At 45.0% G+C, this 72089-nt stretch overlaps 2 protein-coding genes across 5 annotated transcripts in view; one reads left to right on the top strand and one right to left on the bottom strand.

Annotated features, from left to right (window-relative positions):
* STEAP3 (STEAP3 metalloreductase) overlaps positions 1-2545 on the bottom strand; it is a 25811-nt gene extending 23266 nt beyond the window's left edge. For both annotated transcript variants that reach the window (XM_067549563.1, XM_067549564.1), the window contains exon 1: positions 1693-2545. The gene's annotated coding sequence lies outside the window, so the exon portion shown is untranslated. The remainder of the gene's footprint in view (positions 1-1692) is intronic.
* A 24238-nt stretch (positions 2546-26783) lies between these two features.
* On the top strand, positions 26784-66060 carry C1QL2 (complement C1q like 2). 3 transcript variants are annotated; one of them, XM_067549919.1, is made up of 4 exons: positions 60754-61316; positions 61603-62396; positions 65357-65585; positions 65965-66060. In XM_067549919.1, exons 2-3 carry the CDS (start codon positions 61722-61724, stop codon positions 65534-65536), a joined length of 855 nt encoding a protein of 284 aa, XP_067406020.1. In that variant the 5' UTR covers positions 60754-61316; positions 61603-61721; the 3' UTR covers positions 65537-65585; positions 65965-66060. The 3 variants fall into 3 exon arrangements, with proteins under 3 accessions (XP_067406019.1, XP_067406020.1, XP_067406018.1); XM_067549918.1 differs by lacking the exon at positions 60754-61316 and adding an exon at positions 26784-26801 and having other exon boundaries at positions 65357-66060; XM_067549917.1 differs by having other exon boundaries at positions 65357-66060.
* Positions 66061-72089: the final 6029 nt, after the last annotated feature.

The raw sequence follows: 72089 nt of genomic DNA, 5'->3' as shown, positions 1-72089 counted from the left end.
ACTGCACTCAGTATGTACGTGTGGATGTTTGTTGGTGGGCGCTTAAGACAGGTTTCCATACCCAGGCATGCTAGCCCTTTGAAGCTTGTGAGGAAATGCCTCTAGACTAGCACTACCCCACTTGACAGGTTTTGTCTCAAACTTACCAGCTGAGTACATGCCATGGAAGTGCTTTGGGGGGAGGCAGTTTGGGGGTTGAGGGAAGAAAACCATGTTTCTGCCTCTGCTTTTAGGGCCAAGACAGATGTTCCTATGAGTAGGATCTCCCTCCACATCTCTCTGTGTGAGGGACCAGGGTGTCCCAGGGCAATCCCCAGATGGTTCCTCTCTTAGATCCCAGGGAGGGGGCTTGTGGTGAAAGTAGTTCCGGGCCGGGGCATGGCATCCTGGAAAATAAGGGGGGGAAATTAGCTTGGCCTATTCCGCCAGTGGAGGAGGCAGGTTGAGATGCTGACTCTCCCCTGAAACCTATGGGTACAACTCTCCTTTTCTTTGATTTGGAACAGGTATGGGGCAGACTCCATAAAGGAGGGGCTGAACCAAGTTCTCAGAGACTGTAGTTACTTTGATCTGCATTGCTTGAGTAACAGATACAAGGAACCTGGCAGAGGAAGGGTTATTTCCTCGTATTTCTTACGTTTGGCCTGATGCTGTCTCTCACACAGCTTTGGCCTTATTTTCAGGTTCCTTTATGATGCTCCGAAAGGGCACAGCCGGATCCCTTCGTTTGGCAGGAGCAGCTCTCTCTTCTCCTCAGGCACAAGAATCAATCTGGTCCTGCTGGCTGGCTTGGGATGGCAAACCAATGTTTTCTGGGCCATCTTGGAGCTCCAAGAATCACTCTGTTATTCCCTTTCTTGAGCTTGTGGCGGATGTGAGACATCACTAGGAAAGAAGGCTGGATTTCTCCTTGGCCAGTCAACAGTGAAAACATCATAATATGTGAGGAATTCTTCACACGCAGATTCAGACACCGGCTGAGTAAGCCACCCCCATACAGAGGTCTCCACGGTTAGACTAGCAGAAGAACAGTAGCTGAGAGAATCTGTAACTGTTCCGTTATGCAAAATGTGTTCAGGAATATTGTCTCTTTGCTTGATTACATCAGAACCTTCGCGGGGACACACCAGATCGCCAACCGCCTGGCCCTCACTCGGAGCTGGGATCTTATCTATGTATACTTACACTACGGGACTGCCTGTTTCTTTCTCTCTGTCCTCTTCCTCCCCTGCTTAAGTGCACAAAACAACTGTGTGACACTTAAGAAAACTCAAGATCTATAGGGAAGTGGGGAGAGCAGGAAGATTATTGACCTGGGGAACCATTCAGGGGAAGCTAACTGACCTGAAACCATGGAAAGTGATGGATGGGATTTAAACAAACAAAAAAACAAAACCACAGAAGGAAGAGGGAGAGAGGATTACTTGGATTACATTACCTTGTAAACAGAACCCTTATATTACCATTTGCTCTGTCTGCTTGTGGATCACATCCATTCCCCATGCCTTTCTCTGTATGCTCTTCTGTGCAAGGATCTTATCTTCATGTGTGTCCAGGAAACACGCTGCAAGCTTTTAGTGCCACATCTGCCTTGCCACAGTGCTATAGACATTTACAAGCCCAGACCTATAACTCCTTGTTCATCCATTGCAACAGTGATTAAAAAACCCCAAGCCCTAATATTTTACTCACCTGTCAGAAATGTCCTGCATCGGTGAGTTTTGCAAGGATGTGCTATATGTAAATAAATGATGACTGTAGCTGTTGCCACCATGGATGTTGCTGCAATGGCTGTGGTACAGAAATGCCTTCTGTATGTCTGATAGCATGCTCTGTGTACTGCAAGAGTGGAGTTCCCATGTGCCTCCAAGTCCCAGACTCTAGTCTTTGCAGGTCCCCATTAGCATTCTGAGTAACTGCACCAGGACTGCCTGTAAATAAAAGCTGCCAATTCTCTAGGCACAACAACTTCAACATTCATAACAAAAGACCAACCCAGACCCTAGGGGCTGTCCATTGTGAAATAGCTGCCCCATGGGATTCCCCAGGCCTGGTGCTAAGGATACTCCCTCCAGTCCATCCATCACCTAGACAGCAATCAAGTCCTGCCCTACAGAGCCCTCTAGAACTGACCTCTGGCTTTGCCCGTGGTCTCCTCCTTCACTGTCCTCCTGTTATCCACACATGCATTTACCCCACTCCTGCTTGCACAATGCTGTCCCACATCCTCCTGCTAAGCCCCTGCCAGCAGCAGCCTGCTGCTTTGACTAGCTCTGAACCTTTTAGTCTCCGCTCTCAGGCCGCTCACTACCCAGCTTTCCTTCTGCAGCCAGCTCCTTCTGGCTGTGGTTTGTGGCTCCTGCTCTCACAGAGCCACTGATTCTCTGCAGAGTCTGTTCCCCCTTGGAAAGCAACTATTTTTACCTGGTCTCTTGTCTTTATGGAGCTGTCTACTGCTAGCCGTTGGACTGTGTAATATAGCGCTCTCTCCTGGCTACATTTCCCTGCAGCTCATTCGAGGTGTGGTTACGCCCATCAAGTTCATTACAATAGCTTTCCATTTCAGGTTCCGGACTTCGATTCTTTTCAGCAGAGAGACACAGGTACAAACAGCAGAGACCAAGCCAGGTGTGTGCAAAGAGGAAGTCTTGCACTCTCGGAAAACTATACACATGCCAAACCACCCAAGACAGAAGCAGCCAGTGGCTAGTAAAACACCTTCAGACAGAGCTGGGTGAAGTTCACCTGGCAAAGAGCTTCTCTTGCCGCTCAAAACATGGGACTTATATGGGGGGGGAGGAACAGAAACACTGTCATTTCCTAGTTTTCTACGTGTTGCATCCATCTAGCAGACTAATGATAGATCTCAAATGTACATATTGCCTTCTGAGCCAGGAGATGCCAAAGCCCATTGCTTACTGATATGCAGCCAACTCTGAGGTGGAGAGCCGTTACCGGCTAACACAAAGCAATACTGTAGCACAGAGAATGGACATTTTTGGCCAAGGATCTTACATGGCGAACCCCTGTTGTTATGAAAAGTGCTATGGGCTGAGAATGTTTAATGCCTACAGAAAAGAGACAGGACCTCGATTTTAAGGTCTCATCCCAAACACTTCAGCACAGCACTCTATTTCCCCAGTCCAGAAGGGTGAAGACTGAGTCAGCCTGTCTGGGATGTGGACTGGAGTTCAAGGGAGTCCAGGTGTTTCAAATTTGGAGCTCAGGCCATTAAACAAACCACATCCTCTGTGACAGCAGCACACCCATACATAAGAACTCATCAGAGCCGCTCTTGCCCGCTTTTCAGTGACTGTCTTTGTATGGTCCAGAGAGAGACCAAGCAGCCAACCTAAAACTTTTCAGAAGTTATAATCAAGGGGCAGCGGAGAAAGTATCGAGGGAAAGACATCCCACAAGTAGAAACAAGGAAAAAAGGGTGTGTGGGATAGTGGGGATGAACGACATGAACGTTGGGAAGAGAGATAAGGAATATCAGAAGCAGCCAGAGTCTCCTTTCTATCTTTCAAAGCAGGGACGGGATGGTGTGGGGCACACCGAAGGAGCGAACAGTTCAAAGACGGATCAGTTGGAAGGCACAGTTAGAACACAGTATAACTTTGCTGAGTTGGGGGCAGGAGGGGTGTCTGTGAAGGGGGAAAACTTGGTTTAAAAGCAGCAAATAATACTGAGGTTGTATGTTCTTTGGGGCAGGGATGAACCCAAGATAAAAGAGCCCTAAAGCTGCCGTGTTACCTATCTGACTGCTGGTGCGTGGAACCACTGGTTAGATCACTGCCCTGTCATTAAACGGACATTGGATTTTTCAGTGTATAATCCAGATCCTTGTCCCTCACAACACTGCACTCGCCTAGCACTCTGTTCTCATCTCTTTAATCAGCAGTGTGTGACTGACCTCCAAGACTCCCGCTTCAACACCACCTCTTTTTGCTACAGCAGGGAGCGGGGCAGACCAATTACCAAGACAGAGCCGACCTTTCAGTTTAAAAGCCCTTTAAAGCCCTTGCTGGAGTGAGTCCAAATACTTTACTGATCATTTGCCCCCTTCTATATCATCTTGTTGTTTCGGTCAGAGGGCAGGGTACTGCTGGAGCCTGCGGTTTGCAGAGACTGACAGAACATGGGCCATACTTTTGTATACTCCGTGATCCCTTTTTTGTGAGGCAAAATGAGGGTCATAGACCTCTTTTAAACTGTATTTTGTACTTCAGAGGGCCCTTGGCAAGATACATTAATTGATGCTTTATTGCTTTTAGGTTCTATCCATCTGGTATTATTTTCTTGAGTCTTTAATGCATATTTTATAATTAAGCCTACTGGAGTGCTCCGCACCATGTCTAGCTCTGGCAGATAAGTGTCCTGAAATAAAAGTTAATTCATTCTAACTAATAAGTGATGCTTACTGATATGTGATGGTACTTCAGATTATAAATAATTGGTGCCCAGATACTTTGGTGATGGACACATTAGAAGTGCCTTGTGCCCCAGGAAACGCACAAATAACTTTACGTATGCAAGTTCTTCTGGTGACTACAGTGGAAATGCTCATGTGAATAAAGATGAACACGGATAAAAGGTTTGCAGGATCAAGGCTTATGGTAGAGATTTTGAAAATCTGTTAAGAGAAGCTGGGGGAATAAAGGCGAATTATACCTTATGTATTATTTTCTAAGTCCTTGGTTAACATTTCAGACGCTCCTAGGTGACTTGGTGCTTTTGAAAATGTTGCCCTTGTCTACGCTAGGCTACACTGCTAATGCCCGTTCAGTAAGACAAGAACCCTAGTGTAGTAATGGAGGAGAAACCACACCACCACACCATGAAGAACAGTAGTGTTTGTTTGAAAATCAATTAGCAGCTGCCTCCATTATAAATTTGGTTCGGTGAGTGTCATAATCAAGGATGATAAACAGATTTGTAAAAAACTAGTGCTTATTTATTCTTGGAAGGTCATATTTCATCACCATAGTAACCAGCGTCTTTTCCATTTCTCCAGCAAGTTGGTTTAATTAGTAACCTTGGCCAAATGGGTTTGAGAGAAGAAAAAAATTCACTTGTTTTACTAGAATCTGAGGGCGTTTCTATTTTTTTGATAATGTTGTAAGGCCCAGTTCCTTATGATGTGTGTGTGTGTCTGTGTTGTTGGAAGTTGGTCTGGGTTTTTTGGGGTTTTTTTAATAACCTTTCAAATGGCACTTTTTCCTGTGGTTTCCTGCATCAGAATCTTTGAGTCATCACCTGCAGCTTTTTCCATAACAATTAAACAGCAAATCAAATATGTATATTTAATATCAGATCTAGCTTTACTGTACCTGGTCTCTATATCAGCTGGGGTTTGTTAAAAGAGAGAAAAGAAAATAAGGCCTGGGGTGATATTTAAATCTTATTTTAAAAACCCTAAATCTATAGGAGTTTTGATACTATAAACTACTTTCTTCCTTCCCCTAGCATGGTTAGGTTTTATTTCTCTTCATAGGATGGCACTTTGCAATGCACAAATCTTATCTGGAAGATACCGATTTAAATGCTCATTGGAGTATTGTTATATGCTTATGCCACACCCAGCCAGCAGGAGCAGGCCCCTAGGTGCTTCTGCAATATAAATAAATAAATGCTTTCATAATTTCTTTGACCAACTCACCCACCACACCTGGGCTCCGATCCTGCATACCCTTATCTATGTGCTCAGCTTTTCATGGAGGGGTCAGTTCTGAAGTAATTTGAAAGGCACACTGGACCACATCCCTCATGCCACAGTTCTGTCACAAAGCCAATTCTTCAGGGTATACACTGATATCATTCTTCCTGGCTAACTAATCTGAGACTGAACAATAAATAAACTCCCCTGTGGCCTTCAAGCATTCTTCCTTTTACAGAGCAGCTATGGCGATAATATAATTATTGCCATCCTCTCTCTGTTCAGATGGAATTTCTATTCCTTGCTCTGCCACTGACTTGTGCTTTTCGGCAAGTCATTTCATTTTTGTGCTTTAGTTTCCCATGTATAACATGCAGATAGTAGCATTTGCAAAGCATTTTGGGAACCCTGAATGAAAAGTATGTATTAGGGCAAAGGATAGTTAAAGGGACACAATCAATTTTAAATGTACACATTTAAAATTTTTAAATCAACTGTTGACACATCTAAGGTGGCTATAGCTGGCCTGGAGAAAAGATATCTTATCCAGTGTCAGTCTGTTTTCTGAGTCCATTTAACAACACACACAGTCAGTTTCACTCCCTCCAGCCACAGACAGTCAGTTTCCCCAAACGGTGTGGGCATTTCACACAGCAACAGTAAAACAAATTTTTAATAGGAAAATGTAACTGTAAAACCACAAAACTTGGCAAGAGGATTTCAGGGACAGATACTTCCTGAAAGTACTTCTAACTCTTTTTAAAATCAACTCCATTATCAGCGGATGCAGCCTATGGTGACCAGATAACAAGTGTGAAAAATCAGGATGGAGGCTTGGGGCATAATAGGTGCCTGTATAAGAAAAAGCCCCAACTACCGGGACTGTCCCTATACAATCAGGACATCCGGTCACCTTCATGTTGTCTCCCCTTTTAAAATTAAATAAAAACCAAACCAATATTTCCATAATGAAAACCCCAAACACCTGTGGATTAAGGCACAAATAACCAAGCCATTGAAGTTCAATGCCCTCTCCCTGACTGCCCACAAGTTGCTTGACTATACCAATGAACTCAGAGAGAGAAATCACAGGCTGGTGATATCCCAGGCTGGCCTGCTGCTGTCAGCTCTTAGCTCTTTTCCCCCTCTTTGGTGCCGGAGCCCCTAGTTACGCCCAGTTGTCTCCCTTGCTCTCAGACAGGCAGGCCCGGAGGCCAGTAACAACGGGAAAGCGGCGGTACAGCAGCGTGGCCATCAGCGCGCCCCGCCTGGCACCAGCCGGGGCGGAACACCGCCCCCGGGCCAGCAGCGAGCTACAGCCCCAGGGGATGCAGGGGAAGGCGGGATGGGGCTGGCGAAGTGCGATGCAGCCACACGCTGCAGCGGACTAAGGATCGGGCCCGAAATACGTGTGTGTTGGGGGGGGGGGGGGGGGGAGGAAACGCTGCCCCAGGGGCTCTCGCAGCAGAGCGGAGTGGCACCGGAGCGCAGGGCGGCCTCAGGCGCAACCCAGCCAGGCTGGGAGGGGAACCCCCGCCCCAGAGCACCTCCGCGTGTCGGAGGAGAACCGGAGCAGCCGGGATCGGCGGCGGGGGGGCCGGCAGCACCAGGCGCTCCCGCCCAGCCCCTGGAGCCCGGGGTGCTGCACGGAGCCGATCCAGTCCAGCCCCCCCGGGAAACTCCGGCGGCCCCATTTACCGCTGCCGGCGAGGGGCGCGCCGCCAGGCGAGAAGGGCGGGGGGGCTCGATCGAACCGGCTCAAAACCGGAGCAGGAGCCGGCGCGGCGCTGGCCCCGGCCGGAGACCGGGCGTGCACTCACCTCCGCTGGGGCCGAGCGGGCGGGCGGCGGCGCCTACTTGGGCTAGTTGTAACTCACGCCCCGAGAGGCGCGGCGCGGCGCGGAGCTGGGCTCCTCCTCCCGGGCCGGGCCCCGTGTGCCCGCCGCCGCCGCCCCTCTTCCTGAGCCGGCGCGGCCGGGAGCCAGCCCCGCGGCCTGGGGAGGCGGGGATCGCTGGCCGGCCCGCACGATCCTGCCCCGCGCTGCGGGCTGGGGAACTAGCCGGCCTGGGGCTCCTACCTACGGGCCGAGGCTGGCTCAGCAGCAGGTGCCAACCCAATGCCGGCTGGCCCCCCCGCTCTAGGCCGCTTTGTCGGGGGCGGGAAGTCCGATTTCATCCCGGTGATTCTCTCCGCATGTGTCACTCCGGGGGGCGGGCTGAGCGTGGCCTCGAACCTGGCTCCGCCTGAGCGGGAAGCCGAGCGGGGCCGCTCTGCGGCGTGCAGCCGACCCCCGCCTGCCCGTGGCTAAGGGAGTGTCTCCAAGTGTTCTCCTTATTGCCTCTTTCTATGATGGTAGTGGCCTAGGAGGTCCCCCCCCCAAGGCCCCATTGTGCTAGGCCCTGTACACACACAACCGAAAAGCAGTCGAGGCTTCTTTAGGTCAGGTGTCCCAGATCAGAGCGGGCCAGGTAGAAACAGCAGGGAAGCTCTGGTTGAACTTGTTACAACATTAAATACCGAAAACTCTCCGAACACCTTCTCATTGTTTGTGCCTGCAAAATGCCAGCACTCAGGATTAGGGGTGTGATTTTAAAGGCACGAAGGCCAGAAAGGGCAAAGTTAGGTTTTTAACAGCAACTGTATTTCCCTCCTGAATTATAGTCTTTGCTTCATGACAAAGCTATTGTTAAGGAGCAGCGGCTGCTAGCCAGAGTTTAACCCGGTGTTTCTTTCCTGAGATCCAAGGTTGAACATTTGGAACTCAAACTTTTCTGGACTGACCAGACTCCTCTTCTCCCTCACTGCTGCAAGGAACATGAGTTGGGAAAGACGGGCCTGGGTGGGTCTCCCCTTCAGTCCCCAGCCTGCAGGTTTCACAGCAATGACTGGCCAGCATATTTTCCCTGAACTCTGGATTTTGGGCACAAACTGTTCAAAGCTAGTCACAGCACTGTGGATCCATAACCTTATCTAAGGGAGGGCTTCCAACGTCTCCCAGGGCCTTCCTTCAGATAAGTAGGGCTGTGCTGTGCTATGTATTACAGTGTAATGTTTAACCGCAGTAGAATAGGCGTGTGCAGCACATTTCATTAGGGTGTGCACCCAGTGAATTTTCATTTTCATCTTTCAGGGGTGTCAAACTGAATTCCACCGGTGGGCCACATTTGAATTACCCGTCAGTGGAATTCTCGCCGCATCCTAGTGTCCATCACAAGAGGCTCCTTCTTTTTCGGCGGCAGCTCACTGTGTCCGTCTGCCGACAAATTGCACACCCTCCACTCTGAACTAAATTAGACGTTATCATGTTCCGTTAGTATTTCCTTGATTTCTTCACACTGGGGATGTTGTCAAGTCCAGAATGGCTGTAAGAGCACATAAGCAAAAAGCCCAGACTGCCTGTCTGTTTATGCATGCCTGTCTCTTTTTTGTATCTTACAGGAGGCAATAAATAAGAATTCAAAATGGCCACAATAGTTTTCAAAGAACAAATAGCTAAAGGTGTAAAAACAAGGAACAAGATTCTTTAAGTTTATCAGGAAGCTTATGAAAGAATTGGTGGGTAGTCTTGATCCTTTGGGCTTAAAGGGAGTAATTAAGGAAGATAAGGACATTGCTGAGAAGCGAGATGTTTTCTTTGCATTAGCTTTCACTGCGGAGGCTGATGGGGAGATTCCTACCCCGGACATGCTCTCTTTTGGTAACAAAGATGAGGTGCTGTCAGAGATTGAGGTGTCAGGAAGAGAGATGCTGGAGCAAACTGATAATTTAAAGCCCCAGGTGCTCCATCCAAGAGTCTTTAGGAGCTTAAGTATGAAGTGGCTGAGCTGCAAACGAAAATATGCAGTCTCTCATTAAAAACAACCACTCTTCTACAGGACGAGAGAGCAGCCAGCGATGTATGTATATTTAAAATTGGTCCAGGGAATTATACTCCAGCAAGTCTTACAACTGTACCCAGCAAATTGGTTGGAAAGATAATTAAAAACAGCAATAAAACATCCAGAAGATTATGATATGATAGAATCTAACCAGCATGGATTCTGCAAAGGAAAACTAATCTCTCGAATTCTTGGAATGTGTCAGTAAAGTAGTGGATAAAGGAGAACTGGCTGATACAATTTATGCAGATTTCCAAAAAGCATAGGACAGGGTCCTGTATAAGAGGCTACTGAAGAAGCTAAGTAGTCACGCGGTGAGAAAGTATAGCTTTGTTTCAAAAATGAAGAGATGGACTCAGGTTTGGTCCAGTCCGGCAAGTGCTTTGTTCTTTCTGGTTCTTTTTCAGTTGTATTGTTTACTGATAATGAGACTTGAGTGCAACAGTGGAGGGACTGTTCCCCTTTCTACTTGCAATATGACTGATGCACAAAACCACGAAATATTGGGCCAGGTGCTACCCTCTCACTGATAAACCCAGAGGGTGAAAAAGAAAATGCCCCCTGCACTCTGGGACAGCACTCGCAGAGTTAAAGTGATCTCAGAGGGAGTGATTAGACCAGCCTGGAGGGCACCAGGCTTGCAGTCTCTCTGGGAAACCGGTCAGAGGCTGACAGAGCACTTAGCTGGAGAAGAGGGGCATGCACAGTGTCTGGGTACACGAGAGTCGATGTTCTCATGTCGCCCATTTGCTGTCAATCCTACTTCGCTCCCCTCTGCAGCACTGGGCAGAGGGGAGTATGTAGCCCAGTGTCTGTAGCAGAGAGAGGAAAGCCAGGCTTCTCATGGGTGTCTGGCCTTCAAAGGTCTGCAAAGGGGAGGATGGGAAGAGAGCACAGAGGGTCATGCCATGCTGTGCTCCTGCACAGGCAGAGCGCACGATCCTAGACCTGGCACTCGGGGAACACCAGGAATACACCAGTCTCGAGCCACTCCCAGTAGCCTGCACTCTGCACCCTTATCAAAGGCTGACACTGAGACCATGCCCTCCCGCTGTGTCTGGAGGCATCATGCATGTGTGAGGGTTGCGGGCGTCTCTGCACTGCACCCTACCACAGGCTGGGCCTGGAAAGCGCAGTGGGACCCCCCATGCGGCAGTTGTTGCGATTCTACTGTGTTATGCGCCTAACATAACTTGGGGGAAGGGAAATAGGTTGTTTTTCCAGCAGCAGATTATATACAAAGTCTAGTTTAAAGTGACCCAGGCATGTTAAATACTGAAGGCCGTGGTGTTGTACTGTCAGCATACTGGGATCAGGCAGATCTTGTATCCATCACAGGTGGGAGGCTGAAGCAGGCCTTAATTCTCTGTTAGCAAGTGCATTTTACGAGTGTTTTGTTGTAATGGGGGTGTGGTTTAGTGAGCCTCCGTATGCGTTATCTATGCCCATGCACTTACTGGCTCGTAAAAGCCTACAAGCGGGTGTGGGTGGAGATAATAGGTTCTACCCCTAGATGGGGAGAGAATTGGTGTATTAAAACAACCACATGTCACTAACAACTCACAGCTCTCTTCCATTATCCCAGAAGCTGGCACTGAAATTAACCTTCAGAAGTTCATGATTCAGACAGAAAGAGTGTATCTAACTCTCAGCCACTGCAAAATAGTCTCAGGAGATACGAGTCTAATACAGTGTAGTCAGGCCACTAGCAGCCTAGGGGGCCAAACAGTACCAGCAGTGGGGACATCTGCTTGAAAACGAATGGCAGAATGTGACCCATATAAGGAAGGAAGAAGAGGATTTCCCCCAGTTTTTGTTCCTTTCTCACTCCGTGGCTTACTCTGCTGCACCCACAGCGGAGGTGGCCAGGGGTCTCTCTCCTCCAGTAGGGTCAAAGCAATAAGCGCAGAGAGGCTGCTTAGAAGCATCTTACCTAAGGCACCTGCCATTGAGTGGAATTATCTAGCGTTGTGCAAGCAGCCTGCCTTGCCTCCTCATTTTCATGATGAAGTCAAAGGTAGCCGTGTAAGAGTGCTGTCTTTAGTAGCTCTGGACTAAACAAAGGCCGCCCATGGAATAGGCCACAAAAGACATTACGTGTATGTCTACACAGCAAAAAGCCCTCCAGCAGCACGTCTCAGAGCCTGGGTCAACTGATTCGGGCTTGCCGGGCTAAAGATAGTCCGTGTAGTTGCTTAGGCTTGGGCTGGAGCCCAGCCTCTGAGACCCTCCCCCTTCACTGGGTTTTTCGAACCCAAATGTCTACATTGGTTTTTTAGCCCCCTACAGCATGAACCCGAGTCAGCTGACCTGGGCTCTGAGACTCGCTGCCATGGGTCCCTTTTTTTTTTTTTTGCTGTACCCTAAATCACACGTGCATTTTATCAAAGAACTTGCTGCTTGAAAGAAGAGTTGCTCTGTTCTCAGGAAACTGACTCCCAAGATGGTTTCAAGGGGTTTGTGTTATTAAATTACTTGAGCATTTTAAAGTATTTTCCCGGAGACAATGGAAGAACATTCATGCTGATTTCAGCTTTTTAGAAGTGACCCACCAATGCTCACCAGCAGCTGGGCCTCCCCCCATTTATTGCTCTCTGAAGCTGGAGTGGAACAAAGAATGACAAAAGTAACATCAAAATGCAGTTCTGCTCTGGAGAGTCACTGTGAAAAAACGTCACCGTCTTTCTGAACAGCTGTGCTCCGGATCGATTTGGAGCCTTGTCTGCTGACTTTTGTGACTAAATGGTTTCTGCAGTTCCAAGAGAGTAGGCTGGATTCGTTCCTTCTCGTGCAGCAGCCACAGAATGGGTGGCTAAGTTCCCAAAAAAGGGCCAATCAGTTACACCTGCGCAAATGCTTTGATAGCACTGGAGTTGCATAGGTGTCCCTCAGAGCATAAGATCTGTGAGATCTTCATTACTGGGGATACTGTGCTAGAAGGAAAAGAAACTAGCTTGACTTTCAGGTGTCGGAATGCATTTACAAGCTAGTCGTTGGCAAAACCTCTCTCTGTTTGTAAACAGATACAGAAATCATTGAGACCCAATACACATGGAATCCCACAATGCCATTTTCCATGGGCACTTTTCAGAGCCAGGCTGCATTTTTACAGGACTAACGTGTATCTGGCATGTAATTGTAAAGGAATTGGCTGCCCCCATGCTCCCTCTTGTGGCTGGGGTGCCTCTGCAATGCTCAGCCCTTTATTCTCCCCCTTCCAGAGACTCCACACACTTGCTCATCCAATCACTACCCTTATTAGGGCTCTGGGTTTATTCAGACAAATAACTCAAAAGTAAAACTCAAAGTCCCCAAAATCTGCCTGGAGGTAGGGCTCTGACCTCAGAGCCTGGTGAGTGAAAGGGTTCCTTCACAGCTTACAGCTGTTCTACTCAGAGCTGATTCCCCTATAATTTTCCCAGAATCAGTTCTTTCCACAACTGCTTCAGCTGTCTTATAAGGAGCCAGCTGTTTGAGGGTTCCTCCCCACACCAGTTCATTTAGCAAACCTGTGACCAGGCTTCAAGTCTCTGGCAGGCAGCTTCCTCCCTCCTTCCCACTCCTTTTGCTATCTCACAGTAACCAGAGACCTAGTCAAGTCCACAGAGAATTCACCATTTGTCGGTGACAGTAGCATTAACTTTCAGAACCGTGCATTGGTGCCTGGATTCAGTAATGATAGCTTACAAAGAGGCAGAAAAGCTAGAAGTGTGTGATTGTGATCACAATCGTGCGCAGGAATTTAATTTCCAATGCTTTTGGAGGGGCATGTTCTGTACCCCCACCAGGATCCTGGGGGCCGGAGCTGTCAGCTCCCACCAGGACCCCAGGACCAGAGGATCATGTGCTATCCCAGCTGGGGCCTCAGGGGCCAGAGGAACTGTGTGTCCCCCTGCTAATTATTGGGGGGGGGGGCCTGTGCCCCTGCTTCCCTCCCTCTTGTGCATGCCCCTGATGGTGATTCAGGCAAAGAGTAGGATCTAAAGTGTAAGTTAATTATTGCCAGAGTGGAGAGGCTGGATGTAAATGTAACTTCTCTAGCTGCAAAAGAGGGAGCATGTGCAGAACGAGTGAATCAGGAGGTTAGAAAGACTTATGCGGGGAGCACTGCAATGCCTTGGTCTAGGCTAGAGCCTGAGAAATGGCAGCTCAAGTCTGGCAAGAAATAGACCGGGGAGGATGGAGGTAGTTCCTTCCAAACTAACTCTACGAAGATTGCCGGGATATTTGGAAACCCTGGAGAATATACTCAGATCCTGACAAGCTCAGGGATCTGACTGCAGAGGGAAGGCTACCTGGATCGACACAAGGCACCTGACCAGATCTGAAAGAAACCTAAACCAGAAATAAGGGAGAGGAGAGGAGCCTGAGATTCACCAGAACCCTGCATGCCATGTCTGCTATGATATGACCTGCCTGCTTCCATGTCCTCGTCTGTAAAATAGGGATAATACTTCCACGCCTACCGCACATGGGACTTGGGAGGAGTAATTATGTTTGTACAGTGCTTTGTGCAGTTTAAATGTCAACACCCACACAAATCACCAGCTTCCCTCTGCAATCTGAAGAGGCTGTCACTTGCACTCAGCTGCATGTCTCCCACTGTCAGTCCACTAGGTTGAACTTAGTGTGTTCTCGGTACATGGCCCTTGATTCTGGAGTTTGTTTCCTCCATGGTCTGCCACAATTCAGGCTTGGCAGCTTTTAGGATTCAGTACAAGACTCCTCTTTTGAGGTGGCTTCTGAGCTAACCCGGGTTCAGTGTTGGGTAGGGGTGGCTTTTCAATCATCAGAGGATTTATTGTCAGTAGCTGGGGATGAAAGGAGGGGAGATGTCTTAGATGCTTTTTATTTTGAGGGGCACAACTCACTAAATGTGTCTAATCCAATCAGAATCAATGAACTTTGGCTTCGGCCCATAACTTTGGATGTAGCCCTAGTACAACTTTCTAATCTGGAGAAGGCAGGTTGGGAATTCAGCCAAACAGGATTGTTGATGTGGATTCAAGGACAGTGCTTTGGCTGGCAAGCTGGGTATGTGCATGTGATACAAGGCCACGTGAACAGCCCGACCTATGTACGTGTTGAGGTTGCATTGGTTTAAGGCTGCTACTGCAGATTACTCAGGGACACAGAGTTTTGTGTTAGGACTAAATCTATATGGTCACTTTGTAATTTCTTATGTTGGGATCCCAGATATGCTGATTCCCTTATCCAGCTTCCCCTGTGCTCTCCTTTATGTCTTTCCACACTTCTTCTTTTAGAGACCGCCTCTTCTCTCCTTTGATGTCATCAATCCCACTTCTTTTAGAAGGGAGAGCACATCAACATAAGAAGAAATGTAACAGCAGCTGCATCTCTGTGCTCCTGCTCATGGGCACTTTTCCCACAGCACTGGTAGCAGAATGATATTTATTAGCCAGTGGCCATACTACCGAGGGCTGTTATCTTGTTGGATCTTGCTAGCTAAGCAGGGTCAAGTCCAATCAGAGTATTGACCTGGAAAACACAGGTGCTATAAGAACGAGCAATGGCAATTCAATAGGCAACATCCTTCCTTTTCAGTGTCTTTATCCAATTGCAAAGCCTGGTGTTAGGGGGCACTCGGCAGATAGCAGAACCATAAATTGGGTGTGGAGATGTCGCTTGTCACTTCTGGATATCGTAGCACTTTTCACAAGAGTGGAGGTGTTAGTCCCAACATCTGGCCAAATTCCAGATGTGTAATTGCATTCTGCCCACCTAGAATTCTCTCTGTACCCAACCTAAATGTAAGCCTGTAACGTGGGGGTCAGGCAGCCCCCACTGGTCAGGCAGTCTCCATTGTCTTCGTGCCTTCTCTGAGAAGTCTCTGGGATGGCCGTTGGGAGAGTGGATTCCCTTTAATGGGCCATCAGCATGTCTAGCTGGTCCTTTGTTGCAACTGAAAGATTGGCTGTGGGCATCTTCCAACCTCACAGCATATTTCAGTAACACATATTGCAGTACTTCATAACTTCACATACAATGATAACACATTCAATCCAACAGGATATTAATGTTCAGCAGCTCAAGGCTTTTCCAGTGATACCTCACAAGGCATACTTTGTACAAAACATATCATAATCATATCACAGCGGTGAATATGGGGGGTCCAGGATGCTAATTTGAGGTACAGAGTGTCACACTTTCCCGGTCAGCAAAATGGAAACTGAAGCAAGGAGAGATGAAGGTGCTTGCCTGAGGTGTCCCAGTGAGCCAGTGGTAGATCAGGCTAGCCAATTCAGAATTCTTGACTAGAGTTCCCTGTTTTAAGAGAGGCAGCATGACACTGGCTGAAGCCCAAATCAGGGTTAAGTGACCTGGGTTCTTGTCCTAGCTTTGCCACAGAGTTACTGTCTGTGCTTCAGCTTTTCTGTATAGTGGGGATTATACTACTTCCCTAATTCACAGAGATGTTATGTGGGCAAAGTGCTCTGAGACCCACCAAGGGAACAGTCAACAATAGATCACACTCTATTTAGCTTCAGGCAAGTTGTGTGTTTCTGCCCCTGTAACTGCTAGGGTTGCGGGTCTCTGACACCATCTCTGGCAATGTCTTCCAGGAAATTGACTCTAAAGAGATATAATGTCAACCCATCAGAAATTGGACCTCTTAGACTAATTGGCTGCCTTCTACAGCTACTTCTTTGCTAGCCATGATTACTCTGAGCTCCTCTTCAAGGAAACTAAATACAAGCTAACGATGCAATGCAGTTGCAAAAAGTCTAATATCATTTTTGGGTGTTTAACTGGAGTGTTGTACATAAGACACGGGAGGTAATTGTTCAGGTCTACTCAGCACTGGTAAGGCATTAGCTGGAGTGCTGTGTCTGTTCTGGGCACCACACTTTAGGAAAGGTGTGAACAAATTGGAGAGAGTCCAGGGGAGAGCAACCTAAATGATAAAAGGTTCAGAAAACAAGACTTATCAGGAAAGGTCAAAAACTGGGTATGTTTAGTCTTAAGAAAAGAAGACTGAAGGAGCACCTGATAACAGTCTTCAAATATGTTAAGGGCTGTTACAAAAAGAACGGTGATTGATTGTTCTCCATGTCCAATGAAGGTACCACAAGAAGTAATGGCCTTAATCTGCAGCAAGGGAGGGAGATTAAGGTAAAATGTTAGGAATAACTTTCTGACTAGTTCAGCACTGGACTAGGCTTCCAAGGGAGGTTGTGGAATCCCCATCATTGGAGGTTTTTAAGAGCAGGCTAGACAAACACCTGTCAGGGATGGTCTAGGTTTACCTGCTCCTGTCTCAGTGCAGGAGGCCAGATCAGGTGACTTCTCAATGTCCTACGTTTCTGTGATACTGTGATAGTGACTGCTTTGTGATTTGCTGTTAGGACTCAGTGCTGTTATGCTGAGCACCAGTTAGTGACTAAAGTGAAAATGATGGTTTTCTTTTAGGAGCACTTAAGCAATTGTATGTTTCACTCTGTTGGTGACCCAAAGACAGTTTATTTGAACACAAAGCCACTCTATTGTGTCAGGGTTATTGTTGCTGAAGTATATCAGCTTCCAACCCAAACATTAAAAAAACTAGAAATCCACAGTATCATTATGTCAAAGACACGACACAGCAACCAGGTAGCACCTTTTCGCTTATGGAAAGTGAAATCTTCCTCTGACCCTATTCAAAAACTGATGATGGATGTTACATTACATGCGTAACGAGCAGGGACATTGGCCTAGCATATTTTAGGCATTATATTTGTAATCAGAGCTGTTCAGGATAAGCAAAGTGCAAAAATAACAATACTTTCTAGCCAGACTTATAACGCTTATCAATTTTGTTTTAGATTGCAAAATCCGCAGGAGATAATTGTATCATTTTAGCTTTGGATGGGTGAAACTGTGTGTGAGAGAGAGGTGATGATGGGTCTTGCCACCGTTATCATCTAAAAGAGCTGTCCTTTAGTTCCGGGCTTCTATGTCCATGGTTCCAGTCCTTGCCTCTCAGACTGGGGAGTGTGTGACTTTGCACGGTTGATAACTGTTGTACTAATCAGATGGAATAAATGGTCCAAAGGTGTTAAGATAACCCAATCACTGTCCAACATGAAATAGTGTCAACCAAGGTTTGGGGTTTGGTATACAGAGACCTCAGCCTGCGTAGTACCATAGCAAACACACCGTTACAATTCTCTTAACCTTTTATTAAAGATACTGAAAAGAAGGAAAAAAGTTAAAGCATTTGAAATGTAAAGTATTCAGTAAGGCCTTCCTTTTAACAACATTTCTTGTTCCCTTTCCTTTAGCTGGAGAGAGTTTTAGAAAGAAACTTTTTAATTTTAAGAGTAACTGAAATGTAGTAGCATCAAGAAATTGAACTGTTTACCAACATTGGGTGGACTGGTATTAAATAGCGTTACAGTAAGTGACAGCCTTAGAATGTTAACCCTGGTCCTTATATGTCCACGAAGACATGGCTGACAACATTCTAGGAAGTTCAAGGAAAATGTAGTTCTCAGAAAGTTTGGAAGGTTCCACAAGATTCTACAAAGGTCCAGAAAATTCTAGGTTAGTGAAAAATGAATCCACATATGGAATACCTGAAACGTTTTACTTCAAACATTCTATTTCCCCTTTTGTCACTAACAACAAAAACAGCACTCCGAGTCCGGCGCCCCCACGCCCGGCACACCAGGCAGTCGCCTGCCCCTAAATCTGGCCCTGTCCACACCCCATAAATGTTGGCGTGCCCAACTTTTCATAGGTTGTCCTCATAGCTCCCCTTATTTTCATTAGTATCTCATTAATATCTATGTAATCATGTTCCCATGGTAACCTGTGGTAAGAGTAAAACTTTCCATGATGTTACAATCAGGGAGGGTGACCAGATAGCAAATGTGAAAAATTGGGACAGGTGGAGGGTAATAAGTGCCTACATGAGAAAAAGCCCCAAATATCAGGACTGTCCCTATAAAATCAGGACATCTGATCACCCTACAATCAGATATATTGTGGTCTAGATGGGTACATTTTTTACGGCATATTTTCCTGAACATTACCCATTGGCACATTTGGCCCAGTATGGCTAAGCTGAAATCTTACAGGCCTAAGCCTGTACGCCTTGCATTAACACTTTACTTTACTTATATACATAACATATATTCATCCCTCCTAAATACTTATCAGTCTTATATTCTTTACCACATCTTCTATGTTTGCACAACCGCATGCTCACCTGTATGATGTGCAATACGCAATATTCTGATGTTTTAATATTAAACTGGTGGTTTTATTTGGGGCATGTTGCCCTTTGATATGTGTTATTCTTGGCTGTTTTATGGTAAAATGCTCAAAGACAGAAGGCACCAAACAGGGCCCAAGCATAATTTTTTCGGGCCCAGTACAAACTTTTAACACGTGGCCTCTCCTACACACATACCCATGGGGGTTGCAGCCTGAGCTGGCCCCCCCCAGTGCTTCTGGGCTCTGGTAAAGTGTACCCTTTTTCCCCTCCATGTGGCGGCCCTGGCACCAAACAGTGAAAAAGTGTGTATGTATTTACAGGGAATTTCTAGAGTGCCTTGGAAACAGAAAGTCTGACTCTGCCAGGGACTGCTTTGGAGCGGTGGCACTTTGCCCAGAGCACAATGTTAATTCATCTCCAGTTTCACAGATAAAAAAAGCCTGTATTAATTAAAGGAGGGAATGAGAATCACTTTGATTTCCAGCCCAGCCGAAACGCCTAATTATAACAGCCCTCGCAAGTGCCACTGTAATTAAGCAGCTATCAGCATTTCCATTGTAAACCTGGTTTTTGTAGGAATTTATAAATGGCCAATAAATTTTTTTTCCAGTGTAAACCAGGGTCCAGATTCTGAACTCACTTATATCTTTGTAAACTAGGGGTGATGCCACTGAAGCAGCTTCACCTCCCCCATAGATTTCCTATTAGAAATCCAGAGAGTACCCAACAGCAGCATGTTGCAGACTGTGTCTGCTCTCCAATGATACCTGACACCCCCGCTCTACAGAATCTTGCAGCATGTGGAGGGGCTGCCTGGCTAACTGCATAGATGGGGGCGAGACATGCATATCCTGGAACTGGGGCCTCCCCTTTCTCACTCCTCTTTCCAGTCTCTCTCCACCTGAGTAAATGCAGAGGCGCACTGGCCCTTGAGTCAGATGTGTAACTGCTGCCGAAAAAGCGAACAAAATGTTAGGAACTATTAGGAAAGGGATAGATAATAAGATGGAAAATATTATAATGCCACCAGATAAATCCCTGGTATGCCCACACCTTGAATACTGCGTGCATTTCTGGTCACCCCATCTCAAAAAAGATATATTAGAATTGGAAAGGGTACAGAGAAGGACAACAAAAATGATGAGGGGTATGGAACAGCTTCCATATGAGGAGAGATTAAAAAGATTGGGACTTTTCAGCTAGGAAAAGAGACAACTAAAGGAGGATATGACAGAGGTCTATAAAATCATGACTGATGTGGAGAAAGTGAACAGGGAAGTGTTATTTACTCCTTCACGTAACACAGGAACCAGGGACCATCCAACGAAATTAATAGGCTGCAGGTTTAAAAGAAATGGAAGGAAGAACTTTTTCACACACTGTACAGTCAACCTGTGGAACTTGTTGCCAGAGGGGATGTGAAGGCCAAAAGTTTAACTGGGTTAAAAAAAGAATTAGAAAAATTGATGGAGGACAGATCCATCAGTGGCTATTAGCAAAGATGGTCAGGGATGTAACCCCTTGCTCTGGGTGTCCCTAACGTCTGACTGCCAGAAGCTGGGAGTGGACGACAGAGGATGGGTCACTTGCTAATTGCCCTGTTCTGTTCGTTCCCTCTGAAGCACCTGGCATTGACCACTGTCAGCCGACAGGATACTGGGCTAGATGGAGCACTGCTCTGACTCAGTGTGGCCGTTCTGAGATGCGCCTAGGGTGACCATATTGCAAGATTAAAATATCGGGACTAGGGATGTAAAAATTAATTTAAATAAAAATCCGTTTAAACATTCTAAAAATAGAACGTTTAAATAGTTAAATGCTGGGGGTGGATGGGAGCTGTGCTGGGCTTGCTCCTCATTGCCAAGTGAGAGCTGCCTAGATGTGGCGGTAGCTGGGCAGCTCTCACTCGCGGGGAGCTGAGCCGAGCCCAGCTGCAGCTCCTCCCCCTGCTTTGCGTGTCCGCCCCCGGACTCCATCTCCCCCATTGTTCTCAATGCACCTGGATATCTATAAGATGCCTCTGTGTTACCTATTTTCTGTATTACTGCATCTGAAGAAGAGAGCTGAAGTCTCTCGAAAGCTTATGCCTGCAAATATTAAATCTGTTAGTCTTTAAAGTGCCACAGAACTCTCGTTGTTTTTGCTGTATACAGACTAACACGGCTACCCCTCTGGAACTATTCTACATAAAGATCCAGTTTAGTTTTAGAAATGTGGGGTCCTTCCATGTTATTATCCAGCACATCGTACCTGAAACACTGAGCACTTTAAACTTTGGCTGGACGGGATTTGCCCAGCATCACACTGGAAGTCTGTGGGAGGGTCAGGAACTGAGTCCCTGTCAAGTGCTTTATCCACAAGACCATCCTGCCCTGCCCAGAACATGCATTCTATGTACACTAAAAACTGCTTGAAAAATATGTTTTAAAATGTCTATCATACACAGAACTTTAGCTTATGAATATGGAGAGGGTGAAAAGCAAATAATCCATCTTTTTATAAACAGTTTCAGACCATACAGTAGCTCACAACCCTTGACAATTGTGTCACTACACAGTAAATCAGAGACCGAGGGACTCATTTGGGACACTTTGAAAAACACAGGGAAGTTTGCTTTCCTTTAATTCCATGACAACAGATCAAGGCTGAAGGCTTCTAGATTTCTAGCTACATTTGTGTTTCAGGGTTTATTTAAGCAACTCTCATTGTATTTGGGTAGCTATAACTGCCACATGTTAATTAGTTGCATCCATCCAATAGAAAATTGATTCCACCTCCAAACATCCTTAGTCTTATTATTTACAAGTACATATGCAAATTATATCCAGGTAAAATTGAGCCATCACCCTTACATTTCTGAAGAGTGCCACAGAGCCTTTAGCAACATCAGGATGCCAGATGGACAGTTATGTCTCTTCCAAAAGATGGTCTTTGTTAAGCAATACAGCTTCCAATTTTTTTTTTAAAGTAAAGGGACAAATACAAAATTGGTTTCCGCTCTGAATTTGCAATGCAGAGAAGCAAAGGAAGTTAAGAGGGTCACAGACAATTGAATTTAATTGAAAAAGAAGATTAAATAAAATGAGACTTGAATATGAAGAGCTAATTTGAATTAAAGAAACAAGCCAGTTGCCAGAAGAAAGAAATCAGAGGATCAAAATGATTGTATTTCACATCTGGGTATTAATGCTGTTTAGATCACTATGGAGGTGAAATAAAAACCCCAGAAAGTGTTCATTTTACATTTGAAATTGTAATGTTTGGAACAGTGTCACAAACTGCAGGGAGTAGGGATCTCTTTTGATTTGTTAGGATTAGGGATATTTGAAACACATATATAGTGGTATGAGAGGGCTTGATCCAAGGCTTAGCATGTTCTCAGAATGTTCCATGTCTGGCAGGGCCTGCGACAGAATGTCATTTAGTTTGTAACAAAATGGTAGAGATTGGGCATTTTGATTAAATACACTGGGAGAGCAGGAAAGCATTGTGTTCTAAATACCCCGTACAAGCAGGGCAGCTACTGCGGTCATTGTAGCTAGGTAACTGTAAGTAGATGCTATGGTTCTGTTTTTCTGTCTACTGGGGAACAAAGCCCTGAGGCCATTCGAAATGGAAGGTGAAATTTTCAAAAGTGCCTAAGTGATTTAGGAGCCCAAATCCCATTTTAAGAAATAATTTAGGGCCTTATTTTAAAGGTATTTAGGTGCCTAATTGATTTCAGTGGGAGTTAGGCACCTAAATACCTTTAAAATCAAGACCTGTAGGGACTTAGGCCTCCAATGAGACTTAAATTCCTAAGTGTCTAAAGTCACTTTTTGAAAATGGGACTTAGGCTTCTGAATCATTTAGGTACTTTTGAAAATGGGTTCTGGCTAAACAATCAAAAAGCAAAAACAAGCCGAAGCAAAGAGTTATATTTCCAGTCTCATTTTCTCATATGCGTTCCCTCTCCCCAACCCCCGCTACACACATTTCTCATGCACACGCAGTATGGAAAGGGGACATTGTCAACACAGAGGAGGATCGGAATATCAGACAGGAAGAATTGGATGACCTTGAGGACTGGAGTAATAAAGTGAGATGAAATTAATAGTACAAAGTGCAAGGTCATGCACTTAGGAACTAATAAAAATAATTTCTGTTATAAGCTGGCAGCTCATCAGTTGGAAATGACAGAGGAGCAGAAAGATGTGAGTGCATTAGTCAATCACAGGGTGACTATGAACTGGAAATGTGATGCAGCTGTAAAACAGGCAAATGCGATCCTAGCATATATCGGGCAAAATGTTGTGCGGTACCAAGTCAGACACCTTACAGAAGTCTATTATGTCAACACTATTACCATTATAAACCAAACTTGTAAGGCCATCAAAGTAAGAAATCAAGTTAGTTTGACAGGATGAATTTTTCATAAACCCATGTTGATTTGCATTAACTATATTATCCTTTTTTAGGTCATTAACTGAGTCCTGTATCAGCCATTCATTATCTTGCCAGGGACCAATGTCAGATTGACAGACATATAATTACCTAAGTCATCCCATTTACCATTTTAAAAAATTGACACAACATTAGCTTTCTTCCTGTTTTCTGGAACTTTCCTGGTGCTTCAAGACTTATTGAAAATCAACATTAAATGGCCCAGCAAGCTCCTCAACCAGCTCTTTTAAAACTCTTGGATTCCATAGATTTCTCCTTGTTTCCCTTGTCTTTCCTTATCAATTGTCTTCGTCCTAACTTCTGATTTATATTCATTACTATCAACTCTCCCTTTTTTCCATTTAACAATATATATATATATATGTACAATATATATGTAATATATATATATTTTATTTTATGGCTGCCTTCACTTCCCCTCTAAAACAGGTCGTTTTTTTAACAAGCACAGCCTTTTTGTCAGCTGGGGGATTGTGACTTTTGGGGCATCTAGTAAGGTGATCTTGAACGATTCCCAATTATCATTCACATTTTTCTGATTAAATTCTTCCTCCCAGCTGATCTGCCTCAGAATTGTTTTCAGTGTTGTGAAACTGGCCCCGTTAAAGCACCAAGTATATATATTACCGATATTCTGCTTGCATGTTATAAATGTGATCAAGTCATGGTCACTTGTACCTAAGTTACCAGAAACGTTTAGTCCTGTGATCACTTCCTCTTTATCTGTCAGTAGCCGGACTAATATAGAATTCCTGCATGTTGGCTGCAACATTTTTTGAGTTAGGAAATTTTCCTCTACATTGTTTAGACATTCCAAGGATGTTGTAGTGCTGGCACCATGAGACCTCCAGCATATGCCATTCAAATTGAAGTCCCCCTTGGTCACACAAAGTTTTTTTTTTCCCTACACATTTTAGACAAGTGTATAAGGAGGCAATCATCCTGTTCCCTAGTGTGATTTGGTCTGTAGCAGACACCAATTAGTACCCCAACTTGTGCTCCAGCCCGAACCTGGAAATCTAAATGGCAATAAACAGCCCAGCAGCACGAGCCCCGCGAGCATGAGGTGGCTGGCATGGGGCAGGCACAGGCGTCTTGTTGCTGTATAGACATAGCCATGAGCCAGACTTCCTGCGTTCTCTACCCAGGTCCTCTACTGAGATGTTATGTGACAATGGTCCCATTTAACTGCCATCTGTCTTGAGAGTAGAGAGATAACCGGGAGATAAAAACCACATAAAATAATTAATATTAAGTCATAGCACTGTGCCACATACTTAAAGGCTAAGTTACACTGGTTCTTTAAATGGTCAATGGATATAAAGCACAAGGCAGTAAATGGCCTGGATTTCTATCAGCCTGTTCTCTTGTGTAGAACAAAACTCATAATTGAATCCCGCATCTGTCAGACAAAATTATTTTTGCACATGTTCTTCATAATGAGTTTTTTCAAAATCCACATGTGCATGATGCGGGGTGGGAAGGGCTGGCAAGATATCCTGAGCTGGGGTTTCTTACTGCATAATGTGTAAATTTATCATGATGTTTTGGGTGGGTTATAAACAAATCCTTGTGTCCCATGTTATCAGATCTAGAGCCTGACTGCACAGCCCTTGCTCGAGTGAGTAGTTTCATTGAAATCTATGGGCTGTAGGATTGGGCCTATATTCATTATAAAATGGACTTGACTGGCTGCCTTCTCTGCTTTTAATTTCCTTAGGGGGTGGAGTCTAAGCATGAGGCAGAAAAGAAACTGTGAGCTAGAATTTGCTCTCAGTTATGCCCAGGTAATTGCCTTTTTAAAAATTGGTGTCACATTAGCTATCCTCCAGCCCGATGATCTAGCCAGCTTTCTATCCACCTTATAGTCCATTCATCCAACCCATACTTCTTTAACTTGCTGATAAGAATACTGTGGGAGACCGTATCAAAAGCTTTGCTAAAGTCAAGGTATATCACGTCCACGGTTTTCCCCACATCCACAGAGCCAGCCATCTCATCATAGAAGACAATCAGGTTGGTCAGGCATGACTTGTCCTTCGTGAATCCATGCTGACTGTTCCTGGTCACCTTCCTCTCTTCCAGGTGCACCAAAATGGATCCCTTGAGGACCTGCTCCATGATTTTTCCAGGGATTGAGGTGAGGCTGTCTGGTCAGTAGTACCCTGGATCCTCCTTCTTCCTTTTTTTGAAGATGGGCACTATGTTTGCCTTTTTCCAGTCATCTGGGACCTCCCACAGTCGCCATGAGTTTTCAAAGATAATGGCCAATGGCTCTAGAATCACATTACTCAACTCCTTCAGCACCCTTGGATGTATTGCATCCGGCCCCATTGACTTGTGCATGTCCAGCTTTTCTAAATAGTCCAGAACCTGTTCTTTCACCCTTAAGGGCTGCTCACCTCCTCCCCATTCTGTGCTGCTCAGTGCAGCAGTTTGGGAGCTGACCTTTCCTGTCAAGACAGAGACAAAAAAAGCATTGAGTACTTCAGCTTTTTCCACATCATCTTTCGCCAGGTTGCCTCTCCCTTTACATATGGCACATGATTCCTTGCTATTAGCAGTTGCTATTTTTCAATTTAAAGGCACCCTGTCATATCAAATTTAGCCCGGAATTTAGATTTGGTAACAAAGAAGCCTTCATGACAAAACTGAAAACAAATAGGAATGTTTCCATGATTTTAAAATGCCAATGTAAGCAATTCTGAAAACAAATTATCGTGTCCCTGCAGTGTTTGCTATCCATACACTGCATTTTTTTTAGTTAGTGCCTGCAATTCTGAAAGTGAAATTTATGGAAAAACTGGTTATAAACCAATAGTGGAACTGAATAGTTTGTTTTCCTTGTGCAAGATGAGAGAAATGCAATAAGTAATCAAAAAAGCATAAATATGTGGAAAGCAAAGTAGTTTTTAAAATCAGTTTTAATTGAAAGTGCCACTTTTTAACATAGGGAAATGATTTTTTAAAGAGATTCTCATTTAAGTTTTTCTTTAAGATAGTGTATGCAAGTACAGTATGCAAAAGCCTACTCATTTTAGTTTGTGGTGCTGTACTCCTTTGTGGTACATGCAACGACTTGTGCCCTTTTGGGAAACTTGTACCATATTATGTTGATATTGAATATGTACAGTTGATTTGTTAGAACCAGGAATGTTTTGTAATGTATGATTTTGTTCTGTTTTTGCAGTTACTGATGCTCACTTCACGTGTGTATAAATGATAACATCTATTGAGGCATATGGAGAGAGTGTAAAAGGGGAGGTATCCCAGGGAGAAATGTAAGAAGCAAATCTCATCCTTTGACATGATAAGAACACAGCACACATAATAAAGGCTGGGTTGGTTTTCTGAATTCACACAATGGCTGGCTCTTATCTACACAAGGTGCAGTATGTGTGACATTCCTGGTATACTGTGCTAACGTGAGTAATTTTCTATTGTAGGGTGTGCAGTCAAGTATGCAGAGTATGGAGACAGAACCGAGAAAAGGTCTTTTTCAAGTCATACAGAGCTTAATAGCGTTTAACTCTTTGGGCTTGTGTGATTTAAGGAAAAAACATGCCATTGACACACTGAAGACCTTTGCCTACCTTACAGGTGTGTATTGAGGCTTGGAGAACGTTTGAGATCCTTGCATGAAAGGTGCTATGGAAACATGGTTATTGAGAGAACAGATCAAGAAAAAAAAAAAAAGTTTCCTGATCCCTCCCTGCCCCCCAAACTAGAATTTTGAAATTTTGTCAAAGTTTCAGAAAAGAAAATCTCATCCAGGTCTAATCATGAGTGTTGGTATCACTGCTGGGCTGGAATCTGTTTTAATGGAAATGGAGGGCAAAAAAATTAGTGCCTTATCTTCATTAGCTACTGTGGAGCTACAGCCTCCCCTTTAGGTGTGTGCGTGAACTGGGCAGCTGGGTCTTAGCCACTGCCTCTCTGTGGAGGTTTTGGGCTAGTAAATTGCTCTTGACCACCCAGCTCTCCATCCCTACTGCCCTGTTCAGGTCCTGTGGGGAGATCCTTGCTGAAGCACACCTATCCTGCATGTCTGTTCTGCCCTTGTTACTCTCCCTGCACAGCCCCAGCTGCAGGGTGTGTTACCTATTGCCTTGCAGGAGTGCTCTGCACCTGGGCAAACTTCACCTCAGATGAACTGTTGGTGCAAAGGAATCCAGGCTGAATGGAAAATCTCCATGAGTGAGCACAACCTGTCCGATGCTTTGGGATTATAATCTGACCCAGTATTGCATGTGTGGTTTGTAATAAGCAAAATTCTGCGGCAGTTAACAAGGATTCTGTGCTCAACATTTAGTTAATTTTGTGTGTGTGTGAGAGAGAGTGTGTGTGTGTTCAGGGTGTTGATTAACTATGACTCCAAGATACAGGGAAATTACTAATGTGGAAAAGTGCAGTCAGTGCTTCACAGCAAAGAATAATTGAGCTAACAGTTGACATATGGAGTTGTGTGGGCAAACTAATTAAATGTTATATCTTCCCAAGCAGTTGTGAATTTTAGAAAGAGGCTGATCTATGTATTAATTAAACCTCCGAGTGAAAGGAAGAGGATGTAACTATTTATACCATGAATGTGTCTATCAATAGGAAGTGCTTTAAATGTATTTAGAATCACACCCAGAAATAACTTCATGAAATCATGGGGTCAAGCCTGCATTTGCAGCACAGGTAGACAGCTGGGGCTGCAGCCAGAACAACTCATCACAGGGCAAGATGTCCCTCCCGCAGCTGGCCTGCCGAGCTGAATGTGGTGATTAGGGGCAGTGTGCTCACTGAGTGCAGCTCATGGCATGGTACCTGTAATCATATGATCAGCGTCATATGAGTAATATGGAACTGATTATGGTAAGCTTGCAAGTTCATTCAGTATGAATCAGACATTTCTAGAAACCTGAGGAGGCTCAGCCTGAACCTGGGATGTTCCAGCAGTTAATAAAAACGCTGTCCCTTCTTGCCAACCTTCCCACGAGGGCATCCCCTTTCAAGTAGTCACGTCGCCTTTTGCTGTACATCTTGCTGTAGTAGATGGGTGCAGCACACAGCATGTTTTTGTGCTCCACTGCAGCATTCTGCCCATTTCCCCTGCATCACATGCAAACATTGCTTGCGTGTCAAAGCCTAAACCCTTATGCATTAGTGCCTCTCAGGGCAGGGTATTATGTTAAACCTATTTTAAAAATAGAGCGATCACTGGGACAAGAACCGGGAATATCAGAGTTCTTATCTAAATTCTGCCACTGCGAGGCACGTCGCTGCTCTATCTCACCTGCATCAGCTGTAAAATGGCACTAATACGGCTTAGTTAAATGGCTCACAGGAGTTGTGAGGATTAGCTGGTTACTGTCACTCCCGTGCTTTGAACATGGAAAGCGCAATGTCAGAGCTGAGCATTGTTAGCGCATTGATCTGGGTGCACTGTGTGTAGCTAATGCTGAGTCTAATAGGCAGTTAAAATATTTATCCGGCCCCTTAGTGAGGCATTAGAAGCGGTTTCTGGTTGGCCTGGGGTGATCTGGCTGTGAGAAATTGGGAGGCCTTCTAGAACTGTCCTATTAGTGCGATTTCATCACTAAAGGGAACTTCAGTTGTGTCCGTTTAACAGCTGAATGGAAGAACACATGGAACGTTTGTGATTAGGAAAATCATCTTCTGCCTGGCAGCTGCTCTGACAGAGAGCGGTTCCTCAGATTATGGGCTCCGTTCTACTCACTGGGCGTGGTGCATGGGGTCTCTGATTGGAGCTCTAGCCAGCCCAAAACAAGCGTGGCCCTTGGGTGTGCAGAGCCTAGGAGGCGGCACAGTAGCCTGTCCTAGTCAGCCTGGAGAGCTAAGGAGGGGTGAGAATGCCTAGCAACAGCTCAGCAAGAGTCGCAGGCCTGCTGAGGTCTAGTCCGGTCCAGGCAGTGGGACTATTGGAGCCAGTATGGCCCTAAGCCTGGAGTAACAGCACCGTGCATCTCATGGAGAAGGCAAATAGACAGGACTCAGGCTTCCAATATGTCTTAAACAAACAGCCAAGCACAAACTAATCTGTTGGGTCACTACCACTGCTGCCTCTGTGTCTGTCATAGCCTTCCCACCTAAAGTCCTGTCAAGGAAAAAACCAAAACAACAAACCCAAACAAGCACCAAAACAAAAATCACCACACACTCCCCCCCGCTCACAATCCCCCTCTCAAACTCGCTTGTTTACAGCTCTGTTTGCTGGCTCTTGTCACACTGCGCCTGTGCCGCTGACTCGCTGTTTAATCAGTCTTTTTTCCTCTTAGCATCACTGGGCCTTTCGTAGCAGCTCTTGAATGGGGAAACAGTAACTGCGTATGAGGTCAGACTAAGAAAGCTTATTAGACTTTGCTAGGAGGTAGGGTTTCAGGAGATGGGATTACAGTTGAGGCAGAAATATTAATATTTCCTTTAATTTAGTGAAACCATTCATCATTTGCACATAGTTAGCATTCAAACCCAACAAAACTACTACAAATTAATGTAATAAAACACTTTAAAATCAGATCACTCTGAATACCATCTTGGTTTCTATCCCATCTCACCCCAACCAACCTCCTCCCCCAAAGTCCAGCAAGATTTTAATGGCCAACGTTTTGACAAACTTTTAGAATTGAAGATTCATAATTTAATCCCTTTGAGCGATGGAGTGACAAGCTTTGGTGGTATACAATATAAGTTATCATTTCTGGAGATAGTAGCTCTAAAATCAGCTTGGAATTGAAGTGGGAGGGAAAAACAAGATGGTATTCAGAATGATGTGACTTTAAGGTCCTATAATGTGCAAATGAAGAGGGCTAGAAAAATGACTATATAGCATGGGGAAGCTGGAATTCCCAGATTTTCCATGTTGTCTGGCATTAGTTTCTAATCCTAGTGGTTCTTGAAATTTTATACCATGAATTGGTTACTGAACCTTCAGACCAGGAAGAAATGGAAACCACTTACCAGAGAGGCTAGGATGCTTCCAACATCCAAGATATCCCAAGGCCATTCCACCCTGGTACCCAAACCGTTATTTACCCTGAAGTAATGCTCATCTACATAGGCCAGTGGTTCTGAACTTCAGTCCATGGGCTGCTTGAGGCCAAAATCAGCACACAGCTGTGGCCCATGTGACATCCCCAGGGCCATACAGGTAGCATATATATTGTGTGGATGCGGTCCACATAACACAGAGCTGCATATGTGGCCCACAATGGTAAATAGCTTGTGAACCACTGACATAGACCAAAGTCTGTAGAAGCCTGTTCAGAGCTATAGTCCTAATGGCTTGCTCATTTGAATGTTCCTTAAATTCTTTCATTGTGACAAGGATGCTTTCACTTTGAAGGAAATTTAACCTAATCAATGGGACTACTACTCAGGCACTTAAAATTACAACCCGCTTAACTGCCTGTTCATTTTGAGCTGGAGTGAATTTTTCTGTGTGCGTGTGTTTGGGGAAAGCCACTACCAGAAATTAGGGGTTCATCTTAGAAATGCTGACAAAACTCAGCTCTGCACACTGGGGGCGCAGCACTCAGGGAATTAATGATCCCATTGTTTGCCTGGAAAACCTTGGAATAAATGCATGCTCATTAAAGATAAGGTCACAATCAAGTAAAACAAAACCACATCACCGCCACATACATGATCCCAAGAAAATTAGACAACAACTACCTTTCCCCCCTAGTTCAACCTGGAGTCCAGTTATGAATATAGCTGAGGACAAACTGCAAGCCTTTACATTGTATTACATTTTATTGGCACTTTAGTTACAATGTACAAAGGTGTCATCAGTTTGTGCATTCTCCATGTACAAATCAATGTCGCTAATACAATACCCAGCAGCTTATGCGAGATGGGCTCTTTCTGTTTTGCTGCCAGTGCAAATACATTAAATTTAGAAATGTATCCAATGCAATGAATTTTAATATCATGTAATAATGGGACCTGCAGATCTCCTTGGTGCATGTTATTAGAATGCAGCATTAGAATACAACATCTTAAAAAGAGCAATACAGTGTGTTCTGCAGAAGCGTATGGAACAGATCACCTTGAAATGGATCTAATTTCGTGCTGTTGGAGCAGCAGAAATTGTCCTAACAGCTCTGAAGTTGAGGGGGAGTTCTGCGTAAACCAGTGGCATGATAGGAACCCATACTGAACACAGAGAATTAAATATATAAAGCAGTGCAAATTCTACAGAGCCTTGTACAAAACTGACCACTTCAACCTGAGGTGCCTGAGGTTTGGATGGGTACATAAAAGGCTACTCCTGGAGTATCCCCCATTATAGCCTGCTTACTTACCACTGGTTGAACCCAAAATGGCCATGTGACGTAGCATCTGATGAGCTGGGTGTTCTGTACTGAAGTGATTGGGTCAATACCAACAGCCCAGACAAACGAGATGCTTCTGATTTTTATTTCCCCCATCCCCAGATGACAGTGCTCCAATTTCCCAGCATTCCTTCAGCTGATTTAAGGTAAATTACAAAACAGGCATTGGGAACTGGAAAACTTACACCATTCTGTTACAGTTACACTTAAATGAAAAGACTAAACTTACTAAAGGGTAAATTTTTCCCTGCAGCAAACAATGTAAATGATAAATGACCAGAATGAAGAACATATTTCCTGGATGCTTATCAGATTTCGGAGGTGTATTATGACCTCATTTGACCTCTTAGATTTATTTTCTGTACAGATTTTGATGATGGAGTTGTCAGACATCATTTATCCAGATGTCTACTGTGCAATTTTAAAGATGGTACTAGCTTCCCCCACACCCACCCCATGTTCTCTTCAAATGTTAAATATATTTTTGTGCTTTATACATTTGTCTTTCAGCCGAGATCATATATTAAGTGCATATTGCTATTGATATGTTGGATAGCCATGGCAGTCTTTAGGAAATTTATGATCTAGCCCTGGCATATTTGACAGATAACACTCGAAATACAAATGTCAAAACATATTTAGATTTTTCCCTTTTCCTAGCTAGCCCTGAAGAAAATACAAACCCTTCTTGACAGAATCAGTTCAGTAGTCTCCTCTAGGTCAAGCCTTAAGTGTTTGGGAGAATCTGCCTCTTAGAGCCACATAGATCCATCACTGCTATATTTAAAAAAGGGCTCTCTAGCCCGAGGCAGAATTATTTAAGAAAATCCCAACAAAGTTAGACACCACTCTATACTGGGGAAAAGGAAATATACACTTAAAGCATAACAGAGAAATTGCTAATATTTTAATTAATTTATATATCATTCTTGGATTGTCACATGTGGGGAAGCCAGTTACTTTGATTTTTCTGAATTATAGTCTAGTCTATGCACTTACCCTTATGTTTATTCACTGCAGCATGAAAATGTTGTCAGTTAAAGCTAATATTTATAGCTGCTCTCTAAACATAATGTCAGCCCGTGTTCAATAAAATACACAAACTTAAGCTTGCTCTTACCCTAGGCCTTGACACTGAACAGAATTATGCACATGATTAAATTTAAGTATGTGAATAATCCCATTGCCTTTCACTATTATTATTACTGTTATGGATTAGGTTAAACCTCCTTTAAACTGGAGAGTGTAATAACTGCCCTTTATTACCGATAAATATAAGAAACAATTAAGCTTCTGTATGGAACCAGATAGCTGAAACAACAGCAGCCTCCATCCAAATATAGCTACATGTCACTCTGCAAACCAGAGGCCCATGCAAAATTTATGTGTGCAGAGGGGTTTCGCTCGCTATTGTTTGAGTAGAAGAATGTGTGTGCGTGAGAGAGAGAGTAAAAGAGAAACACCACACAAAAAGTCTTGGAGAAGAGGCAGAAAGCCAAGGACACAGCCAGAAGAAGCACTTGAGAGCATGGCCTTTAGAGAGAGCCTAGTGAGAGAGCTTTTTGGGCTAAGTACTGTCTGAAAGAGGCTTGGAACTGTGAGCAAAGAAACGATCTCCCATTGTTTCATTCCTGCTGTGTTCAGGGAAATGTGGTCTAATAAATAAACAGGATTGCATCAAAGAAATGCCTGACTCCAACATCAATTTCTCCTCCTAACTGAAACAATCTGAAGGACCCCAAATTTCTGCTAATGTCTCGGATTAAAAAGGGATAACATTTATTATGTGTAGTGCAGTATCATCTAGGGACCGTCAGTCATATAGCAGGGACCCCACTGTGACTGGCCCTATAAACAACAGAACAAAAAGACAGTCCCTGCCTCAAGTATCTTATATATTGAGTATAAATATATGAGACTACTCACATGCTTAAAACTAAATGTGTGTCTAGATGTTTATGGGGTTATGGCATTATTCTGTAATGAACTTAAGCATGAGCTTAACTTTATTAAATCAATAGGATATCAGCATGTGCTTAAATGCTTTGCTGTAGTCAGGGACATAGCAGAGAGATAGGATCTATATACAATTACAAATTAATTTAATAAGAATGTTAAGTGTTAATATCATATAGTGGATGCTTAAATGCTTTTGAAAGAGATATAATATTGTGTCTCTCTCTCTATATATATCTGTACCTATTACACGTCAATATCATATACTTTTTTTTTATCAAGAGTCTACATTGTTTAGCCTTTAACAAATATCAAGCATAAAGGGCCAAATCTGCCTTTCTTGAGAATCCTAAACTCCCATTGACTTCAGTGGGTGTTCTGAGAACACGGGGATTATAGGACTGGACTCAAAGAGTGCGATTAAGGTAGAACTGGCATCAGATTTCACATCAAAGCAGATCTGATAGCCCTAGGGAAAACACACCTGTGATTAACCAGTACAGCCACAATATGTCACCAGCACTCCACACAAGCTATATTACTAATGCAGAGGGAATAAAATCTTTGTGCTGGCGAAGAATGAAAACATCATGCAGACAGGAGAGAAAAAGAATGACTTGATGAGTGGAGGATAGAGGAGGAGAAATAAATTCCAGCCAAACCCTGGGTGGAGACATGATACCCAGACGATGACAGTAAGGAAGGAGGGTTAACGATGTCCTTGCTAAGAGAATTAGCAGCTGAAGACAGTGGTTCTATCGAGCAATTTCAGCAAGAGTAATGAGGGAATGGCACGAAGGCAGGGCCAGTCACTTGGAAGTGCAGGTGAACATCATTGGACAGCGCAGTCGTAAGAGAAGCAGCTTTAGCTCAAATTCAGTTACCTCTAATGTTTGCATGCTCGTGGTGTTCATTAATATTAACATTACAGTAGCACCTAGAAGCCCATCCAAGATCGGGGCCCCCTTGTGTTCCATACTGTGCAAAGACACAGTAAATGGCAGTCCCTGCCCCAAAGAGCTTATTGTCTAAATCTAAATAGTGAAGACTGGCAAAGGGAAGTGACTTGCTGAAAGTCGCACAGAGCTGATAATTAGAACCCAGGTCTCCCAGTGGGCTCATAAGCCAGGCAGGCATAGGTTGGGATCCCACATTAGCCACCGTTCTGTCACATCAGTTCAGGCTCCGGAGGCTTAAAACATCCAGAGATCCAATGCCTGGGTCCCTTCGCAGCAATCTGGTGGGCAGCGGGCAGGGGGTGCCAAACTCATCTGTGACAGAAGTTGACTTGCTGAGTCAGTCAGGGCATGGCATAATAATGGATATACTCCTCTGCTTGAATGCCATATAGGTTAGTGCTTTTAACTCATTTACAGGAGCAATTCCTTCCTGATCCCCGGAGCTGCTCCAAAGAAACTTTCCCTTGTTTCCTACAGTGGGGAGCTGACTGTTCCTTTGCCCAGCTCAGACTGCTTTGTGGATACCATCCCTGGTTTGCTGGGTCTTAGTCGGCTGGACCAATCCCCATGTACTTAAAAGCACAAGTTTAAATTATTTTTCTTAATTTTAAAGGGTGTTTGTTCATATTAACCCTTTGTGAGCTCAAAATTGAGGCCACACATTAAATTATTAAATTCTCTCCCTCTCCCAGTGACAGATCATTGAATCATTCCATGCAGATTGTAGAGGTAGGTAATTCACAATGTGAATTGTGAATTATAGAATGGATTCTGTATCTTTAAAAGCAGGCTGAACCTGCAGATCCTAGTCACTCTAATGGGAACAGTGGGTGCTCAGCACCTCAGAAAACCATTTATTTAAGTGATTAAATATGGGTTTAGATACCTAATTTAGAACCCCAACTTTACAAATTTTGGCCTAAGGTGCTCTGTACTCTTCCCAAATAAGTAGCTGCTCACACACCAAAATGTGCACAGTCAAAACAGCAGTTTCTGTATAGAGATTTTCACTTGTATGACACTTTCCCAATGTCTCCTGAAGCTTGTTTACTGGAATTGCAGTGATCAGGATGCCCCCAATATTTGCCACAAGTGGACCTGGGGCTGAACATATTACCCTGGTTTGAAGAGGTGGATCCAGTCTCCATGCACGTGCAAATAATTGCATCAGTTGGGACTGAAAATCATTCATTAATTTGCTCCCACTCCAGGGATCTTTCTGCAGCACTGCTTCTTGTGATTTTTTTGATTTTTCTTAACAGCATTGTGGATGATTCCGTCCTTTCCAGCGGTAGCAGCTGGAAGGAGTGAAGGAGAAAGCAACACACAATAGGAATAACGAACTTACTAGCAAAACGCTTTTGTCAAAAATAAAATGAATGGAAACAACTGAGCCTTAGCAACTGTTTACAACTGAAAAGCAAACAGATTCAAAGGAAAAGGATGGGGAGACCTGATAGACAATGACCTACGTCAGGGGTAGTTCACTCCTGGCAGAATTTGCTCATGTGGATTGAGAATCTTGTGTAGTCTATTAACCTGTGCTGCTCTGGATTCTCATGATTGAGCACCGAAAGCCTGGAATAGCCATAAAAGCCCATGTAGTTATTTGGTTCACGTGTTGTTGAGCCTCTAAGAGCTGCCTGACCAGGGTATTCGGTCAAGGTCCTTATAGTGTCCATCAGTGACCCCAGCTCTTGGCTCATTCTACTAACTTCCTACTTCATCTCCTGCATATTGTCCTCCTTGTTTGGCAGCGAACCATTGATAACTACTCTTTGAGTATGGTTTTTCAACCAGTTGTGCACCCACTTTATAGCAATTTTATCTAGACCTCGTTTCTCTGATTTACTCATGCAAATATCATCTGTGACCATCTCAAAAGCCTTACTAAAAATCAAGAGCTATGATGTCTGCTGCTTCCCCCTCCCCCATCCACTAGTCCAGTCCAACTCTTTCAAAAGAAGGGAATTAAGTGGCTTTGGCATAATTTGCTCTGGACAAACTCATGGTACGGTCCTTCCCCCAGCAGCTAGTGGAATGTGGGGTCTTTTTGTGGTGGGATAGATACACTTCCAGGAGTAGGTTCTGGGCCACAGACGGGAGTATGAGCAGAAGAATAGGGGGTAAGCCACAGACTGAAAATGTCCCACTCCAAATACGCACTCTCCCAATCAATCTCCACAAGGTGCACATGTAGGTTGACAGTTTCTCCCAGAGCTCTCTCCGGCATGTATTCCCTGTTGCCAATGCAGATGGGGATTCTTAGAGGAAGCTGATGGCAGGCCCCATTGATCAAAGGTGATGATGCCAGGAAAGGGTCTCTGTGGGTCAGAAATGTATCAGACAGAGTTTGAGACCTGGTGAGAGAGAACATCCTGGGAGTTACTGGCTGAGACAATGGAAGGATCATTTCCCCAAGGTGCTACTTTCAAAGTTGCAGAGTGAGATATGTAGGGAGACTGAGGCGATGGACTCAAGTTCCCAGGGGTCAGGAAGAATGGCACCGGAGGGCATGGCATGCTTTGTGAGTGAGGAGAGTTGTTGTGAAGTCTAATGAGGAATCCATAGGCATGGGTGGAAGTGGCAGAGATGGGACAGATCCAGGTTTATGGGATATCCATGGGGTCTTGTCAGAGGGTGCAAAACAACTTCAGCTGCTGACTCATGCAAGGTGGGAGTGGATGGTGCGGACACAGATGCTGGATGTTACCCTCCTGCTGTGGACTCGGAGGGCGGATTGGAATGATGTGGGGGCTGCAGACTGTAAGGAATCTTCTGGCTTCATATTTAGAAGAAATTTGCCTTATTAATACTGTACATATGGTATTTGCAACGTGATGGCAGCAGGGATCTTTGCCTCGGTAGGCTGTAGATGCTGAGCAGAGCGATCTCACACCTGGGTCATTTCCAACCGTGTTTCACATGTATCATATTTCCACTGGGTCTGCAGTGGATGGGTCTATCCTCAATGCAAATAGAGACATTTTTAGGTGGAAACAGCTTGACTGCAATATGTTCCAAAACGCATTTAAAGAATCGGAAGTGCAGTGCAATGCTTCAGGGAGGCAATGCAACATGAACTGTGCACAGGCCTAGCAACAGGGCAGAATCAAGGCTAGAGTTGGGGGGGAAAAAAAGGCATCCACATTTGCAATGGATAAGATGCTCTGAGACAAGGAGTTCCATGGAGAAATCCAGGGCACAGGGCTGTGCAGAAACGGCTCCCAGAGTTTAGCAAGGTGGATGCTGAATGCCTCAGTTGCCTAGTCTTGCCAAAGGTCCTGCCTCCAGAGAGCAGGAAGGATATGTCTGCCACGGATCAGCCCTAGATCTGGGGCCAAAGTGAGTCAATGTTAAATGGAAAAGCTGCTGATCTACCGGGTCCAGTTTTGTGTGCAATGGCACTTTACCTCTGAGAAGCAAACCCCCTAAGTAAGTAGTGTTCTCCAATCTGACTGTCTGACACCCGTTTCATTTGTTACAACAACAGAGCATTAGGCTAAGAGCAAAGCCAGCTTGTACTTCGGAATGACTGCAAAGTAAAACCAGCGCTTTAGCTGATTGTATGAACAGTAGGTTCTTGGCCAATTAACTTGGAAAAGGATTACACTGAGGAACTTTTGATATATTCAGGAACGAATGTGCTTTCTGAAGGTCACTGCTTACAAGTGTGTTTTGGGGGTTACACAGGTTGAAAGATGCCAATATGTGGGAAGTCCATACATTCTCCCTGGCTCAGTAAAACCATGGGTGAGACTCAGTGCTAGTGATGGAGATATTTTAAAGCAATGGAGAGTTAAGGAAACCATCCCCTCTTATGTCTTATATTCCCCAGTCAAGGAAGGGGAAGGAAGTTTTACAGCTGCTGTTCTGGAGATAACTAGGGCATGGGACTCCACTGAAATGGACTCATGGATGTAGGGAGGCATGTTGCCATGTAGGCAGTGACGCACAGTTCTTTAATTCCCAGAGGAAACTTTTCTTACGGCAACTGGAAGATGTGTTTTGTTCTACTGTTGGGGTTTGGTAGTGCCTAGAACAGTGTGGGCACAAAGAGGCACAAGACTATGCTCCTTCAGGGCCTCCCTGGATCTTGAGTCTGGGTGTGCAGGAGCAAGCGGGCGCTGAGATCCTGCTACTCCTCACCAGGAGCTGGTGCATGAGGAGCAGGAACAGGGGCAGAGCTTTGGCCAGTGTGGTATATTGAAGACTGTGTTCACATTAGGAGCTATCGTTTTATATTCTCCGGGGTTTTCCTGGTCCTGCTGGCAGGCTAGGGGCTCTGTAAGGAAGGGTGAGATCTGGGTCCTCAGCAATCAGTCTGCAAAGGACCAGCCTAGAGCAAGGTGGGGAATGTGGTGCTGCTCTGTCTGAGAGAGCAGCCTGCTTTCTCTCTCTCTGTCTTCGGTTCTTGGGTGTTAAGATTCTGACTCCTAAGAAATAAAGTAGCCTTATGCTGCAACTTCCCAGAAAGAGTACTTAGCTCTATTCCCTTTGTATGCCATGAACATAACAGCCAGGGTAGCTGAGCTGGTACAGGGAGAGGGTGTTAAAGCAGATAGCTACTGGTGGCAAATAGCTGTCCCTGGAGCAGGGAGGGAATTGTGCCTTGCTGGTTTGATCCTGGGGCAGTGCAACTAAACTCTTCTCAGTACATGGGGTTTGTGGCAAAGTCACAGCCATAGTTCTTTGTTATTATTATTTATTAATGTATTGTATTTCCACGGTGCCTAGGAGCCCTAGACATGTCTCAGGACCCCATTGTGCTAGGCACTGTACTAAAAAGACTGTTCCTGCCCCAGGTAGAAGACAGGAGACAACCAATGAATACAGACTGATGGGGACACAAGAAGACAATATTGGCCAGCGTGATAGGTAGTAGCCTCAGCACCCAGCAGCCTTGCTATTGTCAAGGGTTTTTTTTATAGGCAGCGCAGCAAAGTACAATTCGGAGAAGGAATCTGGCGTTGGATAATGGGACAGACGTATGGATGTTCCTGGGAAGCCTGGGCCAGACTGTGATATTCTTAGTCACACTCAATAGTAGCTTACTCCATAATTAATCTCCTCTGACTTCAGAGTGAGGCACCATTGTGTAAAGTATCGGGTAAGGTATCCATAGTGTAAGGGACTGTTTAGACCAAGGGTACCAGCCTGTAGCCCTGTGTAAGGGCCAGATACTACCACCCTTCATCTCACGGAGGAATACTTTACTTTTCTCTAAGTGTAGACTCATTTTCTTCATTGGGACTATTGCTGAGGTAAAGTACTACTCCCAGTGAGTAGGTGAGGAGAGTCTGACCCTTTGAGTTCAGACTGTATGTAATGGCACTTCTACCTACGAAGGTTCATAGATGTTCTCTGGGCTGCAGGCCGTGCCTATATGCCCGTGAATACAATTCAAAGGACACACTAGATCACATGTTCAAACAACAGCGTAAGGAGGCCCCTCCCCAGCTGTAACATCCCTTTGTGTCAGGGTGCCATGCTGCCAGGGGTCCTTGTTTCCCATGCCTCCTGCTAGCCGTCTGCCCTCCCATCACATCTTCCCTGGCTCACCCCTCTGGCCAGGTCACAAAGTTTGGTCCCCTGTCAGCGTAACAAACAGTCCAAGTGAAAGGCCAAACAAAATACCCAACCTAATAGTTCTCAGGCTCCACTGAAGTCCCCTGCTTCTTGGCCCCTTCAGAGCTTCTCTTATCGTGCTTCTTCACCAGCAGGATTCCCCTACTGCTTCTCTTCCCTAGAGACTCTGACAGCTTCCCTTAGGGCCTCCAAAGATGAGGGAGATCCCTATCTTAGCCTATCCTGCTCCTGGTGGTTTCTCCTTCCTTCAGGAGAGTCCTGCCTTCTCTGCAGTCTCTCTCCAGATGTTGCCCCCTTTCAAGGACCCACTCTAGGGATCAATTCTGTCCCTGCAGCCTTCCTCAGACCCTTCCCTGAGAGGGAGGGAATGCCCTACCTCCTCTCCTGCCTCTTCTCCCCCTCAGCTGAGCTCAGTTCTGTTTAAGTAATCCTCTGCAGCTGTATTCAGTCTCTCTAACTCTGTTACGCACAGCCGGGATCGCTAAATGCCCCTCTGTGGCTAGATCAGGGTCACGACTAAGGGCAAATGGCTAAGTCACTGGTCAGGCTGAGCCCATCTTGCCTTGAAGGTCTCGTGAGCCTGTGACAAGCAGAAAATGACAAAGCTGAAGTGCTGTGTCTATCTTTTCATATCTGTGTTGACGATGCATTGTGCAAGTTATTCCTTCACTGTAGGCCTGTCAGTCAAAGATCAACCTAGTATTCCTTGCACCACTTTTTAAAAGGGGTACCTGACACAAGCACCAGTGGCTTGTACACAGCTCTGAGACATATTAAAGCTTTCCTGAACTGCATAAATCACTGTTTGTTTTTTTAAAAAGTAGGTTTAAGTTCAAAGCAAATCCTTCAGATCGGGCTCATTAATAAATAATCATATTTTGCATTTCTATTGTACCTTCCATCTGAATATCTCAGAGGGGTCTTACAAATATTAATTGATGCCTCATAACACCTCAGTGAGTTAGTGTTATCTGCAATTTATATATGGGGAAACCAAGGCACAAAGCATTTACGTGACTAAGTGACTAATTCCAGATTGCACAGGAAGTCTGAGATTCATCCTTTGTCTCTTGTCTTATACATAGATTGCAAGCTCTTTGGTGCACTGACTATCTTTTGTTCTGTGTTTGCACAGCTCCTAGCACAATGGGGTCCTGCCCATGACTGGGGCTCCCGGGCACAACAATAATATCAATAATAAATAACAATAATAATTCATAGATTATGAGGGACCATTGTGATCATCTAGGCTGACCTCCTTTATTGCTTGGCTCATAGGAGCTCCTTAAATTAATTCCTGTTTGAGTTGGAGTGTATCTCTTAGAAAAACAGCCAATCTTGATTTAAAAATTGTCAGAGAAGGAGAATCCACCAAAACCCTTGGTAAGTTGTTCCAAAAGTTAACTAACCTCACTGTTAAAAATATGCAACTTATTTCTAGTCTGAATTTGTCTAGGGCAACTTCCAGCCATTGGATCTTGTAATACCTTTGTCTGCTAGAAAGAACTCTCTGTTATCAAATTTCTGTTCCCTACATATCGACTGTAATCAAGTCACCCCATACCCTTCTTTTGATAAACTAAACAGATTGAGGGTCTTGAGTCTTTCACAGTAAGGCATGTTTTAGAATCCTTTAATCATTCTTGTCGCTCTTCTCTGAACCTTCTCCATGCAACCATCTTTCCTCTCTTCATTAAAGTCTTATTGCTTGAATTGCTAATGCAATATTTGGCTATCCAAATATGGTGCTATTCTAAAGTTAATGGGGAAAAAATGCTGAAGGTTCTTGACATTGTGGTGTAATTATTCATTTTCTTCTTCTCTTTTTTTTTTCTAGCCGTAAAGAGATTTACATAATGAAATGGATATTTAAAGAGATGAGGAGTTTTTTTTTTTTAAAGTAGATCACTATTTACAAATACTGCTTTGGAAATAACCATTATTGAACTTCAGTTTTTTCTGTTTTTTCCTCTCTCACAAATATGAAAAAATGAAGCTGTTCCTCACTTTTTGAGCTGTCAGATGAAATTCATTCTGTGCAGTGAGCTAAAACAAAGTTGTGCATCACACAAGTCCCATTTAAGCCCTATATTGAGATATTTAATAATGCATAGTCTATTTGTCTGCCCTTTGCACAGGGGTGAATTTCACCCTTAGTATCCTCTTCAGCTTTAAATCCACGAGCAATATGTATGGCAGAACATATTACTGAGATTCTGGTCCAGCAGAGTAGCTTTTCTCTTTTGTTGAGAGTGTGGTCTCGTGTAGTTTGTTTCCTTCTATTCTTTTCTCTTGCTAGAGAAGCAGCAGTATTTAAGAAGCCCATTAGCCCGAAGAAAGGGGTCACTATCACTTCAGAAATAAACATGTGTTTGCAACAACTGGCAGACACAGTGTGTCTGCAGGATGTGATCAGCTGGTGCATAAGAAATCTCAGGCAGGAGTTTGACAGCAAACCAAAACAGTGTGATCGTAAGGAAATCCAGTAGACAGGGCCTTGGTGAAAAGAAAGCCGAACAGCAGAGCATTTGAATGTTATAAGAAGATACAGGGCAAAACATGTAGATGAGTAGAAGCCTTTCTGAATAATCTGGCTGTGGCCAAAGGCATCATTTAAAAACTGTAAAATGTTGTTCTTTTCATTGTAGTGATGTATTACACTTTATCATTCATATTGCGCCACTCAGCTGTTATTGATATATGCCCTCCAATATGATTATAACTACCTGGACAAATCCTGGATCCTCCCTTGTTTTTTACTTGTTTACTTTACTTTTTGTTGTCACTCAGACAAGCTGGCAAACTCAGGATTGAATAAGAACTGAGTGAGGTCTTCAGGATTTGGCCCATTATTATTGTAAAACATTTACATTTACCCAGTGCAAAAGAGAACATAGGCAAGACGTGTTCCCTGCCCTACAGTGATTAACAGTCTAAATAAAAGCAGACAAGCAAACATAAAGCCTAGGTCCAAGAATACAGCCCAGGGAGAATCTTATGGTTGTAAATGATAGGTGAGATCATTATGCAGGGCCCAGTTGTGCAACCGTTAAGCACCTACTCTCAGTGGTGCTGGAACCATTTTTATAGTGAGGGTGCTGACAGCAGCTATTGAACCAAACGGTAAGCCCAGTATACGATGGAAACCACTTCAAGCCAGGAGGTGCAGGAGTTCCCCTAGTTCCAGCACCTATGCCTACTTCCTACATCGTCTCACTGGAACGACTGGGATGAGTGGCATCAACAATGTGAGCAAAGGGTCGTACAAAAGCCCTCAATTTTAATTTAGGCAAACTCCTAGTCAGGTAAATCAGTTCAGGACAGCCAAGTCTAATAGGGTGAGGATTACTTAAAATCTTATTCACTATATATAAAGTTCTACCAATCCCAAGAGATCAGACACATTACCCACCAGGTCAATGAATATTTCAGATCTTACCCAAGTACACGCTCATTAACTAATCTCAGATTTATTAAAAAAGAAAAGAGTTATTGTGGTTAAAAATACATACAGCTATGAGTAAAGTTCTTAGGTCAGCTTCATAGTAGAGATGGTGAGGTGCTGATCTGCAAAAGTCCTTCCAGATTCAGTTCAATAGGTTATAGTCCAATAGGCAGTCCATGTGCAGAATTTGTTCACAAGATTCCATGAGAAATAGCAGGGTAAGCCAAGTGAACCTGGAGACCTCAGTCTTGCGATTTAAACTTCCCCTGACAAAGTTCAAGCAGATCTGAGATGGTAAGAATCAGGCCAAAAGCTTCCTTTGTAGTTCTCTATTGGGCTAATAGACTCTTGACAGCAGACATCACAGCAGAGGCCTTCCCAGATGAAGAATAGGCAGCATATATTGTTGCTTTGATGCTAAACTTCTATTTTCTATGTATACACAGGTAAACTAGCAGTATTAATTAACGTAAGGCAAGTATCCATTCAAACTATCAAGGCTTCCATTACGGCACAGACAATTTAAGCTGAAGACAATATAAGCAATATTATTTCCTGCAATATCTTACGTCTTTGATCTTCAGGTTAACATCCACATGCATAATATAATATAATTAAGACCTGAAAGGAAATTTAGCATCCACAAGCTAATCTGGTTACATTGTTAACATCTAACGAGCTATAGGTAAACCCAGACAAATACAATTGTATTTACCTCTAATACTCTAACAATACAGAACTCCCATCCATTTAACAAGGCTTTGATAACTATCTTCAAGGAATGGCCCTGATTACCATTTCAATACTTTTCTAATGTGTCCCTAATGGTTGAATTTAGATCACTTAGCCTGCTGGTTGTTTAACCCTCGCTGGTTCCGTGTCACAGGGGTGAATGAGAGAAGAGATGTATGTAGGGCAGTGGTTCCCAAATTTTTTGGGTCGTGCCCCCCTTTACCTGGTCCGTGCCTCCCCCTGGGAGCTGCAGTCAGGAGCCAGGCCCAGGAGCAGGGCCACGATCGGGACTGGGAGCCGTGACCTGAACTGCGGCCCTGGAGCCTGAGGCCAGGAATGGGGCCAGGGCCTGGACTGTGGCTAGAAGCCAGGGGCGCGGGGCCAGGAGTGGGGTTGTTACAAGGAAGCGTCAGTGGAGAAATCTAAAGTGAAGAAAACTATCTTGGTCAGAGCATCATTTAGTAGCATATCCTTATCAAATCCCAGCATTGCTTATTATGTGCAACCAGTACTAGATTTCAAGTATATACACTGTAATATAGCTTCTTTGGCTTCTTGCTTGTTTTGTAAAGTGCTGTCTGAGCTTAAAGAACTTTACAAATAGTTAATAATAATAATTAATGCTAATGAGACTAGAAACTGGCCAAGATGTCCTCGATGGGCCTGATCATGCAGTCACAATGCAGACAAAACGCCCATTGAAGTCAATGGCAGTCCCAACTGGGTTAGGACTACAGGATTGAATCCCATGTAAGGGTCTAATCCTGCTCCCATTGAAATCAATGGGAAAATTCAATAGGCACAGGGCTGGACCCTTAGTTTTTACAGTGTTTAGTAAGTAAACCCGCAGATTGTTTCTCAAGGAAAGCTTGGTATATCCTTTCTATATTTGGTACATGTGTTTCTCTTTTAATGTGGACAGGGATTCAAAATGGATTTCACCCAGGCTCCGTGAAGCTCATTGACTTGGCTTCTGCAGTAACAAAAACATACCGTCTCTGTGCTGTGCTGTGCGACAGCCAGCTGCTGTGATGCGCAAACAATTAAAACTCCTCAATAATGCTGACGGATTGCAGATTGCGTTTCTCACCATCTTCTCCTCTTCCGTTTTTATAACTGGGACGTAGGCAGACGCAGATTTTTGCAGAAGTCCTTTCGTATGAGCTTTTAAAAAGCCTGCACATCTGTCTAGCTGTGTTTGTAGTGAATCTGCCTCTAGTGCCTCTTGTTTGGGTGCGCATATTCTAGACAACTTCCACTAAATGACACTTCCAAAGACAGATATACATATGCATCACATCAAACATTGTTTAGAAAACACACATAAAATCCTTGTTCAAAGAATGAAGCTTGCCAGTTTTTTTTTTGTTACTTTTACTCCAGCTAGTCATGTATCCTAGCACAGACAAAAAGAAATATGTGGCATAGCTTGATACTACAACAAAAGATGAATGTCTGTATTTAAATAGATAGAGGTTGCTGAAATGTTATCATAGATGTAAAGAAAAATTTGCAGGGCATCATTAAAAATAACTAGGAATAATTCCATTATGACAAAGTATAAAATAAATATGACAAATTCTAAAGTCCTTCTTCAGCCAAAACTCATTGACTTCACCTAGTACTGATTTCTTGATTTGAATGGGAGTTTTGCTGGGGTGATGTTTGAATACAAACTGAGTATCATTTCCATATTTCCAAATGATACTGAATGATACAGGAACTACTCCATCTATGATTATAGGCGGTGGAGGTAGTAATTCCTACAATTAAGGTTTCTCAATACTTTCCATTATAAGACCCTGTTTTCAGTTGATCATAACTTTGCGAAACATTTGCTTTGCCAGCATTTTCCATACTGGGAGTCTGCCTAAGGCTGATTTTTTTGGGAGAGAAGTTTCAGATAAAATAGTTCGGTGATTTCCAAGAATCAGCTTAGGGAAAAATAAATTGTTTTTGCGCATGTTAAAAAACCCAAATCTTACATCCGTTTTGTAGGGAAGCTGTAGCACCTTCATGCTGTGGAGCATGTATGTGAAATATGGTGAATAGGAGAGTTACCCGGATGTCAGGGATGTGCCTTTTGCTGTTCCTGTAAAAACTTGCCCAAATTTGCCCAAGTTAGAAGCCTCTGAAAGATCTCAGTTCACAGTTGCCCAGTCGAGATTTCTTAAAGCTTTGCAGCTAAATTCTCCAAAGAGTCCACCTGCGCTGACCATGATCCAGTCTCTCCCAGACTCTGCATGTGACTGGACTGTGCACATGTCATTCTCACAGAGCACTGAGCATGCTCCAACCCAGAGATACAGGGGCCTGAGTACGACTCTCTCTGCGATTGCTCTTGCTGGCTGCCACTGGGGCTGAGAGGAGAGTGACCGTCTCCTCTTTGCTCTCAGTGCCCCGTTTCAGGTGCCCAGGTATCATGAAGGAGAAAGAGGAACAGCCTGACTCGAATGCAGAGGATGAGGAATGGTGGGCTGGGGAGGGGAGGGGAGGGGAGGGGAAGAGATATGAGGAGGGGGTTATAGGAGCAGGAATTGGGAAGAGAAAGAGTCAGGAGCAGAGGGAGACAGAAGAGAGGGAGAGAGGAAAAAGGAGGGGAGAAGAAATGGGATTTGAGGTTGTGGGGGATGATAGGAGCCAGGAGCATCCTCCCTTACAAACCTGGAATTGAACCCATTAGTCCCGAGCCTGAACATTTCTTTGCTGTCTAGCAAATAGCTGTGAATCACATTGACAGGTTCTCCTGTTGCTACCAGTTGCTCTGGTAGCCCAAGAGGTAGAGGGCTGGGCTGTGCTGTGCTGTGCTGTGGAGCTATAGATCCCAGCCCTGCGGATGAGCCATTTGGAGTCAGTATGATTCAACTTATCTTTTTCCACTTTTTTGTTTTAAGCTTAGGAAATTACACCCACAAAAACTACATCAGAAGAGGGTTAAAACTGCTAAGTCCTGCCTTCAAAGGTTAGAATATGCCAGTACAGTCTTAATTTGGCCCCCTTGTACATATGCGTTCTGATAACACCTTCAATTACACAATCACATGCTATTTGTTTCCAGTGAACCCCTGCCTCATTTAGTGGACGGGGCCGATTGTGCTGTTGTGTACAGGAAGCTGAAAGGTGCCTTGTGGGAGAAGCAGGGAAGAGAAAAGAGGGTCTTGTGGTTAAGGCAGTCGAATGCCACTATAGATAACTGGAGTCTACCCCTGGATCTGCCACAGAGCTCCTGTGTGATGCCGGACAACTCACATAAACCAAAATTTTCAGAGGTGTGTTCCTCGTTTTCTGGGGACCTAACTTGGGAAACCTGGGGTCTGATCTGCAGAAGGGCTGAGCACTCACAAATGAAACTGAGCTCACTGGGAGCTCTGCTCTGAACATATAAAGTGGTATAATATGTTATGGACTCTGAAAAATTAGGCCTGGGTTCCCCACATGAGAAATGGGGATAATACCACCACCTGACAGGGATACTGTGAAGATAAATTCACTAACATTTGTAAAGAACTAAGATGCTGTGATGAGGGCAACGCTGAATGTGACATAAGAATGGCCATACTAGGTCAGACCAATGGTCCATCCAGCCCAGTATCCTGTCTTCTGACAGTGGTCAATGCCAGTTGCTTTAGAGGGAATGAACAGAACATGGCTCTCATCAAGTGTCCAGTCCCAGCATCTGGAAGTCAGAGGCTTAGGGACTCTCAGAGCATGGGGTTGCATCCCTGACAACTTTGGCTAATAGGCACTGTTGGATCTATCCTCTGTGAACTTATTTATTTCCTTTTTGGAATCCAATTATAGTTTTTGCCTTCACAACATCCCCTGGCAATGAGTTCCACAGGTTGACTGTGTCCATGAGAAAATTAATAATTCTGTAATCAGTGAAGGGTTTGGATGTTGCACAGTACATACGGCATGGAGCCAGCCACTGAATGATGGGGAAAAAACAAATATTGCATAGCTACCCAAAAGATGAGCGTAGCTCCTGTGCAAAAATAGCACGTGACCATGTAATTAAAAATTGTGTCGTAAAGCATGCACATGGGAGGGGCACTAATTAAATTTGTACAGCGAACCTTAATTCTGGCATTTCTGAGTGCTTGTTTTTGCAACCTTAATATTCTTTTAATGTAGGTTGGGGTTTATTTGTTTTTTTTTGATGTGATATGAATTAAGTATAGTCTAGTTGCATAGCAAGGTCATTTTTGCCTATCTATACTATTGCATAAAAACATGTTTGTTTTTTCTTCAAACTTGTAAACCATTATCGTCATCATTTTCAGGTAAATTGTAGGAAGTGCAGTTTACCAGAGCTGGGACCTGACCCAAACCCCACTGAAGTCAATGAAAAGACTTGTATTGACTTCAGTAGACTTTGGATCTGGTCTTTGGTTCTCCCTTCTCTAATGCTGGTGTAACCCCTTTGAATTCAATGGAATTACTCCTGATTAACACCAATGTATATGAGAAGAGAGGATGCATGAGTCTGTAAATATCATGGAAATTAGGTTCAGACAGTATCTATAGTATTTTTCTGGCATTTGCTCGACATGAGTTAAGACATTTCCATAAATAAAAATAAAGTTTAATAAATCTCAGAAAGGTTAGACTGTTTCCACTGGATTTTGTATGTCTGTTGAGTAAATCCTCCTAAGTAATTACACACTTTGTATGAAGACAATTTTTTTTACACCAGAAATTTCATTACCACTTTCATGCCATATGTGCAGTATATTTAAAATGAGTAATCTCTTGTTCTCTGGTAAATCATAGATACACATTTCCACTTCCTGACTCGAATCAGGACTGAACCAAGAACCCAGCATGTTAAGCTACCACATAACTCTTTCTAAGCAAGCACATTTATTCTTAAGGTAAAAACATTAGAGGAAACATATTGAAACAAAAAAAGACCCTAACCCATGCTAACAGCTTTACCAGAGACCACCCCAGCTCCAGCAAGGGCTCTGGACACCCCACCCCAGGTTTTTCTGTGTTCACAAATACATTGCAGCTTTTGCTCAGAACAAGCACCCCAATGAATGTCAGCTACCCCATTATATAATTTGTCTTTGAACTGTCCTCATGTAACAGCAGACAAAAGGTCCCCCTCTTCTCAGGGTGAAGCTTCAGAGGCTGAATCTGTAGGTGGGAGTTTGCAACCCTTCCTTTCAAGTACAGTACTTCCTAGCAATCCACTTCCTTTAACATGCACTAAGTACCTTTTAGATCACGCCAGCAGAGTCTCCCATGGGGCAGTTAGAGCACAGCACAATAGAGCACTTTACAAAATACACCCCTCTAGGGTGCTTTGCTGGCACTGCGTAGACAAGCCCATAGTAAGAGAAATGGCCCCTGGCCAGAAATGTTTACAATCTAAAGACATTCTTCCTCGTGTCTGTGAAGATCGAAACTATGTAAAATATGATCGAGTTTCATAACTCATCACTGCTGCTGCCATGATTTAGCACCTTTTGAAATTGGTCTACAAAAGGGACAGCGCAAGCTTCCAAGTTCTCAATTGCTGTGCCTTGCAGTCTCATATTTGATACTCCTTTCTCATTCACTTCACATAACTATATTCTTGCCATTTTTTTTCTCTTTTGGACAGAGTTCTCGGCATTCGGGTTGTTCCCAGCAGCCCCTGCAGTGTTTATGTCACCACGAGACGTGTCACTCATACAGGACACAGTCAGGCTTGGAAATGTGGGAGCTAGATGACTTGCATCCTAGGAGGAACAGACAGTTAGTGAGCCGGCAATAAAGATTATACAGAGATTTGATATCTCCTTGCCTTCAGCAAGGCTTAATGTGGGGAAAAATCAGGAATTACATATAACTCTGAAAGGTGCTTGTGATATGACACATAGAATTGTCTCCTAATTGTCTGAAAGGAGGTGTCATCCAAGTTTTGTAATGCAAAAGCTTTTTACAGTGAGTACTTTGCCTTTTGTAGGTGGCTGGTATTGAGTCTAGTCCAGTCAGAATTTGTATTTCATTAGATTAGAGGGAAAAAATTGGGCTATTTAGACTGTTAGTTCTTTGGTGCAGGGACCATCTTTTTTAATGTGTTTGTACAGCACTTAGTGCAATGGGCCTGGTCTAAAACTGAGGCTCTGAGGTACTACCAGAATACAAAAATAAATATATAATAGCACGAATGATTCAAGAGATCTCGGATGAATTCCCAGCTGTGCTATAGACTTCCTATGTTAAGTTGGCAAGGCATTTAATCTCTCTCTCTCTGCCTCAGAACCTATCTGTATAATAGAGATAATAGCACGTCCACTCCAATTCTTCGTCTGTCTTGTCTATTTGTATTTAAGCTCTTTGGGGCAGGGTCTGGCTCTTTACCATGTACAGTGACTAGCACAATGAGGCTACAATCTCAGTACTATATTAATTCAAGAAAAGAATAAAGATCATCATAATAATGGAAGAATGTGGTCAAGGTTCTGTGACAATGTCTTTTCTGTCCAATATGAATTGGATGTGGGGGATTTAATATTATACTCGGAAAGTTTTGATAGATGACAGTTAACCTGGAAAAAAAAGGGCTATACCCATTTATGTGGTAAGAGTCAACAATCTAGTGAGATTTTTGGACATCTCCCCTTGGATCAAATATCTTTTGGTGGAGGGGGGAGAATCCCCCTTTTAAATACACATTGTTATTGTAAACAGTGGGACAGAGACAGGAACCAAAAATGAGGATGTTAGCTTTTACCTAGGTGTGGAGGAAAGAAATATTTGAGCTTATCTGTGCAATATTGGAGGTTTTAGTCCTGAATGCTGGCTACAGATGATATAGCTGTATATTTACCAGGAACATGAGGCACGTAGGAGAATTATTAATTTAGGTAAAATTCACCTCTGCAAAGACAGCAGAAGATGTGTTCACCACTTACGTCCTGTTTTGAAGACTTACATAGAGCATAGACCTCTGCATAGGGGTGAATCTCACCCTTACGGTATGTTTAATAAGGAGTAAGGAGGGGGGCACATTGGTTTTATTTTAAAGTATATATATATATATATATATAATGTTGCAATTTTTAACCATTCTTTTAATAGGATGGTCTAGTTTACCACTTCTGCTCCAGATTTACACTACTGCCACTCCATTGATTTCAATGAAAACACACTGGTGTAAAACCGAAACAAAGCCATGATGAATCAAGCCCAAATTCTCAATTCATTTTGGTCTCCAGATCATTTCAGAATTATCTGTTTGCAGATTTCAAGGCCAAACTCTATTCCTACCCAGCCACCTTTTCAGAAATCCATGGTTTGGTGTGTACATCTCAGGGTTTGACATGTTTCATCTCCTGCACTCATCTACAGGATTGCTACAAATTACACAGATGTGGCCTGATCCAAAGTGCATGGAAGTCAATAGAAAGACTTCCATTGTTTTCAATGAACCTTGGGTCAATCTTATACTTGAGTAACAGGATGAAACCACATTGTTTGGGTGTTTTACCCTAATTTGCAAACCCCACCTGTATTACTAGTTATTTCTTCAACCACAGCTCCACACTGAATGTATTCATAGAGATGAGCAGCACTCAGTGGTCGTTCTCTGCTCTGCTAGGCAGCCTTTGAAGGTTTACTCATGTGGGCTACGTCTTACATCAGTAATTACTTCCAAATGTTCAAAATGCTGCCATAACGGAATAGTATTTAAATCATGGATGGTACATTGCTACTCTGCTGCACACAGAGTGAAGTGACCAGCCATTCCTTATATTGTCTTGAACAGGGATTCCTGTGCTCTGCAACTGGCTCTGCGCATCTGGAAAGGGATTGCTGGAGTGGAACTCTGCGACCTGCCTCTCATCTTCCTTTCACTTTTTCATCCCCTGACTCTGCTGCTCACTAACTTTAAACTGTTAGCAGTGATGATGTAAAGGCTGAGTCCTAGATACACCACCTAGATGCTGTCAGCATCAATCTCTCTTATAAGAATCCTAAAAGAAAGAAATAGAAAAGACTTGTTAGGTTTTCTCATCTATCTTCATGCCAGTGTGGGATTGATCCCTGCGGTACACTCACTAGTGCTTTGCTCAGCATAGTTTAAATCTCCCAAGCAATGGGGCTTCCACTGTTTCCCTTGATAATCCATTCCACAGTCTAATAAATCTCACTGTTAGGAAATTTTCCCTGTTATTATTTAGCTTAAATTTTCCTTCATTCCTTAGTTATACCCCTTTGTACCACCTCATAGACATGCTCCTATAACTGACGTCACTAGGGCTAAATGTAGGTGCCGGGATCTGCCCATGAGATGCTCATTGCAGCATTGGGGCCTAAATTGTAATTTTTATGCTATTATTTATACAGCTTCCAAAAGTGGGTTAGGTGCTGTACAGAAGAGACAACAAACAAACAAAAACCAAAAACAAAAAATCAAATATGGTTCCATGCCCTGAAGAGTTTATATGCTGCATTTTAAACAAGATGCAGTGACAAGGAATGGGAAGGGATGGGGAGGAATATGAGAGAGGGATTAGGGAGTTCCTAAGTGAAGTTCTTTGTCATTCTTTTAATTTAGTTTTATATTGTTTAGCTTCTCGTGTCTGGCTATCTATTTTTGGAAGATTAACAGTGTGTTAATTCAGTATTTTTAAATAATTTATTATTAATTTATGGATCAATCAACCAGAGGCACATCATGTGATGAGGTGCAAACTGAGGGGATTAAAAGGTCATCTATTGACTTTTGGGCAGATTGAATAAGCAGCTCACTCTCCTGTGATCTGTGACTGTTTAGAGGTATGTTTGTCTCTCGACTAGTATTACATGCCTGTAACAAGAGGAAACTACCATGCCAATTGTGTCCTTTTTTAGCTTTTCACTGGATCAATGCGTTCGTTAGCTAATTCCCTGGGTATCTAGGCAAAGAGTGGGGAGTGAAGATCATCTGGACCTCCTGGTCACTATGTTCAATGTGCCTGGGATAGGATTGGCTTAACTTGACTCTGTGCCAGTATAGCTGTGCCTCAGCTTCCCCTTTGTCAGTACCATAAAATACAATATTCCACATGTTGCCATTACGGTTCCCCTTTGATGGGGCTGTTCACAAAAAAATGAACAGTTCAACTCAACTCCACACAAATCTTCCAGCCCTCTGCTCCCAGGTGATCTGTTTCTTCCAAACAGGCTTTCGCGGTCCTTTCCAGCCCACTCAAAACCAGGACTCCTGCCGGACCTTTCCTGAACACTTTTCCAAGCTGAGGCTTCTGCCCCTGCTCCCTACAGGTATCTTCCACCTGGCTGGTTCAGAGAGGCCCCTCCTGGCTCTGTCACCTGACTCTGCATCTCCTTTCTCTGTCTCGACTGGGTCCCTCTTAAAGGAAGCGGTGTCTCTGTGGCACTGTTAGGTGATGCCCAGGGGCCCAGGGACATGAAACGGGGCCCAGGGACATGTACATGTGGCCCAGGAGAATGTTATCATGCACTTACTCCTCCTTTACTAATAGTGATTTGAAGTTATTTTTACCAGTATGGGCATTTGTTCTGACAGCCTTTCAGTGAAGCTTGCATATAGAGCAGAGGTCTCCTCTGCCCAAATTTTAAAGCCCGACCTGAGTCCACCTAGCCCACAGCTGCCCTGACCACAATCTGAGCTCAAGTGTGGAGTCATTTTCACCTCCTGCTTGACCCTAACACTTGTACTCGGGTCTTGTTGGGTTACCATGAGTGGCAGGATCCAGGGCCTGCAGAGTAGCATGGGGTCTTGCAAACAGACCTCTGTGCTTCTGCCATTCACAAAACTGCCTGCACCTCCTCCCCATCCTGCAGCCATCCCAGCAGGGCCACAGCCCCCCGGAACACCAGTGCCCAGCTGGGGCAGTCAGATATCAGGACAGATCCATTGTTGGAGGGCAGCCCTCCGTCTTCTCCCACTCAACCCTGCTGCAGGACTCTGGGTATGGGCAGAGGGTGGGTGGGAGCCCCGAGCCCCTCCCTGGGGTCAGTACCCACATGCGGAGCCTCCCAATCATCTTCTTCTTGGATCTCCTGAAGTCCTGCAGTGAGGGCACCTTTTGCATAGCACCCTGAAGAACTCCCTACTCAGAGGCCAAGATGAGGTCTGGGCCTGGAGCAGAGTCCCATCTGGCCCCGTCATGTGTGTGTCTCAAGGTGGGAAATAGCTGGTGTGAGCACAGCGTTTCCTCACTTGGTGGCACTGCTGCCCCCAGCCCATGCAAACAAGGGTCTGTTTGCTGCTGCCCCAGCCCTGCCATCACCCCCAGGGCCCAATGACTGCCCCCGATCTGCTTGAGCCTAATTTTAGAAACCGACCTGAGCGAGTTGAGTTGTTTTCATAACCGACCCAAACCGGAAATCTGTAGTTGGATCGCCTCGGGTTCTGTTGGGTTGCAAGGTTCTAATAAAGAGGTCTTAACTGCTTCTGTTTCAATAAGACAGACAGCCTATAAACATCTATCAGAGGTTATGTATAGATAGGTTTCTCAACACCCCACACAATGGTGAACTGTTTTTTTCCAGAGCACAGTCTCTTTGGGATAGGGCCATGTCTTTTATTTGTCAAGTACTATGCACATTACTATGGTGCTGTATGGTTAATGATAATAAGGATAACATTTATTCACACAAAAGTTAGGTAAAGTTCAGCGGTGTAACAGAAAATAGTACATCAGATGTTCAGATACAGCCATCTGTCACACCCGTAGATTTGATTTTGAAAAAAACCCCCAAACTTTAAAACTCAAGGGGGCAAATTCTGGTTGGCACATGAACACAGGTGTAGAGGATTCCCAGATGGAAGCAGATATGCACTACAAAAAGAGTTATTATGTATGCTTGAATTCTGACCTAAACCAGCCATTCATGCACAGCATTCCCCTGCAGCAACGTATCCCTATGTAGAGCAGAAATAATCTGCCTAGGAATTGCGTGTAGGACTTTTGCTAAATCAGGGGAAAGAATGTGAATAAATACACTGGTTGTGGGGCTTGACCCCAAAGCCACACCCCAGGACTACCCTCTGATGGTCCTGAGAAGTGGGTTCTCCAGGACATTTCAGACGGACTAGATAATAAAGGTGGCCAATTACCAGCCTGACTTTCTGTCATGGGTTTTCTAGCACACATGTATACACAATGTCAACCAGACTGTGGCCAAATATATATCTAGTTTGTTCAGATGGCAATAGGTGAATCCTTCTTTATCTCTATACTTCAAAATTCCTTTAAATCATAACCACCTATTGTGCTATGTAATTTAGTAGCTAGGGTTTTTGTCTTATTCTGACAGTGAGTTTCAAACTTTTAGATGGTTACTCATTCCTTTGAAATCAGTGTTATGTTTTCCATAAATGTGGTTGCATTAACTCTTACCATTTTTGTAGCAAAATCTCTCCCCTCCCAATTAGAAAAACAATTGTTCAATCATATAACCATTGCAGACCTCGTCCAACAGCCGCATTAGAAAAGGGTTAGTTTAAATAGACAAATTGAACAAGTCAAAAATAGGGCTAAGCTGTTCCCCCCCACCCAATGATTCATGAATGCACATGTTGGAGCCTTGAATTGGGAAAGAGACCCTAACTGTGGCCCAAATTCTGCAGTTTTGCCTTGATTAATAACTGCAGAATTTCATCCTGTGTCTTGCTTTAATTTACCATTTGAGCACCAAACCTTCTCTAAGCCAGAGGTTGCCACAGGGATCATGGCCCAGATCCTGCCCTCTATTAAGGAAGCTTTGTACCACTCTAGTGGCACTAAAGCGCTGAAACTGGTTTAGCGGGGCGTCGAAGATTCCCTTTGCACAGGAGAATTCCCCAGAAAGCAGAGAGCTGATAGCAGCTCCTTCACTTCCCTGATTGCCGGTTTAGGAGCATGACCAGGGCTCCCTCACAATCGCTTGGAGCCGTTGGCAGCCTGTGTAAATTTATGTCAGGATCAGGTCAATGCAAGGACGTCCCTAGGATCGGAGGACCAAAGAAGTGACTTAAAGCCACTTTTGCACACACTCCCCTAACCCCTGAGCTGTGCCTGTGAGAGCTGAGCCATGCTGATCACTTTTCACCCACAGCTGAGACTCTGGGGCAGTGTCTGTAGCTTAACGGTTCTTTTTTCATGTGAAACATTTTGGATCAATTATTAACAACTCATGTCTATGTAAAGAAATTCTACCTACATTCCTTTAGGACCTGACTGCTCTTAAGCGGTATTTCATGCCCTCTGGTTATTTCATTTGGCATGATCTTAAACAGTTTTGTAATATCGGTTCTCTTTATTCCCATCAGGTTTTGTACGCATTGATATACATTATATACATTGAGGAAGTCACCTCAAAGGGGCCGATCCTGCTCTGATTAAAAGCAACGGCAAAGCTCTCATTGGTTTAATAGAATGTAGGCTGAGTTTGTTTCACTTTTCTGAATAGCTACTGTCTTTGTGATGATAAATCATTCCGCCTGTCTTCTAATATACCTTCTCCATGTAAGTCCAGTCTTCTCCAATTGAAGTCAATGGAGCTCCTAAAGGCAGCTATAGGTTATGTCCACTGCCCCCATAAGGACTTCAGCACCAGCCAAAGCTCTCTCCTGTACCTTTAACTCTCCAAACACCCACTACAGAGGTGGGGAATCCCTTTAAGGGGCTCTGGTCTTTTGTCTTTTAAGTATGGCAAATGAATGTGGTAGAGAGCAGTTGCAGTAGCTAATACTTTTTTAGTAAATCCAATAATGTGTCTAATTGTAATGATAAATCATATGGTTGGAACATATGTGAAATTATTTTCATTTAAAATTAGCTCTGTCATAGACATAATGTGTAAAAACAGTGAGCCCGATTTTTGATCTCACACACTGACTTTAACCACCCGTTATTTCAGTGGAGTAACTCCAGGTCTGCCCGGCAGAGACTAAGATGTGAATCCGGCAGCCGTTTGTTCTGTTTAATGAAAACCTAGGCCTTTTCTGCTGTGCAAAGCCACATGTATCTATTGGGTTTACACAGTGGTGTAAATTGGAAATTACTCTATTAAGCCAGCAGTGTCAGAAAACCAGTGTGAACGAGATCAGAAATAGGTCCAATGGATTTGCCAGGAATGATGGTAGTTAATTTAATAGCCCAATTGTTTCTAATACCTTTATTAAGCAAAAATAATCAGATCCATTCTTTTATACTCAGTGAAAGGAACATTAACATATTTGAATCAGCATTCAGCGAGAAATTTGACCACGTTAGCATAGTGACTAAATGTATCATTTTACTAGCTGATGAATATATTGATTGCAGATAGTTAATTCTAGTAGCAAGAAGGAGCGAGGGCTGTGATAGGGGTTAGGGGCAAGTGACATGCTAGGAGGTTTGGTGGGTAAATGTTGTCCAAATCATCCATGTATTGCAGTAAAGGAAAGCAAAGCAAACAAATCACCAGCATATGTAAATGTATTGGACCAGATTCTACCTCCTTACTCACAATGAGTAGTATCTGACTCCATGAGTAGTCCCATTGGCTGCAAGGGGGTTACTCAATTTAGCAGTAGCAGAATCTGGCAGGATCACAGTGGCAGTTACATGCAAAAAATGTATTAAATCATCCAGGCCATATCCCATAAAGTGCAGGATTTAACTCCCCTGGTGATGACATATCAGGCTTTAAACTGATACTGTGTTGATCTTAGAACAATTTGGTTTGGAAGGAACCTCTATTGGTCATCTAGCCCATCTCCCTGCATCATAGAAGATTAATGAAATTTTTCATAATAAATCCCTGACAGAAGGGTTTCTAATCTAACTATTGACATCTCTCTGCCACCTGCCTTGTCTCTTTCTTTGGTTGCTTAACTGTCCTTCATAAAATTTTTGCTAACAGTTCATCTAGTTTTTCCCTGCTGCAGCTGTAAGCCTGTTCCTACTTGTTCTGTCCTTGTTTACTTGTGGGAATAATTGATCCCTGTCATAGAAATTATCCTAGCATTGTATAAGGGACTAATTGAGGCCACATTTGGAATATTGTTTACAGTCCCGGTCACCTTATTATAAAAATGATATAATGCAAATAGAGAGGACAGATACAGGACCTTAATTATTCAGAAAGGGCTAGAAAAGCTACTGTGTAGCTGCAGTCTTTGGAAAACAGGAGATTAAAGGGACATTTTGGTGACGGATATAAAACTCGGAAAGGAATACAGAGGAATCATATATACAAGGGTATCTGAACTAGTGACAAATACCAGAACAAAAGAGAAATTAACTGAAGCTTATGAAGGAAGGGCTGATCAGCAAAGCAACTTAAGCAGAATTTATTTAGTTAATATGTGGAAAAAACTACTGGGGCAGCAATGGGAGCAACTAGAAATAGATTTTACCAGGCTTCAGACAAGTATGTGGAGTTAAAATATTTTGGGACACAACTATTAACTCAAAGGAGGGGAAACAGACTCAGATGAATTTTGTGATTTCCTTTCTTAAAATGTTTTGCTGCATGTTCCTAGATAATAAACCTGATTCTTGTAATTTTGTGGCCATCTTTGATTATCTGTACAATTTTCAGGAAGAGATTTAAACCTATATCCTGGGAAGCTTTACATACTGAGTTGTGGACCAATAAGGAGACACTCTGAGGGTTAGGGTCCCGATGCTGATCTCAGATTCAGCACTGTAGATCCAGAATAATTCCAGTGAAGACTCTAGATTTTTTTCAGGATTCCTACTGGTGTAATTGAGACAAGAATCTGGGCCATAAGCATATGCATTCCAGTTTGAAAGGCCTTAATTCCCCCTCTCTTTAAATTGCAAAAAAGGCTCATAGAAGGACTCTGAGTCCTTTTGGAGGCACTTGTAATAACTACATGCCATCATTTGCACATGATGCCTAAGGGCTATTGACTTCAATGAGCTTTGGATCAGGCCTTAAATGACTTGCTTCCTGAGACCTACAAGTTTTACTATTCTTTCTGAACAAAAGAAAAGAGTCTGCTCTTACTAATTTGTGCTGAAACCAAAGCAAAACTGAGTTTTTTTTTCAGCACTGAGAAATTGGGATGTGCTAAAATGTAGCCCTTAGGAAATCTACTTTAAAATGAAACGATCTCCTTGCTCTCTCTTCCAGTTGTGGAATGGGTGCCCAACGGATTCACATTAGATGTGTGAATAGCATCATAACTTAATGCCTATAGACTTTTAATGATGCAAGAGCTCCCATGACAACACCGTTGGTCAGTCAGAAAAGCAAAAGTAAATAATGACAATTTGTAAAGGGGGATGACCCAGGTGAATTTAGACATCTTTTCTGATGCCTTTCTGTGCTGAAATAATAATTTGGGAAATACCATATTTACTATAAAATCAGCTCTTGGTCATGTAATTCTTCACTGGGCTCTTCTGTCACCTCTTAGGGCCTTAAGGAAATTGATATAGATGTAGCTACATCAGTATAATTACTCTGGGGCAAACCCCTAATGTAAATGTATTGTTGCTGAATAGAGCTCAGTGAACTTGCGCCCATACACCACATCAAAAGCTGTTCACACAGTGTAATTACTATAGTGAATTTCCGTAATGTAAACAGGTCTTTAGCCTCATCTCCTGGAGGGGAACATTGTCCTGCTGGATCCATTAGTATTGTCTTCTTTATATCAACTCTTTTTATAAAACCAAGCTGTTTGTTTTTCAAGTTTGAAAAGTGAGTGGAGTAGAATGCAGTGACATCCCTTACTTAGTATCTTTTGTTCTGTGAATATAATTATGTGTTTAACTGGAATATAAAAAACCATTTTGGAATATATTTGAAAATGTCATCAATTCACATGATGGGCAAGATCCTCAGGTTGTGTAAACTGACGTAGCTCCGTTGAAGTCAGAACCGATTCACACTAGCTGGGATTCTGATCCTAGATCTCTGAAAGGACATATGTAAATAATGATACCCTTGCTTCTGGTCTCACATCACCGTAAATCCATTGACTGGACTTACTCCTGATTTACATCTGTGTTAATAAGGTCAGAATCAAGTGTTTTAGGTTTGAATTTTTTGTTTTCCTGCTGGGTAAAATCACATGTACATATTGGGCCTGCTTCTGATCTCCGATGGTGTAAAAAAGAGTAACTCTCTGGCAGACAAAATCTGTGAGATCAGAATCAGGTGTCTAGTAGCTGTGGAGAATAAGAGTAGTTATTACTATTAGCTCTGTTAAGTAGAAAATAATCAGCACCACTGTCCTTCATATTTTGTGAATGGAAATAGTGTTATTATCTCCTATGCATGTTAAGAGATTTGAACCAGCATTCAGTAGGCAGTCATAGCAAATGTATCATATTTTATTAGCTGCGGAATATATTGAGCTCTAGATACTTAATTCTGGTAGTGAGAAGGGTTGTGATGTGGGGGAGAATGGCAAACAAAAAACTAGAAAGATCTGGGGGGAAATATTTGTAGAAAACTCTGAAATACTGATCAATAGCAGCAAAGGAAAGAAAAGTAAAGAGGTCGCTGGGATGCATAGAGGTATTGAACATCTGATCATAGTTGTAGTTAGTGATGGAAAAGATCTATTAAACGAACCAGTCCCTAGCCAAGCAAACACAGGACTTCGACTAAGGGGAGAGTGAATTAACCACTCGACAGTGTAGCTGATTTCAGTCTTCATTCGGAACTCAGCAACCCAAGTCTCCACACTTGCTGCCTCTGTCTCCGGAGGGAGAGAAATCGCAGCGTAGCACACACTCCGTGCAAGTCACCCGGGCCGGGACACTGTGGGCTCAGCAGGCAGGTGTGAGCATCGCCCAGCGGGCAGGCTTCCTGGGCGAGGTGGCTTCCCTTCCCATCCACTTTCGGAGCCAGCCGGCGCGCTGCGGTGTAGCACCGCCCGCTGCTCCGGGGGCGGGGGGGGGGGGCGGAGGAGGAGGAGGCACCGTCTCCAAAAGCCTCCGGCCGTCTCCCTTCTCGGGCGCGGCAGCTGCGGAGTAAAACTTATACTGGGGCCAACCCTGCCCCGCAGACTCGCTGCGGGCGGGGCGGGGGCTGGCGGCGATGCCGGCTGCCTGCCGAGCGCTGGCGGGAAAGTTACCCCCACCTGTTAGGCTGAGTCCTGGGAGCTGCTGGATCGCTCGTGAGTTACGGCTGGTGCTCGGCGCTGTCCTGGGACCGAAGCGGACGCGCTTCCCCGCGGGCTGAGGCTGCGCGGGGGTGGGGGGGGGGGGCGCTTAGTGACCCCACTCCGCGGGATGCCGAGGCTGCAGCCGTGCAGCGGCGAGGCTCCGTCCTCTCCGTCGGGCTGCCCCCGTCCGTGCGCCCGGAGTGGGGTGGGGACGTGGGGGGGCGCGGGGGGTGGGGGGGCTGGCCGGCTCCGCGCCCCAGGCCGGGGGCTGATCTCCTTCTCTGCCGTCCCCCCGCAGGGAGGCTTTGCCACTGAGTCACCATTACCTCGCCCGGCAAGGCGGAGCTGGTCGCGCTCGCTGCCCGGCTCTGGCAGAGGAGGAAGCGGCTGGTGGCCGCGGCCGGGCTGGCCCTCGCCATGGGACTCGTCCTGCTCATCGCCGTCCCGCTGCTGCTGCAGGCGGCCCCCGAGGGCGCGGCGCACTACGAGATGATGGGCACCTGCCGCATGATCTGCGACCCCTACAGCGCCAGTAGCGGCAGCGGCAGCGCCCGGGCCGGCGGCCCCAGCGGCACGGCCGCCGTGGAGGCGCTGCAGGACCTGAGCGCCGACCCTCCGCCGCCCTTCCTGCCCGGCCCCAAGGGGGAGCCCGGCCGGCCGGGCAAGCCGGGGCCCCGGGGCCCGCCAGGGGAGCCGGGACCCCCCGGTCCCAGAGGGCCGCCGGGGGAGCGGGGAGACTCGGGCAAGCCGGGGCTGCCGGGGCTGGCGGTGGCCGGGGCAGGCGCCCCCGGGGCGGCAGGGGGCGGCGGCGGCGGCGGCCCCGGGGCAGGCGCGGCGGGGGAGGTGAGCGGGGCGCTGAGCGCGGCCTTCGGCGGGCCCCGCATCGCCTTCTACGTGGGGCTGAAGAGCCCGCACGAGGGCTACGAGGTGCTCAAGTTCGACGACGTGGTGACCAACCTGGGCAACCACTACGAGCCGGCCACGGGCAAGTTCAGCTGCCAGGTGCGGGGCATCTACTTCTTCACCTACCACATCCTCATGCGCGGCGGGGACGGCACCAGCATGTGGGCGGATCTCTGCAAGAACGGCCAGGTGGGTCCCTGGGGGCGGCCGGGACCCTCAGCCCCCCGCCCCCGGACCCTCAGCCCCCCGCCATCGCCCCCGGACCCTCAGCCCCCCGCCCAGGGACCCTCAATCCCCCGCCATCGCCCCCGGACCCTCAGCCCCCCGCCCAGGGACCCTCAGCCCCCCGCCATCGCCCCCGGACCCTCAGCCCCCCGCCCAGGGACCCTCAGTCCCCCGCCATCGCCCCCGGACCCTCAGCCCCCCGCCATCGCCCCCGGACCCTCAGCCCCCCGCCCAGGGACCCTCAACCCCCCGCCATCGCCCCCGGACCCTCAGCCCCCCGCCCAGGGACCCTCAGCCCCCCGCCATTGCTCCCGGACCCTCAGCTCCCCTCCATCACCCCGGACCCACAGCCCCCGCCCAGGGACCCTCAGCCCCCCTCCATCGCCCAGGGCCTGGACCCTCAGCCTTTACGGGGACCTTTAGCCCCCCCTTCCACCTCCGCGGGCCGGGACCCCCGTCTCCTGACCCTGCCTTTGCCGGGACCCTCCTCCACCCCTGGACAGGACTCTCAGCCCCCCTTCCACCTCCCTAGACCTGGACCCCCGTCCTCTACCGGGAACCCTGCCCACGACCTACAACCTTTGCCAGACCCTCAGTTCTCCCCCCTCCACCAAGGCAGGACCCTGAGCATTTACTGGGACCCTCACCCCATGTCTGGGACCCTCACCCCTTGCGCCCCGCGCCCTCTCTGCCCAGGACACTGGCATCCCATGTGCCTGGGACCTTTGCCCTCTGTGCCCGGGGCCCTCACCTCTCCCCACCCTACCCCCCTTACCTGGGAATCTCAGTCCTGTGCCTGGGACCCACCCCCATCCCATGCCCAGGATCCTCTCACACTCTGTGCCTGGGACCCTCTGCCTTAGGGTGGGGGGGGGGGGCTGGGACCCTCACCCCCCATTTCCCTCATCCCATGTGCCCAGAACCCTCTCCTTCCCCCCGTGCTTGGGATCCTCAGCCCTGCGGTTCTCCTCTGTGCCAGAATCCGTACCTCCCACCCTGTGCCCATGTCCTTCACTCCGCATGCCTAGGAGCTTCACCCTCTCTACTGGGACCCTACTGTCACCCTCCCTCCCCTGGTTCTGGGGCCCTCATCCCTGTGCCTATGACAACAGCACCCTCACGCCCCCTATTCCAGGACTCTGACCCTGCCCGTGCCTGGGACACTAGCACCCTCGCCACCTGTGTCTGAGACTCTCACCTGCCATGCCTGGAACACCAGTACACTTACCCCCTGGGCCAGGGACCCTCCCCCTCTGTGCCCAAACCCTCCCCATCTCCCCCCATGCCCGAGATATTGGCATCTTCATCCCCGGTGCCTCCCGCCTTGTGTCTGGGCTGCTGACACCCCTTGTTCCTGGGACACCAGCACCATCATCTTCTGTGCCAGGGACCCCACCTCCTAGGCCCAGGACATTGGCACTTTCACCCCCCCTTCCCAATACCTGGGACCTTCCTCCCCAGGCCTGGGTCCCTCCCCCCTGTGCCCAAGACACTGGCACCCTCATCCCCCTGTTCCTGGGACCCTCACCCCTGAGCCTGGGACACCAGCACCTTACTCCCTGTTCCTGGGTTCCTCACCCCTGAGCCTGGGACACCAGCACCTTACTCCCTGTTCCTGGGACCCTCACCCCCGAGCCCAGATCCCTGTGGCACTTAGGAACATCCTCGTGTCCTGGTACCTTACTGCTGGGATATATGTCTTCTCCTTGTGCCCATGATGCCCTCCCAAGCATGTGGTCTTTATAAATACTGAGAGTTTCCTGTGCCACTTTTTCGAGAGCAGCCAGCCTCCCTTTGCCCAGAACCCTGCTCCCACCCCCCCTTTGCAGGACATCCTGTCCCCGCCCTGTGCTCACAACGCCACCCTAAGGAGACAGCATCACCCTGTGGGCGGAAAACTGTGAGACTGCCATCCTGTCTCTGCCTCTCTGTGCCCCGGATCTCTGTCCCTTCCTGTGTGCCTGGGACCCTCTGCTCAGTGCGTGGCACCAGCATGTTGGCAGACCACTGCAAGGACAGGGGAGCCTGTGCCCCATCACACTACCTCGTGGCTTTCCTGGCCCTTTGTACCTAGATTGTCCCCTCTTGTGTGTGTGATTCTCTTCCCTGCCCTGGATCCCTCCCTCTGTGTCTGGAACCCCATTGATTCTGGGACAGTCCTGATGGATGGCAGTGGTCCACGCTGGCTTCTGGGGAGGGTCTGGGGTACAGGAGACCCAACCTTTTTATTACCCCCTTCCTTTCCTAAGTCTAGTGATTTTCCACTTCTGAGAACAGCCTCCTATCCCTAACTTCTCTCTGTGTCAGTCTGGGCAAGACCGTCCCTCCCCACGCTTCCCAGCACAAATCGATGCCTTATGGGGGACAGTTCCTGTACAGTTTAGAATCTCTACTCCCTGGAACAAGGGGGAATGAAACTGAGAAGTGCAGCAAACTTTTCTCAGCTGCACGCTGTCTAGTGAATGGCTTGTCTGGCTGTGCCGAGGGAGATCTCTGGGTGGCTGCCATGGGGAGTGGGGCTTCAGATCTGGGTGTGAATGTGCAGAAGTGAGTGAAAGGAAAGTGTGTGTGCGGGCAGTGGAAGAGGAGGAAGAAATGAATATGTGTCAAGGAGAAGGGCCTGGGGGAAAGGGAAGATGAAGAGGGATAGAGTAGTTGGGGGTTAAAGAGGCGAGAAGGAGGCTGATAGTGGGTTAAAGAGAAGGCAGGAAAGTAGGCAGGTTAGAGGGGAAACAGGTAAAAAGAACTAAGGATGCTGTTGGAGCTTAGAAAAGGGTGAAGAGTGGAAGGCATTAGGTGGGTTTAAAGAGTTTGAGGGGGGGAGGGGAGAGGGAGGTGTGGAGGATATAAAGGCCGGGGTGTGATGTGGGGGCTAGTGGAGGCAGAATCTGAGCCCCCCCTCCTTCCGGTTGGCTGGTTTGCAGGTGCGGGCTAGCGCCATTGCGCAAGACGCCGATCAGAACTATGACTATGCCAGCAACAGCGTGGTGCTGCACCTGGACTCGGGGGATGAGGTGTACGTCAAACTGGATGGAGGCAAAGCACATGGCGGCAACAACAATAAGTACAGCACTTTCTCTGGCTTTCTCTTATACCCCGATTAGAAGATTGGCCGATTGCATTGTACCTGCCTCACTGCTGCTGTCTCTGCTGGTCAGTTTAGCCTCATTATCAATTTGTACATTTTATTGTTGGAAACAAAACAAAACAAGCGAGCCCCGCCTCAGCCCTTGTTGTATCTCTGTTCTTGTGTTTGTTACACTATGAGAGCAGCTGCTTGAAACTGACCAGCGCCTTCCATGAGTGTATAAAAGATTCCAGGGTAAAACTGTCACTCACACTAAGTTAGAACAGCTCAGTCTTGATTAATTTTGTTTTATGATTATCATCATTATTGATTGACCTGAAGAGTGGAACGGGATTATAACACGCATTGGTTCTTCTTATGCTGTTTGTTTGTAAGTGTAACTTTTTTCTTTCCTTTTCCATGCAATGCAATACTCCTGTGAATGATGATGTAATTAACGTCAAGTCTCTGTTCCTGTCTGCCAAACGATCTAGCCACCACCACCACCACCAACAAAAACAAACACAAAAAAGTCATATTAAATTATGTTTTTAGACAATGGTTTCTCGCTGTGTGTATATTCCAAGATTGCAAAGGGGTGGTGGGGGCAATTGTGGACACTTTAACCCTTCCGGCCTGCAGCAGAATTAAAAAATAGTAAGGGAGACCCTACTCTAGCCTCAATTACTGTTAATGGAGTGGGGCGGAAGTCTCACCTTTATGCAGTTTTAAAAGGAGAAGATGCACACTGTCATCCGATTTAAAAGGGAATGGAAGGAGAGGCAGTCACTCATAATAGATTTGACATGGTTTATGGGGCTGATCCAAAGCCCACTGAAGTAAGAGGAAAGGCTCCCCTTGATTTCAGTACGCTTTGGATCAGACCCTATATCAATGATTGTGTGGAAGGGTATATTTATATTATGATTGACCATGTAGAAAGCATTAAAGGCAGATTTGTGTGTTTATGCAAAGAGAAGCAAGGTGGATGAGGCAATATCTTTTATTGGACCAATTGCTGTTGGTGAGAGAGACAAGCTTTCGAGCCGCATACAGCTCTTCTTCTGGGCTGGGAAAGTACTGCCAGCATCACAGAAAAATGCAAGGTGGAACAGATTGTTTAGCATAATTAGTTAGCACATAGTGTAAGGGACCATTCAAGGTAGAGTGGCCCATAAATACCCAGTATGTGTATGTTGGCTGTCTGTCCTATTTACTTACACAAACACAAATTTCAGGCATACATTGAAAAAGGGCCTGATCAGGTCCACAATCCATGTAAAAATCTATTGTGAGCATTTTTTTTTTGCTTCTTCTTCACTCCTTGTTAAATCTGAACGACTGTATGTATTTTCTTCTTTTAAAACTAAAGTAGCATGACCAGATAGCAAATGTGAAAAATAGGGACGGGATGGGGGTCAGGGTAATGGGTGCCTATATAAGAAAAAGCCCCGAATATCGGGACTGTCCCTATTAAATCAGGACATCTGGTCACCCTATATTAAACACACCTATAGAATCTCACATACGATCCTGCCTTTTTGTGTGTGTGTGAATCACGACAGATCCTCAGTTGGTGTAAGTTGGGGTTGTTCTTTGAAGCCAGGGGAGGTAGGTTGATTAACAGCAGCTGAGTATCCAGCGCACTCTCTTTCTTTCATTGACTCACATTCCATTGTATCAGGACCTGATTTTCCTCTTACTTTACAATGATTTTGTACCAGCAGGGCTCCATTGATTTCCATGGATTTACTCCCAATTTACACTAAAGTGAGAGAAGAATCAGTCTCTGAGGCTCCCATTGGCCTGATGAGATCAATTTCTTCCCTGCTCTAACTCTACTGAAGCTAATGTAATCACTACTATGATGAATTTGTTGCAGCAAGTTTGAGGTTGCATAAAGGTTACCAGGTCCTTAAAGGCTATTCTGCCCCTTTCTTGGTCCTCAGTGTATATTGCCTCTTTACTGACTGGATGAGGAGTGGCAAATTCAGCTCTGCTGTCAGACAGTGTGTTCCTCCTGCATCCCACTCCAAATACACCTCCTGTTGAGAAGGGAGGAAGAGTTCATAACCAGGCACATGTGTTATACTCTTACCAATCTCTAATGTCTTGTCGATTTTATCAGCTAGAATATGATTAAAACCAACGTCTGAGACCCAAATGAAGTATAATTGCTATGGATCCTCAATCCCCACTGGATCCTTAATCCTTTTTGACTATTCCTCCCCTCCCGCTGATGTGATGGAGCTTAGACACAAAGCCCTCGGTTTAAATTTCAAAAATTAAAATTGACATTCAGCAGCAGTGCTAGGAGCCAGGAGGAATTCTAAGGAGGTGCCTGGGCTCTGCTTTATCCTTTGCATTAAGAAGCAATTTGTACTTCTAACAAAGACCCAACTGTTCCCCCTTGGCGAAAGGGCGATGAAGATGCCTTGCAAGGGAATTGCTGTTCACAATACTTAAACAAATTTGAATCTTAGATTCTAAAATCTGTATTCCCTGGTGGAGCTTGCTCCTTGCAATTCAAATGCAGAGCTAGCGGTGAATGCCTGCCAAGGTGTCAGCAACTAAGAGGATGATGGATTGATGAGGCAATAGGAAGACACGGGCTCGCGGTAGCACCTTGCCCCGACAGTGATCTATGTATCTGCACATTATCAATGTCATGAGAAGGCTTGAACCACTCTCACCAGACGTCTCATTTTCCACTTATCTCCCATGTACTAATTACCAGGCTGGATTACTCCCTGGGATGGAAACGAGAATGCTTATTGCCATTCCAGTGACAGTTTACACAATCGATACAATGAATGTCTCCCTCTGTTCCTCTCAGCCATTTTATTTTCCTCTCTTCATTGCAAAGGCCTTGGTGATTGCTTTAGGAAAGGCTTGCATGGCTCTCGCTTGACATCTGTTGTAGTGGCGATTGTGCAGAGGGTTCTAGTCTATTCAGGTTCTTAGACTGCAACCGTCCGTGTGGTATCCGAGCCCCAGACTTTATTCCTCTTCAGTAACTGCACTGAGACCGGGAAAGTAATCTACAGTTGAAAAAGTTAGTTTAGTGTTTGCTTCTGAATAGTATCACTGGCTAAATGACCAAAGGCAGTGCTGCACACAGGAATGGCAGAGCCAGGCAAGCTTCCAGCTGCTTCGTGCGTCTTCTGATTTGTGTGGCTTTAAGCAAAGCAGAGCTCCCAGTTCCAGGGGAGAAGTATAGCAGACAGTTCACAACCTCTGTGGTCCTGTAACTGATCTGGCAGGCCCATGAGTTTCCTACTCAGCTCCGAACCTGAGAAACTCCAAGCTGCCACATATGTTCAATACACTTGATCATGCAAGATGGGAGGGTAGGCACCCAAATCCGTGAGTCTAATGAGGAAGAGAGGAAGGATGGGCTAGTGGTTGGGATGTTCACTGGGGTTCAGTTCCCTGCTCTGCCACAGATTTCCTGTGTGGTGTTGGGCAACTCACTTCCTGTCTCAGTTCCCCATCTGTAAAAAGAGGATAACAGTCCTTCCCTACTTTACAGGGGTGTTTGTGAGGATAAATATGTTAAATATTGTGAGGTGCTAATGGGGGCTATCTAAGTACCTAAGAGAGCTGGGAGCTGTGGGTGCTCAGCACTTCAGAAACATCTTGCCTCTTATAGTCAGGTGCCTAACTTCAAGCGCTCAAGTTAAGAAAGTTTGGCCTGCGTTCTCTCTGTGAGGTGCTCAGCCCCTAACAGGATAAGGCCCGTGAGTGGTGTCTGAGTTGTCCCTGGTCATATTGGGTTTGCAGGGAGGGGAGCATGTGAGATAGTCCTAGTTCTTCTCCTTTTGCCTTTAGATATTATGCTAAATAGCTTTACACATGTTTTATCGATCCGATCTCTGCTGAGAAGCCTAGGATTTTTGAATAATGCTTTTAACAGTTTATTTGATGATTTAAGGTTTGTTTGCCTCCTTGTACACATCAGCTGACTCCAATGCCCAGGATGTGTTTATTTGTGAAGTGCAATAAAATAACAAATCAGGGAGGTTGGTTTTGGTGAATATTCATTCTGTGGCTTCCTGTTTATTCCATAGAATAAAATCTTCCCCAAAACAGTTAGAGATCCTTTGAAGAGAGATGGAAAATATCAGTCCATTTTTAAGTTTACACCATATATTTTTCATAACTTTTGTAACACAGGGTGATTGTTATCTTATTCTGATCAGACTGAACTCTGGGAAGGTTCTAGACCTTGTGTCTCAGGACTGTCTCCTCTCATTCGCTGGGATGGGTGAGCCAGCTAGGATAAAATAAAGATTGACTTGAATCTTCATCCCAAACTTGAACCAAACCAGACCCAAACCTCTGAGATTCAAAACAGTTTGGTTACTTTATTTTGTTTTGGGTGAGATTTTGCATTACCTAGTTGGAGCTGGTACTGGAAATGTAAATAACAGAATAGGGCAAGCTAAATTAGGAATTTCCAATCCAGCTGATGCACTGGAATTCACATGAGAGAGCCTGTTCTTAGGAGATTTCACACCTGATGACAAAAAGAGGCTCAGCTAATAAGACAGTTGGATAAACTTGCCAACTTTAGCATGTTTCACCCCAGTACTCAGTTAATAACATAACATTAAATACATAGATACTCAGAAGAGCATTGCTAGGGTGGGTATTTCAGGATTTTGCTGCACCCTTTTGGAGGCATTTGTAATGTGTGTGGAGGAGGCTGTTTTTTCAATGAGGCATGGGTGATCTAGGCACATGCCTCTCACTTACATTTCAAACCCTTTGGGGCTTTGAAATTGCATCGTGTGTTGGAGCATGGTCTGCAACTAAGTCCGGGAACAACTTTTAACAAAATATAATCAAAATTAATTCAGTTACCAAGTAAATAGTAGAAAAACGGTCCAGAGATGCTACCTGGGTGGTTTCAATCTCTTTGTTAGTATGAAGGGTTCAGGTTGTAAGGAATGGGGAAGGACAGTGTGTCTAACACACAAAGCTGAACCATTCGCCTTCACTTTTGGACTCCAAAGTACCTCTCTGTTCTTACTGCTATAGAAATGTAGGGCCAGATTCTCAGTAGCACTAAGATCCCTTTATGCTACCCTGGCCATGAAGAGAGGCCATAAATAGGGCAGTAGGGGTCCCTGGGGACTATCTCCAGTGTAAGGTGGTTCCCCAGCTGGTGTAGAAGCACTTCTCCAGCTTCTCTTGCAGCCCTTGGCACAGAGGTATCCTGAGGGGAGGGACATCCCCTGTTGGGTGAGTGAAGGGGTGTGCTGCAGCACACAGTGGTTTGGCTATTCTTGACTGACCAAGGCCGCTATGGGAGGTTGGGCGCAAACATACATTAGAAGCACCTTTGCGTCCCTGTGGTCTTGCGTCAAGCGCAGGAATGGAGAAACTGAGAATTGGAGGGCATATTTTTAAAGGTATTTATTTAAGGGAAAGTTAAGCACCTAAATGTCTTTAAAAATTTGGCCTTAGGTTTTTGAGGGCCAAATCCTGAGAGTTACTGAGCAGCTGTAGATCCAATGGCTCAGTGCCTCTCCAGATTCGTCTCTTCCTGATTACAACCAAACTGAAACAAATAAAGCTAGTGCCGTCTAAAGATACCCAGGGTGCAGTGCTAGTGCAATCTGTAGAAGTGGGGGTTCTGTACTGTGAATTATGGCAACATTTGTTTGCCAAGAGGGCTATAGATATCTGGTTTCCAGTGCTTCTTTGGGATCCTCCAATTATAAAGTGGTTTTAAGTGAACAATTATCCTGCACCGCATAGCTTTGTGATGCCGTGATGATGTCTCTCTCCTTGAGTTTGGTTTCACTTCATTTTAGGGAATGATTCAGGTTGGAAGCAGAATAGATCTATGAGCTCACCCAATCCACATCCCCGCTAGTGCGTGATTATCTCTGACAGTCCATTTTTAGTACAGTGATCTGTGGACATTTGCTTGTGGTCCACAGAGAACTGGCTGTTTGCATGATCCCAGCTCCCCTTTTTGTTTGAAGCTGCTGAATCACATTAAAGGAAGCTAAAAACGGATGAAATGTTTTCTTAATATTGCTCCATGTAACCAATTGCTAGTTACTTGATTATGAGAGAGAAACGAGGTGATTCCCATGGAGCATAATGGGAGGAGATGTGTCCCTGGGATAATCTCTCTATGAAGATGTGATCCACACTATGAAAAAGTTTGAGAATCAACTTCATCCAGTTTTGTTTCAAGACTCTACTTAAATGTTCTGATAATGTAGAGATTGTTTAGCTCCTTGAAGAGGCCCCTGAGATTTGGAGCTGCACTTCTTTGCTTTTTATTTTGTGCCCTGTGTTTCCTTTATAAAGCTCAAGTCTGTTTCTTAAACTTCCTGTTCACAATGAATTGTTACAGGCTGTGAATGCATAAGGTAGAGGAGATCAGGTCCATATGGGGTTTGTTTTTTAAAATTTGCACATTCAGTTTTTAGGTTTGGATATAAACTGCTTTGGCAGTTAGCTGGTTATAATGGGCATTTATGTACCAGAGGGCAAAATTCTAGTCCCAGCTATGTTGGTGTAAATTCAGCAGAACTGCTGTTGAATTGTGTTACTCAGAATTTACACCA

This window comes from Emydura macquarii, unplaced genomic scaffold (genome assembly GCF_026122565.2).
Source record: "Emydura macquarii macquarii isolate MOO-44397 ecotype Brisbane River unplaced genomic scaffold, CSIRO-AGI_Emac_v2 contig_1253, whole genome shotgun sequence".
Classification (NCBI taxonomy): domain Eukaryota; kingdom Metazoa; phylum Chordata; order Testudines; family Chelidae; genus Emydura; species Emydura macquarii.
Note: the sequence above shows the minus strand (reverse complement) of the source record. Positions and strands in the feature narration are given on the sequence as shown.

Excerpts from the sequence above, each read along its gene's own strand:
- C1QL2 (XM_067549918.1), top strand. The coding sequence starts at position 61,722 with ATGGGACTCGTCCTGCTCATCGCCGTCCCGCTGCTGCTGCAGGCGGCC. Across the intron at positions 62,397-65,356 it reads ATCTCTGCAAGAACGGCCAG|GTGCGGGCTAGCGCCATTGC; the intron begins GTGGGTCCCTGG and ends GCTGGTTTGCAG.